This window comes from Protopterus annectens, chromosome 5.part0, assembly GCF_019279795.1.
Source record: "Protopterus annectens isolate FY-2018-M chromosome 5.part0, PAN1.0, whole genome shotgun sequence".
In the NCBI taxonomy this organism is placed as follows: Eukaryota; Metazoa; Chordata; order Ceratodontiformes; family Protopteridae; genus Protopterus; species Protopterus annectens.
Window position 1 is genome coordinate 1,334,682,236 of NC_056735.1, and position 72,089 is coordinate 1,334,754,324.

The following is a 72,089-nucleotide window of genomic DNA, read 5'->3' on the forward strand; positions in this document are numbered from 1 at the left end:
GTTAGGGATGTTAGTTTATTAGGAAGCTTGTTCCAAGAGTTTCCAATGGTATTAGTAAATAGACAGTCTCCAGATTTGTTGTTAGATTTAAGGGTGGCTACTAGTAACTTATTAGCTGAGGATAGGATTGTCAGATTTTTATATGGGCTAATAAGGCTAGAGATTATGGGAGTATTTGTAGGATGATACAAGACCTTATGGGTGATAGATAGTTGTTGAAGAAGAAGTTGGCTTTGCAGTTCCAACTATCCTAACGTTTTCAGATGTTGGCAATGGTGGGTTCGGAATGGGGAACCAGTAGCAAATCTGGCAATGTTATTATAAGAGGTGGCCAGCTTATTTAGATTATTTTTGGATAGATTAGTGTAAATTGGGGAGGCATTGAGAAGGGTAGAGATTAGGTGTGTTTGGGCGATAGTAGTCCTGGCAGAAGGTGTAAGGAAGGTTAGCCTCTAAAGGAAACCAAGTTTTCTACTGACTGATTTAATGGTTATGTTTATGTGAGAGTCAAAACTAAGATTGTGATCGATTGTTATGCCTAAAAGTTTAGTTGTTGTATCAGGTACTATTACAGTACTATTATTTGATACTACTGAGAAATTGAAAGGGGGAAACTTTTGAGTAGGGTTGAATAGTAGGAGGTTTTTTTTTTAGGGTTTAGGAGGAGACAGCATTTGTAGAACCAGTTTTCAACTAAGGTAAATACTTTTTGGGTGCTAGACTGCAGTTTAGCACAAGATGCTACAGCACAGATTAATATAGAGTCATCGGCGTATTGTATGCAGGTGGTTTGAGGAAGGTATGTTTTCAGATCATTAATGAAAGTGGAAAAGAGGAGGGGTCCCAGAATAGAGCCTTGTGGGACTCCCAGGGAGATAGGGAGTTGGGTTGATAGGTTATTGTCCCAGAGGACTGCTTGTTGTCTGTTTTCTAAATAGGACTTAAACCATTTGATTGGCTGAGTGTCTACTGAAAGTGATTTAAGTGAATCTAACATTAGGTGATGATTCACCATGTCAAAGGCTTTGAAGAGGTCTAAGAAGAGAGCTGAGGAGACCAAGTTGTTATTACTATATTTATTAATACAGTCTGAAAAAAAATAATAATAAATAAATAAAGAGAGAGAGAGAGAGAGATAAGGGGTGGGATGAGACAAAAAGGAAAAGAAATGATTAGAACCACAATATATCACATTCATTTTTTACAATAAATATCTATTTATTATTAACATAATTATAAGCCTTCACACTGTCAAAAATGATTATGAATTGTTACAAGCAATCCTTGGAAAATGTACATATTTTATAGATGCTTTCAAAGATACTACAGAGTAAGTTAAAAACATAGCATTAAAGCCAATATTGCTGCATTTCAACTGTAAAAAATAATACTTGTTGTACTGAAACCACATAACCTGAATACACTGTTACACTTTCCAAATACAATTATAACAGCTACAGGAGAAAGCATATCTGCATGCTGTTACAGTTAAGGTATGCATGCTGAAGTTGTTACTGATCTATGGAATCACAATAATTAATATGATCAGGGTCAGTTGTGCTGCATACATACCTCTTGCCTCTCTGAGTCACCCCAGTTTCTCGGCATGGACTTCCCTGTTTGCTTCAATTTCCTCTGGATCTGTAAAATAAAGAATAAGGGGAGGAGAAGAAGAGACATGAAAGCATTATGCATACCAGTCTTGGCTATCTACACCAATCCATATAATTTTCAGGTTGCTTGATCTGTATACTTACACAACTAGGGGTGTGTGTTAGCAGTTCTAAACTCATCCAGCCACTTAAGGTCAATGTAGTGGTGCCTGCACTGCTCCCTAGTTCCAATAGAGACAGCCTTAGCTAGCCTGCTGTAAGCCTCGGCATTGTACTGAGACCCAGTATGTTTCCCCTGCAGCAGCCTGTGGCTGCAGTGCTTCAGAAGGAGTGCAACAAATATTTTGGACTCCTTTGCACCCTACAACTGTGTCTTGAATTTGGCTCCATCACCTTCATCACCTGCCACATCTGCAGAAGTCTTCTATCAATAGTAGTGATGGTTTCCTGCCAAACTGTGATCTCATGTTTTAAGACCTGTGCACAAACATACACAACCATGCCAACAGCATTTGCGTATCAGTAAACAAAAAGAGACATTGCCAAACAAAGAGGAAGGGAGTTTATGAAACAGCAATGATGATGTGAAACTTGGCATTGATCTTTGGCATGTGATGCTACACGAGGTCACACTTTGTCCAGTCGCCTTCACTGAATTCTCAATAGCTTGGCTGTTAAACCTTGACTTTGGAGGGATAAATGGGATGACATAGCTCAGATTTTGTTGTGACATACACACACTGGTAAAAGTAATTTGTATAAGGTGGAATTCGTATTTATGTAAAAGAGAATGCCTAAATGTCCACAGAGGTTATTATTCTTTATTACCACAGAAGAAGTGTTTGTTCATGGTCATTAAAGATATACAGCTGAAAGATTGTCTGGTGCTATGCTTCAATTAGGCCTGTATGTATGTGACATTAAAAAGTCCTGGCTCATGCATCCTCAGCTGTGATGCAGGGCTAATGTCTGGTAATACATTGGAAATTGATAGCCTTGCATGACATTAGTAATAGATTTTGGAGTTATAATACATATCTCGCAATACATTCTGTTTTACAGTTATAATTAGGTTATGGGAGGAGTCAGGATGATTGTCAGTAAACTATTGCATCCATCAGAGATATGCAACTGCATTTTTATAGTTACATAATCATCATTGTCATGCTAAACCAGTTACATTCACAAAATCATCTGGGGTTCATATGTCACTAATTAATAAGCTATGATACATACAAAAGTATATGTATGCAAGCATTAATGATACCTTTCTGTCACTCAGTCTACTATACATAGGTATTGGTATGAAGTATTACCTTCAAAATCAAAATTTTGAGACCAGTGACAGTGTGACACCCTTACTAAAATGTAGAGTCTGCTGGATTTGAACTCTGGCTCACCTATGGTCCAACCATGCAGTCATTGCACTTACTCCTGGTACCAGAGGGAAAGCTAGGTAGCAGATGTATTTTCTTAACTCAGTACTGTCCAGAGTGCTGATGGTTGCCCATTGTCACTGAGCCTGTTTGCACATTTGAAGGTGCATAAAATTTAATTTTTCACTTTTTTCCTTAAGCAGTGAAGTTTGTGCTTAGGTAGACAATGCACAAATGGAAAATGCAACATATGACACATAATACTTGTGTAAGTACTCATTATGACCCCCTTACTAAATATCTTCTGTGGGACTTGAACTCTGCTTTAGCTCTCTTTAGTTCATTGTATTAACACCATGGGAAACAGAGACAATCAGCCAACAGCTGGAATTTCTGCTGGAATTTCTGCAGTGATTACCATCCATAGTGCTGACCACCACACAATGCCGCAAAGTGTGTTTGCCATCTATAAGGTGAATGAAATTAAATTTGTCACTTTTTCCTTAAGCAGTGAACCATGTTTGTAAACAGTGCATACAGTTGGAAATTCTCAGTTAATTGTACATGTGTATATAACATATTTAATGGAGTGAGTGATCACAGAAATTATGTGTATGTTTGTAAAACTGCAGCTCTGCTTTCTTTTTGTATTCTGGCAATCCTTCCCTTATCTCTGCTTTACTATCAGACATGCAATCTCCAGGGCATGTCCTCTCATTTTTCTTTCAAGATGTGATACAAATACATGACAGTGAACAACAATTTTCAGCCAAATCAGTATGCTGTGCTATTATGCGAAAGAAATATACATATGGGGTGTTTTATTTTCTTTAAAAGCTCACTGCAGTTAGTTAAACACTTTGTAAGTGTATCCTCACTGACACACCAACCTCAGGGAAGGGTGTCTGCAAATTACTGTGTTTTCCTTCAGTGAGACTAATTGTCAAAGGAAAAAACTTCAAAGACCAATACACGTAAGGTTCAGTTAAGGCACATTTAATTACTTGCTGCAAGGAGACAAAAACATGCAAATACAAGAATTTGTCTAACTACTAACAGGAAACATGCTATTCTTATACTGTTTTACAAGACATGGCCTTCTATGGCTGACATAATCAAACACAACTTTCAGTATTGTTCTACAGCAGATGTTAGTCAGATTTTCTGCTGACATGACTAGATTTGTGAGAAAATTTTGAGAAAAACAACCTGGCCTTGGTGGTCACTAATCCGATTACAGGCTTCTATTGTACAGTGTTACATTTCAAGGTACTTTTCTAACTCAGATACAAGCAAATGCTGATTGCAGTTCATATTTTCAAGCAGGCTTTGTCCTAATTATCTATAACTTCTACAGCTGTGTATTTTCTCACAGCACAAGCAGAACTCCTTGTCTAAGTTTCATACAAGTAGTATTGTTCTATTCATTATTTTCCTAACGCAAGCAGAAATCATCTGCTTCTCAGTAAATTTCCAAGGCACAAGCAAAGATTTCAGCTAACAATACAAGGTCAGAAAGCATCTGCAGTTTGTACAGATTTATGCAGTATGAAATAGAATAAATGTGTTAACCCTTTTCAAGCTCTAAATGCACTAAGCATATTACTAATACACACATTAATACATATTTTTCTGACATTTTCCCCCTATTAATACTTTTATTCTACTTTCAAAATAAGCATAAACAGTTTGTTTTCTTCTCCTAATCTCTTCCACTCAGGATTTGCAGTTAAGAGAGTCATTCAGTTTAAACTTATGAAAGCATTTTCAATCTTTTAACAGTTCATCAAACTCAGTACTTTGATATAAGGTTTCAGAAACTGACATGTCTATAAAGTCTTTTATCAGTCTTTTCATGCAGGGGATGCCACAACAAACACATACTCCCAGTAGGAGTATTCCTACACAAATGGCAATCAGGATGTTCATTAGGATGGTACCCCACCCCCCAAACCATTTCTGGAAAAAGTCCACCAGTGGGTTTGGGCCTGGTTTGGTCAAGGCCGACACTTGCTGAATTACCTCAAGATGATTGTCTATCTCGTGTTTATGGTCAGGAATATACGAACAGCATTCTTCTTGGATTAAAGCGCAAGTACCATCTCTCGCCACTAGGGTGAAGTTGAGAGTCATGCGGTTTTGAAGTACTACAGTTCTCATAGCATTCAGTTCATCAGTCACCAATTCGAGAGTGGAAAAAGTTGCGTTGCTCATTACTTCGAGAAGTTTCAACAGTTTTCTCAGCTCCCAGATTGATTTCACTGCTCCATATGCTGGTAATATGCCTGCCCACGATATGACGCTATCACTCAAGTCCATATATGTCAGTCCTTTGCCTATGGAATGATGGTCTTTCCAATGCGCATCGATTTGTCCCACTGGATTTGTCCCACTGGATTTACAGGTTTCTTGACGACCTGTCGGACATTTCAAATTTTTCCTCGAGGCAAAACTGCATTGTGTCGTATGGCCGGAACCAGGTAACCCAAAAAACAACTGCCAGACCAATTCTCAGGTAACCATTTGTATGCCTTTCTGCCACACACAAAATAACAGTCCTCTACTTTTGTAGTAACCTTGCTATGAATATACACTCACCCTGCATGAAACATTTTTCTATCAATTATAGACAGTTGTTTATAAAGAACAGAATTATGTTTTACTTCAAGTGTTTTGTGCATCAATCCAAGAAATGAATCATAGTTTGTATTACAATAAAGATCTACATTGTTACCTTTAGTGTAACATTTATAAGGAACAGTCACATTGCAATTGCTCCAACCCACCTGAACAGTATAATTTTTATAAAAACACACAGTTCCCTTTTGTGGAACAGACGAGTGTAATGCTATTTTATCTTGTGATGTAATGGTTGAGGTATCATAAATCAAGTTCTCCCAGGTCTCATTGACCCCCAGGGGGACTGTAGTCATTAATAACCCCCCATATGCTGTCGGCAAAGCTGTGCAAATCCAGCAATTTGAAACATTGAAAGTTTCAGCATACACATATTTAATTGCCTGGTAAGTGTTAAAGTTTGGATGCCAGTCTATGAGTAACACTTCACGTTTATTCAGTTCAGTCTGTGTGGCTGGGAAAAGGAAAGGCCACAACAAAAAGATTATTGTCACTAGTACAGTTAACAGGATGATTATGCAATACGTCTGAGGAAAGGGTTGTTCTGCATTCCTGTTTCTTCTGGACTCTATCATTTTTACTCTTGGCATGTGACAAGATTTTTGTCCAGTTCAAAGTTTTTCACTAGTTTGCAGTGCGTCAGGTGGATCCAGGAGGCATGCTGCGCTATCTTGACTGCAGTGGGTGTTGACAGAAGCACTTGATATGGACCTTCCCACTTTGGTGATGCTCAGTTCTTTTTCTTTACTGTCTTCACCCAAATCCCGGTACCAGGCGACACTGCCACTTCTGACGGTCTGATTCATTCTTTATCTGAAACAGAATTTGACTGCAATAAATGTTTAGAATTTAACAGGTTTTGCATATACTCAGCTAATGTACTGTCAGCTTCCTGGTCTGCGGGCATGAGAGATTTCCACTGAGGTATATAATAAGCCCTTCCAAATAATTTTTCAAAAGGAGTCAATCCTTTTGCATTCTGAACAGTTCTCATGCTCAACAGTGCCAGGGGCAGACAGTACACCCAATTTATCTGTGTTTCTACTATTAACTTCCTTAGCTTACTTTTTAAAATCCCACTATGCCTCTCTACTAGCCCTGCAGATTGTGGGTGATACGCACAATGATTTTTTAAAGAAATACCAAAATGTTTAATTAACTGTTGCATGGTCTGGTTTACGAAGTGTGTGCCGTTGTCACTGTAGATCCTTTCCGGAATGCCGAATCTAGGGATGATTTCTTTAACAAGAACTTTGGCCACAGTTGCAGCATCTGGATTTTTAGTCAGAAAGGCTTTCACCCATCTGGAAAACATATCTACAATGACAAGACAATACTTCTTATTTTCACATTTATTCAACTCTATAAAATCCATACAGATGATATGAAATGGATACGGTGGTGTAGGGAAACTCCCTTGCTTGGGTTTTAATGCCCCTTGTGCATGATGTTTATTACAAACATGGCAGATCGAACAGAATTTTTTAGAGTAATTTAAGAATCCATATGTCATGAACACTTGGTTCATCAGCTGTACCATCCCCCCTGTTGAGACATGGCACTGCCCATGGCTCAACAAAGCTGCATATATAAACAAATTAGACGGCAATATCAGTTTTCCTTCTTTAGAGATGTACAGCCCCTTTTCGAGAATTGCTCCTCGTTTTATCCATCTTTGTTTTTCAACTTGTGTAGTAAGTGTCTGCATTGTCTTTAACATTTGTAAGTCTAAAATCTCAGAGGGTTGTAATTCCTCATTCAAAAGAAATACTTCTGAAGCTGCCTGCTTTGCAGCTGTATCAGCTCTCGCATTACCTTTTGAAATCCTGTCCTGTTGCTTGGTATGAGCTGTGCATTTACAAATAGCTACTTTCTGAGGTAACTGAATAGATTCTAAAAGATCTAAAATAAACTGTGCATGATTGATTGGTTTGCCGGTAGATGTTATCATTCCTCGAATTTTCCACTGTTGCGCAAAAACATGTACAGTAGAAAAAGTGTACTGGCTGTCAGTAAAAATGTTCACACATTTACCCTTTGCTAAGGTACATGCCCGTGTCAAGGCAATCAATTCTGCTGCCTGTGCAGATAAATTGTGTGGTAAAGATTTTGCTTCTATAATGTCAGTATCAGAAACTACTGCATATCCTACTAGGTTTTGTCCTGCAGGACCCCTTTTGCACAGACCATCCACGTAGTATGCCACCTCGGCATCATCCAAGGGGACATCCCTGAGATCTTTTCTAGGCAGCGTCTTTTGCTCAATCACCTGCAGGCAGCCATGTGGTGTGCCATCTGCAGGGGTTGGGAGCAAGGTAGAAGGGTTCAAAGTCATACATCGTTCAATTGTCATATGAGGTTGGCTCAACAATATAGTCATACAGGAAAGATGCCTAGCAGGGGAAAGATATGCTACCTTCTCTTGCAGTAAAATAATCACAACTGCATGAGGCACTCTCAATGTGAGAGGGTGGAACAAAACTACTGAGGCCAAAGCCTATACTGCCATTGCAGCTGCAACTACTGCTTGTAAACAGTGAGGTAAAGACCGTGCCACTGGGTCCAGTTGTGATGAATAATAAACAATAGGGCGTTGCTTGTCCCCATGCTGCTGTGTTAACACTGATGTCATATAACCTTGCTTACAATCTACAGTTTGGAAAAAACGTTTATGATAGTTTGGTAATCCCAAAACTAATGAGGACACTATTAACTGTTTCAGTTTGCAGAAAGCAAATTCTGTTTCTGGTGTCCATTGTAACAAATCCTGTGCTGCCATAGGCTTTTTATAAATCAGGTTAGTCAAGTGGTGCAGATTCCAAGGCATAGTTTGGAATCCAACTCCGACAAAAATTAGTCGTACCCAGGAAGGACATAATTTCCTTCTTGGTAGTGGGTTTTGGTGCTTGCAAAATCGCTACTTTTCTGTCCTCATCTAATGTCCTACCCTCCTTGGATATTATATATCCTAGGTATTTCACTTGTTTTTTCCAAAGCTGCAGTTTATTTTTGTTTACTTTATGTCCTTCAGTGGGCAAAAATTGTAATAGCACTATGGTATCTTCTTTACAATCTTGCTGGGTGGGGGCCGCCAGCAGGATATCATCAACATAAAGTAAAATCTGGCTACCTCTTGGTGGGATAACTCCCACCAAGTTGCTTGCCATTTCTTGTGAGAATATTGTTGGACCTTCACAATACCCCTGTGGTAGTCGCGTGTACGTATACCTTTTCCCCTGAAATGTGAATGCAAACCAATACTGGCTGTCAGGGTGTATTGGTTTCAAGAAGAACGCATTGCTGATATCTACCACAGAAAAATATTTCTGTTGAGGTTTTAAATCATTCAACAGGGTGTGTGGGTCTGGCATCGTAGGTGCCCTTGGTATTTCTGCGTCATTTACAGCTTGTAAATCTTGGACTATACGCCACTCTCCATTCGCTTTCTTAACAGGAAATAAGGGTGTGTTACATAGTGAATCAGGAGATTCCACCAGCACCCCTTCCTTAAGTAAAGCTGCTATAATAGGTTTGATTCCTACCTCTGCATCTTTTCTTAAGGGATACTGTCTTTTTTGTGGTCTAAATGCTGACTTTGGCGTAATAGTAACTGGTCCCGCTGTACGAATAAGTCCTACATCTAATTTTCCTCTTGACCAGAGAGTTTCTGGTATATTCTGTAAGGCATTCTCTTTCTCCTTAAATAGGAGTGCTAATCAGCTGTCCTTGCTAGACTGCAAGTGTACAGCTGGGTGGGTCTGAGTTATCCAATTCAACTTCTGCATTTGTATTCCCTGTTTTGACAGTTCTAACTCTGTCTGTATTTCCCATCTCATGACTTTTTCTCCTAAGTCTACCCATTTCACATTCTTGTCCTTAGTCAAGCTAACATGTGGCAATCGATTAGATTTATAAAGTTCAAAGAACTCCTGGGGCAATTTTCAGCTGACTACACTGTTCCCTTCTGTGTCCCAGTACAGATTGCATTATATCAATCTGTTTGCATGATTTCTAAACAATTCTTGCTCATATTCCTTATCAGGTCCTGGTGTGTTACAATAATACAGAGTACAGTGCAACAAATGTTGTTTATCAATGTCAAGGGAGGGGAACTTGCTGATGGCTACATTCATCAACTCTTCGGTCACTGCCCCTGGGCCATTCGTAACCAAGTCCTGGCTGCACCAATAAAACATTTTACCCTCCGTTTGCACTGCAAAGTTATCAATTTGTCGCTGTGCTTCCATACCCTGCATAGTCGGAACTACTGCTATACCAAATAGCTGCATAAGGTCTATGCCCAAGAGGTTTACTGGGCATTTTGCAGAAACAGCAATTTTGCTTTTCTGGGTCAATCCTGAAACAGGATCAGTTATTGCAATATTATGGGAGAGGGGCTCCCGATACAGCTGTCCATTAGCTGCTTTCACTAGTATGTAATCAGGTGACTCTGAGTTCTCTGGCAGTTTGGAGGGATGTATCAGGGTCCGTGATGCCCCTGAGTCACACAAAAATCTGACTTCCTTCCCTTCTACCAGGAGTGTAACTTCAGGTTTCGTGTCTGCTAAATAGAGCTCTTAGCTCAATAAAGCCAAATCCAATATTTCATTATCTTCACTATCCGTAGCTTCCTGTACTTCCTCTATTTCTTCTGTCAAATCCTCTACTCCCTCTATCACATTCTCATTTGTTCTTTCTCTGCTATCCCCTTCTAGTGATTCCTGACTATCATATAGTCAGTCCTCACCCTCCTTGTCTTCTGTGGTTGCTTTCTTGTTTTTCTTGCAATCCCTTGCCAAGTGTCCCTTTTTACAGCATTTAAAACATTCACCCTTTTTCTTTCGCCCTTCAAAGTCCTCTGATCACTGATCAGATTGTTTGTTTCCCTGGGCATTTCTCTTGCCCTTTTTCCCAGACTGTACTACATAAACTTCTGCTCCATCTTCTACAGAAAATACTTGGGCTTTCTTTTTTCTTTTTGCTATTAAAATGCCTTTCAGCATGCCTAGCATATTCAAGTAATGACTGTAACCTGCTTGTACGATGATCTACCATGTGCTTTGTAATAAAGCTGCTTATGGGTGCAATACTGCCTTTTAAGAATGCATTCTTTAACTGCTGTTCATATGGGGAATCTCGTGTTTGATCTTCAGGAACCTGCATTCCACAGTGGGGTGGGTTGGGTTGGGAGGGTGGCCTAATGGTTAAGGTGTTTGCTTTACAAACACAAGATGCAGGGTTCGAGTCTCACAAGGGATAATTGGTTAGGTTTAAAATGGCTCGCAAGAGCAGTTAACTTAGTACTAACCTATGAACCTATGAACCTATGAACAGTGGTTATTAAGACATTCTAATAGTCTGGCATAATATCTGTCAACAGTCTCGCCTTCTTGTTGGATGCATTGATTAATGCAAGTTCAGTCTGCCCTAGGCTTCCATTTCTCAGAGATTCGGTCTGTAAGACCTTTCACTCTGTTGTCTAATTCTGCGCTGCTATGTGGGAGGGGCCTGAGCGCAGCATCACGGGGATTCCAGTCACCACTAATCATGTGCCAATCTGGTCCCACAATTTGTCTGACTACTTTTTCTAAGACTTCTCCGTTTAAATTATAACTTAGTCTCATTCCTTGCAAATCTTCCAAAAGCTTTCTAAAATTAACTTATGGGTGGTGAATTCCCTTAGTGTCTTTCCGGATGTCTTCTGGAGTCCAGGGTCTATACACTAGAATAGTTGGGTCCTGACCTCCTTGTCCTGCCTGAGGATTAGGCACTTCTGTAAGTGGGCATATTTCTTCTACACTCATAGATTGTGAATTCCTACCCATTTGATATAACTCAATGTCCCCTTTTGAGTTACCTGCCCGTATTCGAGACCTGGTCTCGACGGGATCTCTAATAAACGGTTTCGCTTTTGTCGTGTCTCTATTTATAGTGACAGCAGGATATCACGGGGGTGGACTAACTTGTTCACTTGCTTCATATTCTGGTAAGGGAAGCAGAGGGGGCGATGCTATTACTAAGTTATTGTCCTCCTTATCTAAAAACATTGCTTTTGAATTATTACTCTTTTGTTCCCTTCGGTTTACTTCCTCAATCCACCTGTGTGCCTGAGGAATTCCTAATTGACGTTGCTTTTTTACCCGACCTTTAGAATCAGTTTTAAGCTGTTTGACAAGTTTGACAAGCAAGGATTTTTCTAATTTACTATCAAATTCATACTTATTAACCCATTTTGAGTAGTATTTAATATTATCAGCACGCTGTGACTGCATGTATTTCGTGTCTTCGGTTAACGGCAGATTTTGGGATCTTTTTGTGCAATTATTACCCATTTTGTTCTACCCTTTTAATCATTACGTAACTCCTTATTTTTAATGTGGTACCACGGATTTTGTTATAGTCTCCAGAATGACTGCCTACCTGCTCTGTTTCCCTGATCTATGACAAGACAGCAATCTTTTTTGTCCCTGACTTATAATAATAATAGTCCTGACAAAAACAATGCAAATCTAGTCCCTGATCTAAAACAGAAAAAAGGTAGATTCACCTTAACTGAGCCTTCATGATTGATCACCTGGTTCGAGTAAACCCGTCCTTCAGTCGCAGATCAGAAAGTGGCTGGCCTCTTTTCTACGACAATTCAGTCGGAGGGATTTTCAGCTAAGAAGAACCGATGTGGTTTCTTCCCCATACGGTTTCAAGCCACCTGGCCTGTCTGATCCGAGGCGAAGTGAGGGTTTCCGGTCCGAAGGACCAATCTGTCAAAGGAAAAAACTTCAAAGACCAATACATGTAAGGTTCAGTTAAGGCACATTTAATTACTTGCTGCAAGGAGAAGAAAACATGCAAATACAAGGATTTGTCTAAGTACTAACAGGAAACATGCTATTCTTATACTGTTTTACAAGACATGGCCTTCTATTGCTAACATAATCAAACACAACTTTCAGTATTGTTCTACAGCAGATGTTACTCAGATTTTCTGCTGACATGACTAGATTTGTGAGAAACTTTTGAGAAAAACAACCTGGCCTTGGTGGCCACTAATCCGTTTACAGGCTTCTATTGTACAGTGTTACATTTCAAGGTACTTTTCTAACTCAGATACAAGAAAATGCTGATTGCAGTTCATATTTTCAAGCAGGCTTTGTGCTAATTATCTATAGCTTCTACAGCTGAGTAGTTTCTCACAGCACAAGCGGAACTCCTTGTCTAAGTTTCATACAAGTAGTATTGTTCTATTCATTATTTTCCTAACGCAAGCAGAAATCATCTGCTTCTCAGTAAATTTCCAAGGCACAAGCAAAGATTTCAGCTAACAATACAAGGTCAGAAAGCATCTGCAGTTTGTACAGATTTATGAAGTATGAAATAGAATAAATGTGTTAACCCTTTTCAAGCTCTAAATGCACTAAGCATATTACTAATGCACACATTAATACATATTTTTCTGACACTAATCATTCACATTTGCAAGCCATTAGTACCTAACAGCAGTGTAGAGGCCTCACTACATTTACATTTGCTACATGAAGTCAAAAGTTTAGTATTCAGCAATTCTAATAAGTTCATACCTCATTTACAGAATTCTCAGAGGACTGAAGCTACCCTATAAAAAAGCAACCATGTAGCTAGGGAACTTGAAGGTGTGGAGACTGTTTTGAGACAGAGAACATTATGATTGCCATTTCTTTGAAGATTTTTCTTCAAAAAGCACATATTTGCTAAAGTTATGTTTCTGTTATTCAAGTCCATTTGCATTCTAATATTCTAATATCAGGAATGTATTTCTATAGGCAGAAGAATACAGGCTGGTCTGTATGCACTGCTGATACCTCACTGTTGGTGCAGGCAGCTCTTGCACTGTTGCACATTGGTGAGATGGGAAGCTTATGCTTACAGCACAGCAGCACAGCATGTTGTTGTCATTTCCTTGTGCAGTTTCACCTAGTTTTGGAGACAACTGTATTGTGTTTTTCATCCATTGCAGGGAGTTGTATATATGGCTAACAGTGCTGCTAGGCTTCTCAGATGCCCCAGGACAACCTCCACAGCATGGTGGGCACAGTGAAAATTGATTGGCATTCTACTTTGCATTCTTGATGATTTAGCAATGATAGCTATCATTCAGTAATCAATGACAGAAGTGCAGTATTCAGTACTGGAATGTTGACAGAGTGCGTATTTGCCCAGACATTTTTGTTTGTGTTGGATTTTTTCGGGGGTGCGAGTGGGTAACCTACCATTCTGTTTTAAATGGGAAGTGTGTTCAAGAGCTTTATGTTGACAATGGGTATACAACCTGATTAATTTTTTAGAAAACATTCAATACCATGTGCTATTCATTGGTTTGTCCAAACCTTTTCATTTGTGTTGGAGTGGGAAGCATAGCATTCTGAATGCTTTTGCTTGTAACATTGCCAGAATGCCCCTTGTGGGCCTCTGAATGACTCCTGTTGCTAACATTCTTAGTGCTGCATATCCCTTGGTCTTCACAGGTATTGGCTCCTCTCGGTATGCCCTTGGTCTCAGGTGAGGACAACAGAGGTTACCAGGTTCCTGGAGTGCATCTCTATCCACCCTGTAGCTCTCTACTATTTTCACTTTATGCACACCATGAAAAGTTAAACGTGTCTAAATACCCTTCTCCTGCTTGCCAGAGGTCTATGAGCAGTAGCGGCAGTAGCATAGACTTGAGCCTGTTGCACATACACATGAGCAAGGCAGCAGCAGCCCCTAACATCCATTCTTTCCTGTGTAGTTTCTGTGGCTGTATTCCAAGAAGTTTTGGAGTACAGGGCACATGGCTACATGAAATGCACATGATTGCTTTATAGCTTCCAGAATAGCTCTGCCATCTGGGATAGGTTGATTCGCATATAATTCAAAGCCTGCAATGTTTATGCACTAATTAGCATCCCAGAACGTTTATCTGCTTTGTGTGTAGAGCTGTTTACTAAATACAAATCAATGCAATGTGAACACAGTGTAAGCAATCTGTGTAGGGTTTATTGAATCCAGCCTTTTGTGTGAGTGTGTGTGTTCATACATATGCGTGTGTATAAGCAGAAACAAAATAAGAAATTTGGTATCATTAAAACAATTAGAACTAGTTATTAAAATGGGAAAAATAAACATAATGGCAAAGCTTTATTTTGATCTTTTGAAAGTAAAAAGTGCTTCCAGTTGCATTATTGATTTTACCCTAAGGAGCAAAAGTATTACACTTTAAAATGAATAGACTTTCTTTATAGTGAAAAAAATCATTCAGGAATTTACCATATCTAAAATCACAAATAACTTGCGCTACAATATTTATCTATTTTATGTATTTATTGACATTTAATTATCTGGAAAATTTGACTGGGAGTGGTCCCCATTTTCAGCAGGGGCCCAGGGAGAAAAGCTTCAAAATATTACAAAAAACATTTTAAGAACAATAATTTTATAGTCTTCAAAAACAAGGCAAGAAGTCTAAAGTTTAAATAATTATACCAAGTTAGACATAATGTGAAAACATTGGTAAAGAAAAGATATAATGTATATGTCGGCAATAAATTAAAGGTAAGTTAGTATAATACAAACTGGAATTGAAATATGAAATGAAAGAAAAAAAACAGGGTTATGACATATTAAGAAAACAGAAACTGATTAAAGGAAGGAAGGGAGTGAAAAAGGGATCATAAGGAAGGGTAAAGTATGAATCAGTACTGGTTCACATTTAGGGATATAGTTTTCCTGGGTTTCATTGAATTGTTCTAGTGCCTATATTGCATACACTTGTTATAAACACTGTCATCATCAGCCTGAATATTAATGTCTTTCTGTATGCTGATGACATGGTTATTTGGTGCTGACCATTTTCAAACCTTAGTCACTAAAAGTCTAGACCAAGACCATTATCATTATATAGTCTTAAAATATACTCCTGCAATTCAAAGTAAGTATTTCATGGGATACTTATGTCTAATACATTATTCTACTCCCTATGATTAATAAAACAACAAAGTACGAGCTAAGTTATGAACCTTGATACTTACCTTAGCTGCTTAAGTTAATGTACCTTGAGAAAGTAATGTAAAAGATATCTCAATCAGCTAACTCTATTTATGAAATATAGGAGTTCCTGGAGGGAGATAAGCCATTCAGCTGGAAGACCAATGACTAATGTATTATCTCGGAACAGAATGGTCTAAACAATGAAGCTCCCTTTCCAGCTGCAGACACCTTTACAGATTATCTTGTACAGCAATTCAGTAATATCATCACTACTGGCAACCAATGGTGCTGAACAGGATCCTAAATTATTGGTTTTAAACCATCCTTGTTTTTTTTGTACTTTCTTGCTGAGGAGGTGAACCAGCTGTTAAGGCAGGGCTACTGTGCTCCAAGTTCATTCCCATCTATGATAAATTCCCATCCATTATTTTTGGCCACATTCTCCGCAACTCTATATCTCGTTGAACTTTTCCAGATTGAGGAAAGTCTTCTTTTATCTTTTATTTTTTCAAGGGTGAACCTTCGCTCAAAGTGGATTATCCATACAAATACTTATCTATTACTACTTGTCAATGGCTCTAAAAAGAGATTTTTAAAAACAAACAAATTGACGTCTTTCACATGGATTTCCCTGAGAAAAGTGTCAAAAATCACAGTATTGCCAGTACACTTTTGTAGTTTACTAAATGCATTTTAGTAGTACTGATGCAGGTGAACTAACATGAGTAGTATTTGGTCATTTATCTTGTAGTGTTCATTCTGGTAAGGTCAAACCACAAATTTGTCTCCTTCATAATAAAAATCATTTCTGTGACCCCATATAAAAGCATAAAATTAGGAACTTTTCGAAAGTAAACTTCCTACTACTAAGCAATAAGCTGTCAAAATTTCAAGCCCCCTCAAAAAAAAAAAAAAAAAAAAAAAAACTGAGAACACAGCTGCCTATGCAAAATTGTTCAAAGAAACCCTGTACAAACTTGCCAATAAATGCAGAGACAGTTGTGTCTATCAGAAATTATCCCAAAACTAACGCAAAAAACAAACCTTCCAGGTGGAATTCAGATATATACATTTTGTACAACAAAAGAAAAGAAGTCATAACCAAGCTTAGGAAGTGCTATGCCAAGTGTGAAAAAACACTCTCATTAATGTAAACAAACACGAGGGTAAATTAAGTCTACTGAAGCTAAATTTGAGGTAAAGATAGCCTCCCAGGGAAATGAAAACCACAATGCTTGTGTGCAGAAATGATTGTAAATGGAGCCACCTGCACAGAGTCAGAAAATATAGCAAATCTGCTGGACAACAAATTCAGCTCCAATTTACCCCCTTCCATCGCTGCCACCCAGGAAATATCATCAAGTAACTCCACCTCAACTGTCATTAAGGAACGGGTCCTAGGTGCACTCTGTAAAGCCAAAAACAATGCATGATGGGTCCTGATAACATTCCAGGATGCCTCCTAAATAGCCTGAAACATGACCACCGGAGGCCCTGTTTAACTATAGCCTCCAGACAGACTTAGTGCCATGTGAATGGAGAACTGCAACAATCATCCCTTTGCACAAGAGTGGGCCATCAGCAGACCTGGGCAACTACAGTCCCATAAGTCTGACAAATCTCATATGCAAAGCCATAGAAAACAATTATGACTAAGGATAGAGAAAACCTTCAAACACAAGATCCAACCCCATTTGGTTTCATCAAGGGCTAATTCTGAGTACTCAAGCTGGTAGACTTCTTTAAGAAGGGTCACCAAGGCAATGGATGAGGGCAAAGCAGTGCATACTCCCTATCTTGACCTGGCCAAGGCATCTGATGCAATACCCTACTCAGGCATTGTAAATAAACTCTCAGATATAGGCATAAACCCACATGTTACATGCTGGATAGCCAGCTGGCTCTCTGATAGGACCAAAGAAGTTAGGACAGGGAAGATCACGTCTAGAAAAAAAGGCCAGTCACTATAGGAGTCCCTCAAGGTCTTTGCTGAATCTGCTCCTTTTTGACATTCACTTGTTGAAAGTCAAGACCAATGTCAATGACCACTGTCTGACCAGGTTTGCAGATGACTGTAAGCCAGTAGGAGTTATAGAATACCACCAAGGTACTAACATCCTACAGAAAGGGCTAACACAGACAAATGACAGGTGCTAAAGCCATGGTTTAAAACTCAGTGCCACAAAATGTATAACAGTACCCTTTGGGAAGTCAGTCACCCTAGGACATGACCTAATTGATAGCATACCACTAACAGTAGGACAAGTAGGGATTTGGGTATGCATGTAGATAGTCACCTGGTTTTGACCAACATGTGTCTAAGGTAGTAAGGAAATGATTCCATGTTGCTCAACCTATAAGCAAGGGCATGCCATCTAGGTCCAAGGAAGTCATTGTTTCACTGTATTCAAAACTCCTCAGGCTCATAATTGAGTACAATGACCTCTTTAATATGTACCTGATTAGGCACCTGTAACAAATGAAATGTTTATAAAGGTTTTTCACAGAAAGAGTAGAGGGTGGAAACAACATGTCCTATGCAGATCGCCTCACAGCCCTATCTCTATATTCTGTTTCCTACAGACTGTTGAAAAGCAATCTATGCCTGGCATACAAGGCGTCCTTGAATCCTACTATGATGGACCTTTTGCATATCAAGAAAATGAATAAGATTCAAATGACTTGATCTAGGGATTTAAACTTCTCTGCTGACTTAAACAGGATACGTTGGAGGGACAGGTGTGTGTCTCACAGAATTTCTCTTCTCTGGAACAGGTTTCTTATCTATGTGAAGCAGAGCTTTTCCCTAACCCTATTCAAGAGAAACCTGGGCCAGTAGATGGGAAATTAGAAACACACCCTGGGTCTTGCACCTATGTTTTTTGTCCTAGCTTACATATACACCTTAAAATAGCCTCTAAGGCATATAAACGTCTGGGATACAATTTGCATGCTTGGCTAGGCTTATAAAGGCCCCAGTGGTCATTATCTTAGTATACACCTATTAACTTATAATGAGCGTCTCATGGAACTTGGAATATATATGTCCTAGACCAAACCACAGTCTGATGGTTTTTAATTGGCATTGCTCTGTCCCACCAGTTCATCTATCAGAAAAGGATACTCCATTGATTTCTTTCTAGTCCCCATATGTCATACATTTGTTATAAACACTCTCATGATTATTAGCTCAAATATTCTAGACTAAGACCATTGAAGAACATCTAAAGGTAAATAAGTCATTGTCAAAAATAAAAATAAACATTAACTGAAAAATGGGCAATGTGCCGTTGTTTAGTAACCATAAAAGGGTTAAACTAGTACCTTCAGACTCAACTGTTTATTCACAATAGGAAGCGGTTGAGATTGTGTAATGGGGTAAATATCTATGGAGATGGTTAGACAGCCATCCTTTCCTTTGCTGACCATGTAGAGAAAGCTCAGAACCATGTCTCATAATTGCTGAGAATTTGCTCCAGAATATAATACCTGCTAATCAGATTAAGTAAAGTCTAGCTTGAGAAATTAATACCCATCCCCCTACTAGATGTGGGTATGGCAGTGGTTATCTCAAACTTTAAATGGGTAAGACTATGCAATTTTTATTATCACAGTCATCTCCACTACAAATACTTCGGAACTTTATGACTATTTTTAGGTTCATGCAGCAGTTTCCACGAAGGGATCACTGCTGTGTTATTCTTTCTAGACCAGCTGCACCTTAAATGTATTCTGCTTTACAGACCGCAGACCATGGATCAGAAACAGTTTCAACGACGGACCTAGTGCACGCATTTTTGATATATTATGTACATCTTCCACTTGTATGCCGCCGTGGTACTGCGGTAGCATTGTTACCTCACAGCAAGAGGTTCTCCCGTTCGATTCTGGGCTTGGCTTGGAGTGCCTTCTGTGTGGAGTCTGCATGTCCTCCCCGCAGTTGGGTAACGTTTGAAAGAAATGCGTGCGTAAATGGGCATGCCTTAGTTGAAGGTTGGGCATCGAGCTGGCACCTCGGCGTTTCGTAAAAAAATCTACTGCCAATCATTAGCAGATCGGAGTTCTGCTGTTGCAACCCCTTACCGGGAAAAAGCCGAAAGACAAACAACAACATGTACATCTTCCACTTCCTTGTTATTCTCATAGATAGTGACCTGGACTATAGCTGAAAGGGGCTATTGGACTAGTCCTGTTATCCAGAACAAATCATCAGATCAATAAATAATTTCAATCTGCTCTGGTTCCACAACATTCTCTTTATTTTAGCAACTTTAAAGGCATCGTAATTTTCCAACCCATTTCTTAGATGCTCTCAGTTAACACCAAATGCATACTCAACAAGATCATTTAAACAACATCTATTTGCTGACTTACAATGAAATTTGCAAGAAGTATTACAGATGTGTTACATGACACAACCTTTTAGAATTATTTTTCTTGACTTGTCATGCAACCCTGTGTCTGTCTGTCTTTCTGCCTGCCTGTCTGCATGTCTGTCTTCCTCTGTCTGTCAACCACAAAAAGGCACACAAGCAGACACTTAACCTCAGGTACATGCACATGCGCGTACACACACACACACACACACACACACACACACACACACACACACACACACACACACACATTTATTTATTGTTTTTGTGGTGTTTTGGAGTATGACATAGATTCCTTGTTGAGTGCTATGAGGGAATGGTGTGAATAAGCATTGGATGGAAGAAGTATAACACTTTATTGTGGTCATTTCCAATCACTGTCTCATGTTTTATCACAAATAATCCTATATTTAAGGTTAAACATAACAATGAATTGTTTCTCTGATTCTCATTAAGAACTGCTTCCTACAAGGCACGTTATATCAGTGTGTGGAAAGAATTTCACATTAATTATTGGGACTATCAAGCTGCTGTTTGTTTCAAAGGTGTGCAGGAAAACTGGTGAAAATAGTATTTGTTAGCTTATCAAGTCCTAGTAGTTCACTAAAATCTGCAAAATGTTAAGGTAGACAATTTTATTATATTCTTATTGTAGGATTTCACTATTAAACAACTGACAGTACAAAGCAATTATGGAATTTATATAGGTCAGAGGTGAGGTTCATAAACTAGAAACATTAATATCGATTTACCATTTTATTTTGAACATATATCCATTCCAAATTCATTAAATGTTCATATAAAGTGTCCAGAAATGTTTCTTTTAAATTTATTATTTTCTGGTATTTGCTTGCATCTTAATAGTTTGTACTGTTCTCTTCTTACAGCTTTGAATGTTGACTTCTAATCTGGTATCATTTGATACACAAGTTTTATAGTATATTGGTATTTGCTGTAATATGGTCCCACCTATCTACACTTGTTAGATTTCTCTCACTGTAAATTGGCATTTAACTTAATGATAAGGGCACCATGATGTTTCTGAATACGAGTGTTTCACCTTTAGAGTGGTGTACCTGTATCATCTGTTTTTTCTTCGTACCTTGTAAAATAAACATTGGGTATCTGTAGAACTGATAGTTATTAATGAACGCATGAACATTTGTTTTGTGAAAATTAATCAAACATAAACAAACCATCAGTATTCGAACATTTAAAACGGACATGTTAAACATGAAGCTGAAGACTTTAATAGTGATCAGCACTGAGGGAGCATTTACCATTTTTAAGCATTTAAGCATTATCTTGCACACAAAAATGTTTATTGTTTAGTTATTTCTTTGATGACTTTGTTATATATTTTTGGCAGAATTTGATTTGTGTGAATATTGCAATTAAAAGAAGTGTCATTTGGTCAGGTAAAACATTTACACAAAATATAGTTTAACTGACTACAGCTGCTGCAGTCCTCATTCACAAGAATGACTTTACAGTGATACTTGAAGTTTTGGCTTAGGTTAGAAGGGAAGATTACTTTTGGCTCCCATTATAGTTAGAGATAAGATTAGAGGTACTTTGAAACATTGAACAGCAAAACCCTGATCTTCAGAAACACCAAGAACTAATGCCAAAACACAGAAGAGTGGGAAAGTAGTGTAAATGTTGTTTGAAGGGGACAACCCCTCCCTGCAACCTTGATGTGAGGAGCAAGCCTGTCCTCCCAAACTTATATATATATATATATATATATATATATATATATATATATATATATATATATATCAACTCTAAAGTCAAAACAACTAAAAGAAGGGAGAAGTCTCCCAAAAGAAGGATAAGAGAAACACTATTAGCATAGACTTAGAAATTGTACTGGCAGTGAATGATTTCCTATGAAAAACAAGTGGGCAGTGCTGTGTTTTTGATCATGTTGTGTGAATCTGTGAATTTCACTATGGTCATTTGTAGATACTAGGATTTTTAGGATTATAGTCAGGGTAAGGGTTAATGTCCCAGTTATGATTAAGATTAAGGATTAGGCTAGGGGTTAGGTTAAGGGCAGGGGCAAGGGTTAGATTTAGTGTTAAGGTCAAGGTTACGTTTAAGTTAAGGTTTTGAATTACACTTAGAGGTTACAGTTATGGTTTAGGTGTTAGGTGTTTAGACTGAGTTGCAGATGCAGGTTTAAGGGTGCAGGGAATTTAATGTTCTATATGTGGGTTGTGGGGCAATTTTCTTGTGATATGAACTACAGTAAATAATGTGTATTTTCAGTGACTATGCCTTTCAACAAAATGTTTTTTATTTTTATTTATTTATTTATTTGTTTTACTTTTTTACTTTCAGCTATTTAGACTCATTTACACTTGTTTTTCATATCTGATTTCAGTGGATATCTTGTACTTAAGAACATGCTTTAAATTCTTAATCATTTCCACTGAGCCATACTTCTTTTGTTTCCATTTATCTACTAATGCATTTACAGTTATACGTGTGTTCTAAAATTAAATTAAAAGGATAAGTAAGATGATTTTAAAACAGCAAAAAAAAAAAAAAATCAAAGCATTTAAAACTCAGTCTGTCCTCAGTAAAAATCTATGTTGAGGGTGGACCAAGGTTAGTCCATCTCAGAGATATAACAAGACAGGTATTATGTCAGTGATCACTTTTTTTGGAAGTGATGTGACATGAGGCGAGAACAGTAAAGTGTAGTGTGAGGATGGAATTCCCCTATTTAATGCTGTAGGGAAGCTTTCTCCCCTGCGTGAAATGCTTTTTATTTGTGCCATATTTTTTCATAACATGACAGACTGTAGTACATAAATCATGAGAATGTGCACATTTAAACTGTATTTATCAGCTTTTCTAACTGGACTAATGTGATACACAGAGACAGGTTAATAATATGCAGAGGATTATTTGAACACACGTCGTTTACCACAAGTTGTTGAAACTATTGACTATGAAAACAGATAAATTTAATTAGTAATATGGAACCAACAAAACACAATTCTTTGTTTAATACTGATGGCAACACCTCCTGTACCTTTATGTTTATGATTTCTACACTAAAAGACAGAGTTTGTTTTACCTCAAGGAAATGGGAAATACTCCTTCCCCTTTCTCCATGAATGTGCTGACACCCTATCCTGGCAGAAGTCACAACATTTGAAAAGATGACCCTTTTGAACTGAACTTTCTGCTTGGTCTGGCTCACACGTCTGCCTGTAAGAGGTGCCCCCCCCAAGTCTATCATTGTGCTTTGCTAGTCTCCTGTGAAATGTGCATGTGATCAGTTTTATGTGTCTCCCCCCTTCAATCCTATCTTCACTGTAAATAGTGTAACTGCAGGCCCCTTCTGTTTTGCCTGTCAGTGATCAAAGTACCATGTCTGTCTATCTCCTAAGCTGGTGGCAGTTCATGTGTCTAACCAAGCCTTGCCATCTTGTCAACAGCTTCCTGCCATTTCCAGTGAGTCATCTGACCCCACTATTATCTCCCCCAGGCTGAATAAAATGCATATTGATGATTGATCCCCACCCCCCTTTGCTGCAGTCCACATGTAAAATCTCTTTTATAACAGGTATATCACAATAATACCCACCACTGACTGCCTCTGCACTAATGAGTTGAGAACAGTTCATCCCTGAAACTACTGTAGACGCATGACGTGTTATAGTGCAGTCATCACTCACAATGCTGTCCTTAGCTAATCCTCTGCTGTTGTACTCAGAGCCTTCTCTATCCTCCATCACCAGGTCATCAGTGGTGTAAAGTTACATTTCTCAATAATGCATGTTTATTCTTGGTCAGTTTTATTCATGCTTGCTTAATTATTCAAGCTTATTTATTTAGTATTTGTATTTATGTTAAAATGTTTTTAAATATCTGTATTTTTGCTTTTAGAAGCTAATTGATGTTTCGCATGTAACATTTCAAACAGCTACACTTTAAATAATTCATCTATTTGTCTGATGAAGTCTTGCTCATAGAAGCAAGACGAAAGCGCTTACACAACTTGTTTTTTAAGAATTAAAACTTGTCTCAGTGGATTATAACTTGCCTCAGTGGATTATATTTTGTTCCTTGGATTTGTCTTGCCACATGTGGTTGTTTTTCAGCATTTGTTGCAGTTATTTTTTACAAGTTTGTTAGTGACATTTCTCAATAATGACATCCATTCCTCTTAAATATCTGTTTCACATCATATAAATGCAATGAATTGGGCTTTACAGATGTATGTACCTGTCTTTTTTTGCCACAATGAATTCTATAATCACACAAAAGGTGTTCTGCATTTATAACTAGATTTACAAGTTCTTCGTGTGATTGTTTTCCTTCTGAAGATATTGTAAATGCTTCTACTCTTACTTCCTTTTTTGCACAGTATACAACTGCAAAGGTAAAAGAAATATTAACTTTCAGTCTCTTACGTGTGTCTTTCCTTACTGTATTACAGTGATTTTTTTATACATTCAGAGGCTAACACTTTCTACAAAACTGAAATTAAGCTTTTTTACTGTTTATGCTTATTGTAGCGATGATTTATTGCAGCTGTTGTTAAGCTCACTTCTTTTCAAACTTTGAAATGGGTATAGAGAATCAGTCTGTTATCCCCTAACAAACTTAATAAATAAATGTATCTGCAGTAAAATTAGTCTGTACAAAAATACCACTGTTCCCACTACTTTATAGAAACATGTCAGTTAACTATCAGATCCAAATTTACATGATTTGTTTGAGTGACTAAACATACCAGATATGTGGAGGAGGCATCTGAATGCCCAGAATGCAGTTCTTTTCAGAGCAAGACGTCATTTCATCCAAAACAAGTGAAAAATGCTTATATTAAATAGAAGGAGAGAGGGAAGAGTGGTATGCTGCTTTATAAATGCTTACAGTTTATCTTCATGTATTGTGAAAAAGATAGTTTGTTCACTTAGTATGTTTACTTAGAGCAACAGAGAACATTAAGCCTTATATAGAACTCACATATTGTTTCAGCTATCATAAAATGTGTTATTTTATTCCCAACACTGAATTACTAAATTACTACCTTACAAAAACTAATATTCAGTTACTATTAAATTATCATCTATGTTCAAGTACTGAACAGCTTCATTTTGTTACATAAAGGTAACATTAAGTATTTTTACAGGACTTGCTTTTGAGTGATGATGGTTTATCTATTTCCAGCAGTGCAGTTACTTTCAAAGCTTCATATTAGAGATTGCATAACTTTTATGTAATATCCCCTGATACACCCACTATTGTGAAAGTGCAAGCACATAAAAAGTGTCTCTACATTAAGAGGAATCCAAAAATGAGAGAAAGAAAGTTTCACCATGAATCGTCTTGGTTTGGCATTACTTGTGCTGGTTGCACTGGCTGGCATTATCAGTGAGTATATTAAGAGATATCGATACGGACTGATTACTTAGCAGCTCTCTAGGTATTGTGTTCCAGTTTTCAAATGCAGATAATGAGAAGTTATGTACCTACCATAACGTTCCATGTTAGTTGTCTTCTCTCGCCTTCTTTCTTGCTTGATGGGTTCGGAGCCGATCCTCGGCTCCGACTCGGCACTTTGCTAAGCTCGAGAGTCACTTTTACCTGTTCGAGGCAGCCCCATATCCCATGATGCAAGGCGGTAAGTACCCAGATCTCGTTTGTTGTCTATAGGCAATAACACCTAGCATAAAAAACTTCCCAAAAGGAAGAAAGAAGGCAGAGAAAAAGCCTGAAGGATGGGTTAGGAAGACCAGAACTGTATGGTCTTAAGAAGCATTCTTCCATGTAGGGAGAAAAAGGTCTGTCCAGGCCAGGGGGAAGGAGGGAGGGTCGCAAGAAAGAAGGCGAGAGAAGACAACTAACATGGAACGTTATGGTAGGTACATAACTTCTCAATGGTAAGTTGTCAATCTCGCCTTCATTCTTGCTTGATGGGACCGCGTCCCTAGCACCGCTATCCTGGGTGGCTCAATGGAACAGACTCTTGAGAACTGTAGAGCCAAAACTGGCTCTATCCCTGGAGGCCAAATCCAATTTGTAATGAGAAACAAAGGTATGAGGAGTGGCCCAAGTGGCTGCTGCACAAATAGTGTCTAATGGAAGTCTAGCCTGAAAGGCTGTGGAAGTGGCTAAGCTTCTGGTTGAATGCGCTTTAGGTTTTGAGCACAGCTGTTTTCCCCTGAGCTGATAGATTTCAGAGATGACAGAAGAAAGCCATCTAGATAAGGTCACTTTTGAGACAGGAAGGCCTTTTTTGTTATCAGCATAAGAAATAAAGAGCTGATCGGATTTCCTGAATTGTTTTGTTCTGTCCAAATAATATCTGAGTTGGCGGTGAACATCAAGATAATGTAATTTTTGTTCCGATCTGTTTGAGTAATTTGGGAAAAATACAGAAAGGTCAATAGACTGATTCAAATTACTCTTTGAGGCGACCTTAGGCAAAAAGGTCGGATTAGTTCTCAAGGATACCCTGTCTTTGTGGAAGACCAAATAAGGGGGATGAACAGAGAGAGCATGAAGTTCAGACACTCTCCTAGCCGACGTAAAAGCAACCAGGAAGAGTGTTTTCCATGAAAGAAATTTCAGGGAACATGAAACAGCTGGCTTGAAGGGAGGAAGAATCAAGGATGTCAGCACTAAATTTAGGTCCCATTGAGGAGGAGGACTCCTGACTGGAGGTTTCAGGAGAAAGATTCCTTTTAAGAAGGCTCTACAAAGCCTGTGGGACATAATGTTGTGATCTGCGAACCTGACATGAAAGTTCGAGATAGCAGCCAACTGAACTTTGACCGTGGAAGAAGAAGAGCCCGCGTGAAAGATTTCCGCTAAGAAATCCAAAACTGCTTGAACTGGAGCAGTAAAGGGATCAATATTTTTAGCTTTTGCCCAACAAGAAAATCGTTTCCATTTGCTGGTATAAATCCTTCTAGTAGAGGATTTTAGGGAAGCTACTATGATGTCCCTAACAGGATTAGAGATCATAGGAAGCCTGGCTAAGGAAGGAAGTGGAGCAACCATGCTGTGAGATTGAGAGAAGGGATAGACCGGTGCAGCTGACCGGATTGGTGAATCAGAAGATCTGGCACTGGGTCCAGATGCCACGGCTGCACCAAAAGGTGACGATGGAGGAACGGAAACCAAATTTGTCGAGGCCAATAGGGAGCAATGAGAATCATTTTGGCTCTCAAAACGGTGGCTTTCTGGAGAACTTGTGGAATCAGTGGAAAGGGAGGAAAGGCATAAAGAAGTCCCTGGGGCCAATCCTGGGTTAGAGCGTCTCTGGGGGGATGGCCTGGCAGTGGGAAGAGAGAAAAGAAGTCTGGACATTTGCTGTTTTGGGGAGTAGCAAAAAGATCGCAACATGGGCAGCCCCATTCTAGAAAAATCTCTTCCACTATAGATTGTTTGAGAGACCACTCGTGAGGCATGAGAATAGCTCTGCTCAATCTGTCCGCTAGAATGTTGGTTTTCCCAGGGATATGCATTGCTACCAGAAACCGATGAGAGGAGATCGCCCATTGCCAAAGTCTGAGAGCTTCTCGACACAAGGGGTAGGACTTGGTTCCGCCCTGTTTGTTGATATACCATACTACAGACATGTTGTCTGTGTGAACTGCAATTATTCCCAAGGGAAGAAAGTCGTTGAGGGCTTGCAACATTAAAAGCACTGCTCTCATCTCTAGGACATTTATGTGCAGGTGGTATTCGAACGGTTGCCACGTCCCATGAACCATCCTGCCCTGATAATGACCTCCCCACCCGATCAGGGAGGCATCCGTAGTGACAGTGGCTACCGAGGCCGGGGATACAAAGGGTCTGCCTTGGTGAATTTGGGGAGAAGTAATCCACCATGAAAGATGATTCTTGCAATTTGTGTCACCAGGATTTGGTGATGCAATGGAAGTTGTTGGTAAGACCACTGAGTGAACAACATCCACTGAAGCAGACGCATGTAGAAGCGGGCCAGGGGAAGAAGGGTAATGGCTGCAGCCATGAGGCCCAACACCTTCAGAACCATTCTGGCTTGTACCTTTTTGCTGGCAAGGATGATCCTCACGTGACTTTGTATATGAGATTCTTTGGTCTGTGAGGGTTGCTGACATCCGAACAGTGTTTAAGTTTGTGCCTATGAAGGTAATAGACTGGCAGGGCAATAAGGAGGATTTTTCGTAGTTGATCGAAATTCCCAATTGAGTGCAGCGATTTAGTGTGTAATCCCTGGCTTGAAGAAGTTGATGCCTGGTGGTGGCTGAAAGGAGACAGTCGTCGAGATACGGAAACACCTGGAATCCTTGACGTCTCAGGTGAGCCGTGACCACTGCCATACATTTGGTGAACACTCTGGGGGCTGTAGTGAGACCAAAGGGCAGGGCTCTGAATTGAAAATGACTTGACCCCAGCCGAAAGCGGAGAAACCTTCTGGAGCGTCTGTGAATTTTTATGTGATAGTACGCGTCCTGAAGATCTATTGAGCACATCCAGTTGTCCTTCTCTAGGAAGGGCAAAATTGACTCAAGTGTGACCATTCGAAATCTTGTCTTTCTCACAGACTTGTTGAGTCTGCTGAGATCCAATATTGGTCTCCAGTCTCCCGTCTTTTTGGGGACCAAAAAGAATCTTGAGTAGATTCCGGGCTCTGAATGGTCTGTTGTAACTGGCTGAATGGCTCTTTTTTGTAGAAGCTTTAATACTTCTAACTCTGCAACTTCCCTTAGACTGGGTGGTACATCTGGAAGGGAATTTGTGTGAGAGAAGGGACTTTCCTCGAAAGGAATTTTGTAACCCTCGGATATAATCGACTGTACCCATCTGTCTTGAGTGAGGGAACGCCAGGCTTCTGGGTACAGCGATAGTCTTCCCCCGACTGCCTCCAAGGATGGACATTCGGGCAACATCTCAGGGATGCTGGAGGGGCTTGTCAGAGAGAGGCTCTCTGCTTCCCTGGTTCTGTGGACCCCCTCTGCCTCTAGAGCGGCGTCTGTTATTATTACCCCCTCTGCCTCTAGGGGTAAACTGACCACGTGTATCCGGCGTGACTCCTTGGAATTTGCGGAACCACATCTTTCCACCCTTCTGTCCTTTGGGGTAAGGTCTAGAAGGGGTGGAAAAACGGACCCCTACGGCAGAAAGAGTCTTGCCGTCCTGTTCACACCTGGTCAATGTATCCTTCACTTGAGGGCCAAACAAAGCTGACCCATCAAAGGGAGAGTTTGTGAAGGACACCTTAAAGGAAGGTATTTTAAAGAAAGTTGAAAATATTAAATTTTAGGGGCAAAAAGTAGTTAAAAGCTAACACTTACCAAGAGCTGGTAAAAGGAGGACCTCATCAGCGAAGCGGCAAACGAGATCTGGGTACTTACCGCCTTGCATCATGGGATATGGGGCTGCCTCGAGCTGGTAAAAGTGACTCTCGAGCTTAGCAAAGTGCCGAGTCGGAGCCGAGGATCGGCTCCGAACCCATCAAGCAAGAATGAAGGCGAGATTGACAACTTAACATCAATTTGTTTTATGCAAGTTCTTTTCATTGCAGTTACAATTAAAATATATATACTTTTTTATTTGTGCTTTCTTGTTTTAGTACTTTTGAATTTTTAGCTAACCTCTTATTTTAAAGGTTACTCACAGAAGCCATTACAAACAAGAGATTTGGATCAAATGTAGCAGATAAGCAATAAACTGGATGATATTATATACTAGCAATCTACCAAACTTATTACAGTATATTTACTTAATTATGGAGATAATTGGGGTGGGGAAATTATATAGTTATGTGGAAACTGGATACAAAAAAAAAAAAAGCAAGTAAGGTTTAGAAGAGCTGTAGTTTCTCCTGGCATGCAAAAGCCACTACTGATAAACAGAGTTATAAAACGACAAAGAACACTTTAACAGAAATGTGCTTCTATTTTAGCCTTTGAATGGAATACTACAATGCAAATAAATGATGTTTTATTCTACAGTGCATCTATAATGCTTGTTATTATCTAGGTTCATTGTGTTTCATCCTCATTTACTTTCAGGAATGCATAAGAAAAATAGAAATTGCTGAACAATGTAATTTGTAGGCAGTCACTTCAATCACCCAAACTTGCATCACCCAGATTCAGTAGCTTACAATGTTTTTTTCTTGTATGGTCTAAGACATCTATGAGCAATATTTTGAGATCATGTGACTGCATTCTACATGGACTGATCTCAGTATCTGCAAAAAAAAAAAAAGAGTTGGATAGGCTTTATACTGTCTATCAATGCTAGTTTTGTTATTCTAGGTGATTTTAACCTGAACTACCTAGGTGCCCTTCACAATCACATCATTGAATTCCTAGCCAATATTCACCTTATCCAAATCTCCAAGCAAACAGCCTCATAGATCCATGTCTCATGGATCTGCTAATCATTAACAGCCATACCATCCTCTCCAGTATATCTGATCTTCTACCCACATTCAGCAACCACTTCCCAGTAACCTTCTAAATTATCCAGCAGTCATCAAAACTGCCCCCCAGTCTAATTACTTTCAGACCCAGATCCACCATTAATACATAAAACCTCAACAAAACACCTAACAACTTTCAACTAGTCTCTCATTACAAACTAACAGAACCCCAACTTCACAACAACAGCTCTGACACATACCCATCTTCATCTTCAAGACAAATTCTTTCCTCTCACACGCACCTTTTCAAATACAGCAAAATCCACCGGCAAACCACTGAACTGAAAGCTCTTCTCAGACTTAGGGACAATGTGTGGTCTTCATACTTACAAAATCACTCACCAGAAAATCTTACTGCCTTTATCTCTCTCTAAATAACCTCGCTAAGCACGCCATACACAGGCAAAACACAACTACTTCAAAATCAAGCCACTTGCTCTTCTAGGCAAACCCAAATATTTTTGGCAGGAATCAACCCCTCTCACAGCACATAAATCCACTGCTCTCACCTTCTCACTATTAGGATCTAACCTCTCAAGGCCAACTCTGAACCTTTGAGCTTCTTAAAGAATTCAGCCACCTCCCTAGTACGGCAACCTCTGCTTTTCTCCCCAACTCACCTAGCCCCCCTCCTTTTAATCTACCTCTTCTATTTTAAGAAAATTACACACAAAAGTTCCCCTTCGAGAAAACATACCCTCTAGATGCAACTCATGATGCAAACAACCAACTCCTTTGGTTTATATCACTCTGCAAAGACTTCCTCACCACATCTCTTTTACGTATTTATAACCTTTTCTTAATTCAAAATACAATGTCAGACATATGGACAACTGGTCTGGTTAAAGAACTTCCCAAACATTCTCAGCCAGTGGATACCTCACACTTCCACCCTATCTCCACTTTTATTATCAAACTTTATTAAGAAGCTGTCCTCTGATCTCTCTAACTTTCCTATTACTCTTTATGTGAATGATATGGTAATATTCTGTGATCCAGTCCCTCACATTTAGCTATTAAAACCCAGCTTCAGTCTGACCTCTGCTATCTTAATTGTTGGCTAAACAACCATTAATTACTCCTAATCTCCTCTAAAAATAAAACTATGATATTTGGAAACTCAAATAAGTTCATAGATTAGTACTAGGCTAACTGTCCTTGTGGACCATTTTAAGCCTAGCCAGTTACTCCATGTGAGAATCAAACACTGCAACTTTTGTTTGTAAGGTAAACATCTTAAACATTATGCCAACCTCTACCCAGTTGTAAAAGACTCCTAAGAATCTCAACATTGCAGCTGAAAATGGTTGCCCAGGAGAAGCAATCATATCATTTAAATACTTAGGTTCATGGCTAGACCAGTCACTTAACTTCCACACTGAAAACACCAGAAAAAAAGATCAGTTATCTTTTATTCTCATCTGACAAAATATCTCCCTTTCTCTCCAGACCAGCCAGAGCTGCAATAGACTAATATAGTCCTCCTTGCTCAGCTTGACTTTATGCTCCTCATCATAGCCACAGCCTCTTAAAAAAAAAAATCATCCACTCTACAGATCATTGAAAACAAAATCTGCCAATTCATTTTCAATTCCTCCCCTCAAGAACACCACCGCATCACCCTGTCCAAGGCCAAATGACTACCAGTCCCCTGCAGAGTTGATGTACTCCTAGGGTCTCTTTGTACTCAAGGTACTTCAACCAGGTGCCTTTCCAGCTCTTGCAGCCAAACTCCATAATAAAACCACCCCTACAACCTCTGCACTGTCTCCCAATTAGCTCACTCACTCCAGGCACCCCAAAACTAAACTGCACTGTATCAACCATTCCTTTTCTGTTCTTGCACCCAAACTCTGGCAATTCCTCCCCCTTCACCTTAAAATTGTCTCCTGTTTCTCCCACCTTCAGACCTCAACTCAAAAGACACCTTCATTAAAATCTGACTGCAAGTGCTTTTCCATTGGACACTTAACCTAACTCCCTCCTCACCTGCATCACTTCTACTTTGACCCTCTGCTTCTCCCTCATATTTACTACTAAATTAAGTCACACTTGATTTTCCACTCTGTTAATACTATTTATGTATTGTATAAATTGTCAATGGGATTATCTACCTTCTATGATTACTGTTTGTGAATTTGTTCTATTTTTTTGTATTGTTTTGTATCTGTTATTCTGGGCTGTGCTTACAAATGGTCTGTAGTAATCAATGTAATACCTCAGTAAGCAAACTGAAATAAATAAACAAATAAATAAACAAGCAACTGTGACCTCAAAATGAGATTAATGAAGTCTGCTGATATGGGGACTTCCTGCCCCTTGTGGGAGATGTAGTGGGAATTGCCCCCTACAAACATATATATAAAACTGTTGCAATTCCTTCTATTGTTAATGGAATGAGTACCTGAAATATGACGTTTTGTGTAGTATGAAGGAATTTTACTAAACTTTTGTGATGTAAGCTTAGTGTGTTGAGGACATCTAGTAGAACCCCAAAATGTATCAATAGTCTACATTTGTATGTCATTTAGTTTGGGTTACTCTTTTGATAAATTCTTAATTTCATTACCATTGTTGCATATTCTCTACAAACATGCTAAATAGATATAAACATGGAGCAATACCCTAATATTTAAATGTCATTTAGTTTGTATTACCCATTTAATGAATTCATTACTTCTTTATGTTATAAGTATAATGAATGGTTAATCACTTATAAAATAAATAGCTATATGGGCATCAATTTGAAAAATGAAAATAGGAATCCCATTATCTCCATCTCAAAAGTTTAAAATTCTAAATTATTATCTATTCTACATTCTGCCTTTCTTTATATGTTCCACTTAGTTTTAAACTGCCATGCACTTCTGTATTCTGTATTTCTTCCAATTCTAATAAATTTGTCAGTCATATCTGAATATACATACTGTAATGCCCTATGATATATGTAGTACTGTCGGTGTTCCACTGATATGCTCATCTGTTACTGGTCGCTTTAGTAACATTTTTGGAAGAACAAAGAGATGTCAGCAGCAGGACTAACATAAATAACTTAGACATTTGCTTACTCAAAGTAAGACATACAGGAATCAGTTTCCCATGTTTTCTGCTGACAGTGCAAGCCTTGTTTCATTCAATTTCCAAGGTATGTGAGCTATTAAATGAACAGTACTGGCACCATTTGTCTATAATTTTAGCATGTAATTATTCCCATTTCAGACTTGTAGGCATCTGCACTATAGGAGGAAACCACCTCTCTATAATTATCTATACATCTTTAGGTAGATACAAGGAAGAGAGGAGTCATGTATGCAGTAAAACTAAAAAATTACCATAGTATTGGACTAAAAAACAGATGATGGTAATAGCAAGCATGAATATGAATAGGAAAGTGAATGTAATGGTACTGGAAAAAGGGGGATGCAGTATATAACTATAAAAGATATAGGTGGTAGGTGGTGAGGAAAAAAGGTATGCCTTCATTTCCAGGTGATAAATAATTAAAATATTGGTTATTTAAAGAATGCTTATACAAATACATCATTGTGTGGAACTATGTGAGACATAAAAGATTGCACATTCTGAAGAGTATTTAATCATTTTGAAAAAAAAAAATGATAAAGTTTACAGATATCCGTGTTTGTCTGCAGCAGTTTGGTGACGTGAGTTCCAACTCACATAACAGCTACATATTTTTCTTTCTGCAGCCACTTTACAATTCAGGAAATCTGGAGTAATTTTCACTTTTCTGATATTTTCTACATGATAAACAAATTAATATATTTAACTGTCAGATGCAAACTTCAGGTGTCAGCCCTTCACATAAAATGTGTGACAAAACTGTAATCACAGAAGAATTCTGCATGAGTATCACTTCTCATGCAGACTTTACTATTATTAAACAGTCATCAGCCCACTTCCATAGGGTAAAATTATCAGTTTAAAAGGTCATTATCTCTGGTTAAAACAGTTGCTTAATTAAGTACCAGAGGCTAACGTGAAGACCACAACCAAGGCAAACCCTCCTTCTGATAGTGGTAATAATGCTGGGGAATAGGGATGTTCTCAAAGGAAGTCACATCATGGCAGTAAGTAGTTTACTTCATCATGGGGCATGAGCATCTAGATACCTGATGGAGAAGAACATGAATGGAAACTTGTTTGCTCATTCCTACCAGATTGCACTACATAACCAGACTGTCCCATATATCCAGTTCAAGTCAAGAGAAACTGTAGATGATGTATGTGAGATCAAAGAAATCATAGAAAATGTAAGGCAAGTGGTCCATGGAGCTATTTACACCTTGCCAGTTCATATGAGATTCTCAGGAAGAATGGAAGGAAACATGGAGGAGAGGCAAACAAGTTTTGGTTTACATTTCCTTTCTTATGAAGTTATAATTATGGAAATGATGTGCTAGAGAGGTAAGGTGCCTGCCTGATACCTTTTTGGGAAGGACATGCCCAAAATATTTAACTGCAAGAGCTGCTGCACAACAAAGGGAGCAGATGGATTTATCATAACCCAAGTGGGAGAACAGTTCCTTGTGGGAGGTGTAAGGTTTGACCACATTAAAAATTATGAGTATCTAAGATTAATTGAGATACTTAAAGCAATTAAGTCATTTTACTTGTGATTCAAAACATGTACTCTATACCACAGATTGCAGTTATCCCACTATGAAGTGATATATAGTCTGGTAGTTACTGCAGAGGACTAAATCTCTGAAGTGATAACTAGCAATTGCCTGTGTCCAGGATACAGGGTTTGATTCCTTTCATCTTCATTGACCTGCTGTGTTTCTATGAGCACATCAATTATCCAGACAGTACATTTGGGTCACCCCTGAAAAGAGACAATTTGTCGAGAGGACTTACCTGGTCAGCAAAGGTAAAATAAAACAAAAAAATGGAGAATAAATGAAATAAAATTTCAAAACTGGTATACTGAAATATTGCAGTGCAAAACTGAAACAATCAAGGGACCATTCACTGAGGACAAACACCTGATGGTAGTCTCTCATAGTTAATGTTCTTGTGCTGCATGGAGGAAATTACTATGTATCTGGTCTTTTATTGTTAGAAGTACAAATTATTTTGAAATGTAATACTTTGTAGGCTAAAGGAATAAACACTGACCTTGAATGGTCAATGGTACTGTAAATTGTATCTCTAACTATACTGTTAGATGTTTAAATCCCTATTATTTATGGAATTGTGTGTATTAATTAAAAGGTGCTATTATTGGCTGGAGGATTCATTTGATTATTTATTCTCACTGTATCTAATTGCTTCCAAATTTCCCCAGAAGGTGAAATGTTGAGGTGCAAGATACAGATAAACACTGAGAAAATGTGATGCAATCTGCTGTTTTTATAAATACTAAATGAAGCCTTAGAAATTTTTAGGAAAATGGGACTAATCCCAATCATAACATAGAGAAAATTATTGTGAAGAGGTTACAAAAAAAATAGGGCATGCAAGAACTTTATCTTACGATTGTTAGAAAACTGTAGGGGAACTAGTAATAAATAGGCTGGTTGCAATAGACAAAACACTGCAACCAGCCCAGCCTCAGTTGTGCAGTATGCAAATGATGACACAGTCACCTGCTCTGCACACAACTCACTTTCATTGCAATGAAATCCTGGCAAACCAGCTCCCACTTACTACTTAATGCTAATAATACTGAATTAATGCTATTTACAGCCTACATATATACAGAGCTTGCATCCTCTTTTTATATTTAATCATCCAACAATACAAATGTAGAAACAGCATGGGGGTGGGAGGATGACATAATGGTTAAGGTGTTTACCTTAAAGACACAAGGTGCAGCATTTGATTCTCACATGGGGTAACTGACTAGGCTTCAAATGGCCCAAAAGGGCAGTTAGCCTAGTACTAATCTATGAACAAACAAAACTGCTAGGCATTGTAAGTGAAAAACTTAACTTTGACCTTCAACTATCTCAAGTTATCAAAAAAATATGAAAACTATGATAAAGACATAACTTACTAACAGTGGAGAATAACTAGAAATTAATTGCTTTCATCTCTACTGTATACCTCACTAATTTTCAGCAATGAAATAAAACAGAAACATTACAACTAAAAGCATGTTATAACAAGATAATCAATCTGCCACAAATACCCCACACAGAGCACACCACTGCACCACACTAAGAAAATTAGTCTGGTTAGAACTACCCCACTATTCAACATTTATCCAGTTAATCACTGCCCATAAAGTTATATACATGCCACAAAAATGTCCATGTCTTTAAAATTCCCTGCAGTACTGCTCTAGCAAGAGAGAAGTTGGATCACTCAACAAATCCCTCTTAAAAGTTGCCATATCCTATGACAGTGCTGGTGACTCCCTCTGTTCCACTTACACCTCAAAAGTTTGGAACAGTATCCCTCACCCAATCAGAATAAGACACAATCTATCATCCTTCAAATCACAGCTCAGACAGCAACCTAAATAAAACATGGCTGTGCTACTTACTGTGCTAAGTCTGACTATGTCCTCATATATCTTTTCTTATTTACTAACATAATATAACTTAAATAAACTTCTAGCCTTTTATCTTCTTACTCCACTCTCCTCACCTCACCTTCCTTACCCTTTAATCTCACTCCTATCACACTATAAGCACTTTTTCGCTCAGCTTCCAAATGTCACCCTTTTTTTAAACTAAACCTCACTCCACTCCATTTCTTTTTCACTTTATACCTATATTCACACTTTCCATACTAACTCTACCTCTACAATAGCATTATCCCTCAATGATAATCTCTATACACCACACTCAGCTTTCTCTTTCTCATATCTCCTTCACTTCCTATTCTCTTCATCTTTCCTCTTTATCAAAATCTTTTCATGCCAACTTCTATATCTTCTTTAACATCAAACTATCAATACAACTACCTTACTTTTTCAAGAGAAAGAGAGGAAAGAGAGTAAAAAAAAGCAAAAACTTTTAAATAGGTGAATTATGTATTTCTGGACTGATCAAGCATTTTTATTTTACTCTAACATTCATGTAATATGTATTTTTGCTTTACCTTAACTTATATGTAATGCGAATACATGCTTCTTTTAACCTATGTAGAGCTTTTCTACCCAGGCCTCTGCTGAAAAAGAGATTATGCCCAGTCGGACGTTCCTGGCCACAAGATTAATTAAATAAATAATACTCCCAACTGATCTTTCCACTGAATTATAAGCCAAGTAATGTTGTAAAAGATGGTAAAGTCAGAAGCAAGTCCTTTCAAAAGAGTGGAAAAGAGGCAGATGTTAAAATGATCTGGCTGCCTCTTGGACTTCTGTAGGTAAATTAATGGAATATATTCCGCACCCTTGTTTGAAGATTAAATGAATAAACCTTTAACACATGGGTTTCATTCCCCAATTTCATCTCCTTAAACTGTATTTCTCATAGTGAATTATTGCTGCAGCAGTTCCTATTAGTGCATTAGAAGCAATTCAACATTTCTGGGCTTTTGTTTTTTCTCCACAGTTGTGCATCCATGAAGTGAGTTTATATAAGTAAAGGGAATGAAAAAAAACTTCCTGCTTTTTCCTTCATCTGGTTAAGCTTCCACAGGCTCATTTCATCTTGTAGAATCATTGATGAAATTATTGATGAAATGTAATCAAGCCTAATGGAGTCACTGCAGAGGGGAAAAGAAATTGGATAGCTACAAATAACTCATTTAAAACAATAATCCTAGGTGACATTAATATTGATTGGCCCAAGTGTGTTCAAAAAACTTTCTCAGTACTATTATTCTGTATGGATCAAGACAACTAATATGTATGACCTCAAAGACAGATAAAGCTAGTGGCAAAAAAAGAGTTTTTAGACTGAATATTAACAACTCACAATAACAAAATTTCCAAAGTAGGAAGTATATCTGATTCCATTAGAAGTATTACTTGGTGTGTGACAAGGTTCGATATCAGGACCTTTAATCTTTAGTATATTTATAAATAAAATATTGCCTTTAACAATCAGACAGCTCTAAAATGTCATATAGCATTCACTTGCAAAAACTGAAAACTGGTTGGACCCCCCAAAATGGTATTTTTGCCCACAACCCAATAATCAAAGTAAGCAACTTAACAAAATTATCATTCAATGATACTAGAATTGAGTTTATGCAAAATACAAAACTACTGAGAATAATAAAAGTCCATAAACTAAGAATGATCGTCACATTCAACATGCAGTTCAAAAAACTAACTATAAACTAGGATTGGTTTATAAATTGAAACCATTCCTAATAGAATATGCATGTAAGACTATAGCTCAGACCCATCTACTCACTAGTTTCCTGTGTGCCTCATCAGTTTTCAGTAATCTACTTTCCTCTTAGCTAGCTGAAGTGGAGCAGTCCTATAATAAAATTATAAAGTTTGGAAGTAACCACATTAACCTAACACATCACTCCCTTAACTGACTGAAAGTATCTAAAGCCTTTTCTCATATTAAGACTGCCCTCAACATCCTGAATACCTCAAACAATACACCTCTATGAGCAAGTTATTACACTGATACTCACCCTCCAGAGATCTGTGCTCCCTAAACCAATACCTAGTACTAACTCAAAAATCTAAAACTCCTAATGATGGCTGTGCATACACTGATTACATTGTTAATCTGTTGAACTTGATCCCAGCATATATCACAAATATCTCATCTTAATTGCAGTGTAAAATGTCTTGTACCTTTCAATCAAATGGTCTTAACACTTACAAAAATCCCATTACAAAGACCACTTTTTATCCAAAATGTTTTCTTTCTATAATTAATCCCAATGAAATCATATATACAATTTTATTGAAATAATTCCTATCAATATAACAGTGCTGCTCTTGAACCAAGCACATTTTTAGTTCCCCATTTCATGCAGTCATGTCAAATAAATATTAAAAAAATCTCATACGTTTGCTATAGTGATATACAGGTTATGGGACTGAGAGGGATTTAACTGTTTGGATAATATATTCATATATCATTTCTGCTGAAAGTATGCTAATATTACAAAGGGAACAGAGGCATAGCTAGCTGAAATGGTCCCATGAACTCATCTCTTTCACTGAAGCAAAAAAAGAAGAAACTTCCTGCAGTACAGTACCTACTCCTCATGCCCCTTCTCCCCCCACCTGCTGAAAGCTTTTCACCTAAAGAACAACAAAAAAAAGTGTTTGGACCTCCACATTGCTGTAGGAAACTGACTGGCTTAGATTCATAGGTTCCTACAGTAATACAGTTTGTTTTTTTGTTGGTTTGTTTTGCTCTTCACTTGAAGAGCTGGGGGTGGTTGTAGATTTGGTAGGGTATGATTGACTGCAGTAATGTAGGCAGTCAATCAGCTTCCTACAATAATTTAGCCAATGTGCAGCCCCCACCCCCAACACTTCAAGTGAACAGCAAAAAAAAAAAAAAAATACTGTACTGGAATTTTGGTGCAGAAACAATGCCTGCCTCTTGATTGCAACCGTTAAAACTTTGTGCCTGGGGCAATTGACCCTTTCACCCCACCCTTGCTAAGCTACTGAAAGGGAGTATGTATTTACAATGCAAAATAATATTGAACATTCTGTTGAATCTTCAGTTGACATGGTGAAGTTTTCATGTTGTGTATGCAATGTTCTACAGATGTGTCTGAGCTTAACATGCTGCAAATATGCATAGCTGATGTAACATGGTGATCACAGCCCTTAGTGTATTAGCATACTTGTAGTCTTAGCTCATTAAAATGTATGCAGTGTGCGGCTCTTCTCCTCAGGACACTACTAAAAGGGGGTTTTGCCCAGTAAGACTTTCCATTAAACAAGGACTAATAAATGAACAGACAAGTAGATAAATAAACAGACTGACAGACAAACAAATATGCTGCTGTTTAAGTGGCAGCCATAGTTTGCCCAGACAGTAGAGCAATGGGCAGAGCTGGTGGGCTTAGCAGTTCATAGGTTCATAGTTATATACTCTGCTAATGACCACCAGGGTCTTTTTAAGTCTAGCTGGGCAATCCAACGCAATTGTGGCCCTATGTATTATGGGCATTTGTTAGGAGGGGGCATATGTCTCAACTGTCCAGGTTTGCACAGAATATCCAGATTTTTGCCTCATATTTTTTGGTCTGTTCCTCATAAAATTTGTAGCTTTCTGGATTTTTGTGGCAAATCATTGAGGATTGAATTCACTAAGTAATGACAGGCATGTGGATTTCAGATTTCACATCCTTCAAAAAATGCATTGTAATGCAAGACCTTTTATTGTAGCAACTTTCCAAAATGTATCCCTAATTGTGGGGCTTTATCACACATTATTTTTGGCTTCATCAGATTTTTTTGGGCTAAGAGTTTGAGAGCTATGGGAGGGGCTATGTTAGTTAGGAAGTTACTAGTGGGAATGTTGGGGGGGTATGTTAGCTTGGACATTACTGTCTGCCTCTGTCTATTACAGAAATGGGGGGCATACCTGTAATGAATTTCCCATTTCCCATTCATTGGTCAAAGTTACAGTTTAATAGAGTTAGAGATGGGTTCTGTTTCACATCAGTGGGGGAGCCTACTCCAAAGCAAGGGGATCCTCTGAGACACATATCTGTCTCAATAACATCTCTTGTTTATGTAACAAGCAAAATTGAAATCCTTGCATCTAGTGGTTCTAATGTTGTATATTTTGTGGATATGCAAAAGGTCCATCAGAGCTGGATCCGAAGATGCCTTGCATGCCAGGCATAGAGTGCCTGTCAGTAACCTGTAGGAGATTGAGTACAGAGACAGGGCTTTAAGGTATTCCATATAGGACAATGTGTTTATACCTTGGCTTCTCCTGTTATGAAACCTTTGTGAGAGTTCCACTTGTATATGACTGGTCATGCTGAAGGAGGCATTATGCCCAATGATAGGTATGATAAGGACCAAATAAAGTAACACTATGACTTCCTTGGACCTGGTTGCCATGCCATTAATTATACATTGGCTGGCATAGAATGACTTTCATAATATCTTGGCCATCTGTAGGTGAAAGGCCCGATTACTATCTACATATGTTCTCAGGTACGTGACCACTGGGTCAACTCTTGGAGTGTCTTATCGATGGAGTAATTTTAGTCTAGGTAACAGTTTTCCCAAAAGGAACTATAAAACATTTCTTGGCATTGAAATTTAATCTGTGACTTTGGCACCAAGGTTGTAAATAGTCTTTTACTTTAATCAGTGTAGGTGTCTCTGTTTCATATTCCTCATCAACATTCTCATTAGCAATCCAGTGCTAAGAAGAATCTTGGACATGCTCAGCTTAGGTTAGTCATTAGTGTTTCATCTGATATCACAGCCAGAGGTAGGTTGTTTTATTATATTACTATTACTTTTTTGTAGGTAGTTAAGACTGCACAGGATACTAAGTTTTAGCAGGTAACTCCCTACTCTCTAATTGTTTTGGAACTCAGCCACCCCCCCACCACACACTTTTGGTAACACTTTATTCTCTACCACTGACTCAGAATAAAGCAATTAACATACCACGTATCCTTTGATCCAATACCACAGTCTTCATCTTCTCATCTCACATTTTATACTTTTATTACTTTTGTTGGACTTTCTTGATTTCACTTGCAAACATACAAATCTCATATTCTCTGTTTAGTGAATTTGTTTTTTATTCAGGAATTGTCATTTGTAAATAGTTTTATTTTCCGGGAAAAATTCTGAACCACCCCCCCCCCCCATATTTTTTACTGTTTTCCTGTAGTGGCATTTCTGTGATTTTTCTTGATGCAGGTACTATGTACTATAAAGGCTATCTTCCTATATTATCCATCCTCAAACTGAATCATTTCCCTAGATATTTTCATTTGTGAAAGCACTCTTTCAGAAATTCAAGCTGCTCTTTTCAAGTGATTCTTGAACTGTACCCCATTGTAATATAGTGTTATTATATAATGTGCTCATTTGTCTATGATTCAGCTTCTAACCTTTCTCTTATGTTTCTCTGAAAATCTATGAATCAGGACCTGCTGTCAGTAAAGTTACAATCTACAAGATGGGACATAAGCATACATGATTCTGTAATACATGCTCATAATTTAAAATGAAACAAAATGTAGATTAAGAATAACAAGTCAAGAAAAAATGAGTTTTAAACACAGGACAAGTGCATTTTCTGCTATATACACTGCATATGTGCCTTTGATTCCGAGTCTGACTAGCTAAAGTATTCAATGAAAATGCGTAAAAGTTAGCATTAAGTGAATATTAGCAATGTTATACAAGAAATCTAAATAGTTAACTTGCCGCTAATGTTGCATCATACCTTCTAACTGTTTAAAGTCATTTTCCTAAGATATAATAAGACATAAGCATGTCTTAAGAAAGTAATGTAATGTACATGAACATAAGTATTGTAAACAATATATGTATATTCTTCCTCTTCACAAACAAGGCAAAAATACCAATATCTCAAACTTTGCTCTATTGCTCTGCTCTCACCAATCACCAAAATCCTAGAAAAGTGCATCCACCACCAACTTATGCCTTTTCTAACCCAAAACCATCTTCTTACACCTACCCAACACGGCTTCCACCCAGGCCATAGCACTATAACTGCTCTACTGTATTTCCTAGAAACTGTCAATCAAGCCCGAGACTCAGGACACTTGGTTTCTACAGTTTTGCTAGATCTGTCTAAAGCATTCAATACTGTTTCCCAAAAACACCTTCTCTATCATCTCTCAAACCTCCATCTCTTGCCAAACACTTTATTCTGGTTCTTCAGTTACCTGTCAGACAGATCTCAGGCAGTCAAATGGAATAACTCCACCTCCTCCTTCTTACCTACCCCAACTGGTGTACCACAGGGATCCATCCTTGGGTCTATGTTTTTAACATCTTCATCAATAACTTTCACACTGCTATTCCCAATGCCAAAATCATTCAACATGCAGACGATTCAACCGTAGTCTGCTCTGCCTCTAACCTCCCTGAATTGCTCACTAAAACCCAAACTGCTTACTCAACCACCGAAAAATGGATGTGCCAAAACTACCTCTCTCTCAATGCTAATACATCAAAAATTCTATTATTCCCCCCCCACTAAGACTTACTCCTACGACAAAAATGCTTTCAAAGCCTTTAGTTAAATCAACTCACCTATAGAAGTGGTTCCCTCTGCTAAACTACTCGGCATTACTATTGACAAATACCTCAAGTTTGACATCCATATTCAACAAAATATTAAGAAAACCCACCAAAAACTAGGCATGCTATACAGGAATAATTGCTTTCTCTCAAACTCCACTAGGCATACTCTGGCCACTACTTATCTTCTTCCCTCCTTATTATATGGAGCCCCTCTTCTAACCAACCTGTCCTCCTCTATCTCCTCCAAACTAGAAAACCTGCCATAATGTTGTTGTGTCTTTCGGCTTTTCCCAGTTAGGGGTCGCCACAGCGGCACTCCGGTCTGCTAATGATTGGCAGTAGATTTTTACGTGCCGAGTTGCCAGCCCTGACACACAACCTTCAATGAAGGTACGCCCATTCACGCATGTCTCCACAAAGAAGATGCTCTAGATGAGAATCGAACAGGACATCTTACTGTGAAGCGACAATGCTACCGTAGCACCACCACCATAGTTACCTGCCATAATAAAATCTCTAAATTTGCCACCAAATCCAGAAATTCCACCCATCATTGCCTTACCCTACAATCTCTGAATTGGCTAGAACTCCCAAACCACCAAAACTACCTCCAACTCACCACTGCACACAGACTTGTATTTCATCCTACAAAATGTACAGCTCTAACAAATATCCTTCCCCCTTACACCCCCAACAGAACTCTCAGATCTGAACATCAAAACTTAATTGCTGTCCACAAGCCTAAACATCCTGCTGGCCAACTTTTCCTCTCTTTCTCACTAGGCAAGAAACGGAATTCCCTTCCTTCCACTCTAAGAACCATACCAAACTCAGAAAACTTCAAAACCCAGCTTTTCAAACATCTGTCCACTAAATGGAAATGTACCTGCCTTCACCCTACTTAAAAAGTACATGAGATTCCTAAGCTCTCTAAATCTCCAATTGCCACTTTACCATGAGTGTATCCAGGAGGTTTTCTCCCAGGTTCCTAAGCTCTCTATATCTCCCAAAGCTACTTTACCATGAGTGTATCTAAGCAATCTACAATTCTTAGAGCTACTTATCTCATAAGTCAACTGTGTAAATATTATAAATAGCATCATACTTTAAATGAGTGCATGTAAAGTGTTTTCTACCTTTACTTTAAAGGTGTGTATCCACACAGACTATATAAGGGTGTTTGTATAAATGTATCTGTATAACCCTTAAGATCAACCATAATGAATTTTGTCTGACTATGTGTGACACTGAATGTACATATGTTGTAAACTGTTTTATACTATGTATCTCTTATACTTCTGTATCTCTTATATCTGCACTGTATTATGTATCTTGGAGATTTTCTCCCCAGGCCTTCACTGAAATTGGGTCCTCTGGGCCCAGTGGACTTCCCCGGTAATAAAACTGTAAATAAATAAATAAACAAAAAAAAATCCCTGTGCTACATTTATAAATACATAATTTAACTTAACTTCCTGTGTAGCATCTATTCACATATGGTATATAAATTTTAGCCAACCAACAGCAACCGAGTGAGAAGGCTACAAGAACGTCACACATTGGAAATTTGCATAAAATTCATAAGAAAGCACGTTGTCACAGTTCAGTGTATTTATGCCTTTAGTTCTACACAAAGATAGGCTTGAGCACAGTCTGTGTGAATTGTTCACTTCTATGTGTTTGATATCAGCATATTTAATGAAGTAGAGAGTGCACACTAATTATTACAGTATGCCATTATTATGATATATGTTCCAGGTTAAACAATGAGTATGGGTATTGCTTTTTTCTCTTTAAAGGTGAACAAGATGGTGTTGAATCAGCTACTCACACTTGCACAGAACATAAAGGTGTCTGTCGTTCAAACTGCTGTCGAATTGGGGAATATAATATGGGTCCACATGCAGGCTGCTCAGGAAATGAAGTGTAAGCACTATATTACATTTGATTAATAACAGTCTGCTAGAGATATCAAAAGACAAACACACCATCAGGAATATAGACTTCTGGATATATATTTTTCACATCAGATTTACTTGTGTAGTGCTTTTCTCATAACTCAAAAACTTCATTACACGTGACCAAAAAATTATGTGTGCTTAAACGCTAAACAAAAGCAAAGTAAGTGCTTTCAGAAAATTTCATCCTATGAAGATAAAATCATGCATAAATTCTAAGTGATGAAAGATTGTTCATTAACTAACTCATTTCACTTAGATTATAAAAGCCCAGTGAATGTCATTTATGGTAGTCACCCAACAAAGCTATTAACAACTACTATAGACAACCCACTATTATATGAAAGACTACAATTTCAGCTGCCACTCTAACACATGCTACATTTTGCATATGTTCCATAATCTACCCTAACTTGCATAAAATTTGTAAATGGTAAAGCAATGATCTATGAGTAGCAGTACAAACATTGAATGTTTCATTACAATCTCATATGACAGTCATACTTATCTGTACTCATATGTACTTTGTATTTGATCTGACTGTATTTTGTTTATACATATTTTTTCCTTTTTTGTCATGTGTATTTAATTATTGTCCATGGGGACTGTGGCTGTATTGGTCCTCATTGCTGTGTACACCTCCAGTTAATAAACTTAATACATACGTATATAAATACATAAATAAATAAATACATACCTACATACATAATCAAATAAATTTAAATAAAATAAGCAGCATGATGAAGTCCACAGACAATATTATACAGTCTAGAATCCTTTGCTTACAGCAAACTGAATCTTGAAACATAAAATACTGATTATGCCTCTTTTGGAACCACAATACATGCTGATTTACATATTACTGTATGTCAGCAACAATAGTAAAAGTAGTAATAGCAATGCTAACAGCAACAGTAACAGTGGTGGTAATACTAAAGACACAACATACCACCATTAAGCACACTTCAGAATGAGGCTACAATAAAGCAGATGGGAAATATGTTCTATGACCTTAATTTGTGAATTATTCTATTCTACATACTTTGTCAGTTTTCATTTGTTATTCTTTTTATACAAAATAGATAATTAATTGTAGAGGCTACCTTACTAAACAAGCTCACTAAGTTAAACTAAAATTAAACAACTATTCCCAGTTTAGCAGACTAATGAAACTGAGTGTTTGTGTTTGCATCTAACTATATACATCTATATCTATTTATTTATTTATTTTTATTTTACATTTGTTAACCGGAAGAGTCCGACTGGATACATGTCCATTTTCAGCGGAGGCCCGGGGAGAAAAGCTCCAGGTAAGTTATATCTCTATCATATATATATATATAATCTATATTTATATACATATATCTATATATCTACAGTGGATATAAAAAGCGTACACACCCCTGTTAAAATGACAGATTTTTGTGATATAAAACAATGAGACCACAATAAACATTTCAAACCTTTTCCCACCTTTAGTGTGACCTATAACCTGTACAATTCAATTGAAAAACAAACAAATCTGTTAGGGGGAAAAACATAAAAAATAAAAAATGTACAATAAGCTAGTTGCATAAGTGTGCACACCCTTAAACTATTACTTTGTTGAAGCACCTTTTGATTTAATTACAATATTCAGTCTTCTTGGGTAGGAGTCTATCAGCATGGCACATCTTGGCTTGGCAATATTTGCCCACTCTCCCTTGCAAAAGTGTTCCAAATCTGTCAGATTGCGAGGGCATCTGTTGTGCACAGCCCTCTTCAGGTCACCCCACAGATTTTCTATTGGATTTAGGAATGAGCTCTGGCTGGACCATTCCAAAACTTTAATTTTCTTTTGGTGAAGTCATTCTTTTGTTAATTTGGATGTGTGCTTGGGGTCATTGTCATGTTGAAAGGTGAAATTCCTCTTCATCTTCAGCTTTCTAGCAGATGCCTGAAGGTTTTGGTCCAAACATGACTGGTATTTGGAACTGTTCATAATTCCTTCCACCTTGACTAAAGCCCCAGTTCCAGCTGAAGAAAAGCAACCCCAAAGCATGATACTGCCTCCACCATGCTTCACCATGGGGATGATGTTCTTTTGGTAATGTGAAGTGTTGTTTTTGCTCCAAATGTACCTTTTGGGATTGTGGCCAGAAATTTCAACCTTGGTCTCATCAGACCATAACACATTTTCCCATATGCTTTCGGGAGACTTGATGTATTGTTCTGCAAATTTTAGGTGGGCCTCAATGTTTTTCTGTGTAAGAAAAGGCTTCTGTCTTGCAACCCATCCCCATAGCTCAGACATATAGAGAATATGGGAGATTGTTGTCACATATAGTACACAACCAGTACTTGGCAGAAATTCCTGCAGCTCTTTAAGTGTTGCTGTAGGTCTCTTGACAGCCTCCCTGACCAGTTTTCATCTTGTCTTTTCATCACGTCACTGTTGTCCCATATTTTCTCCACTTTTTGATGACTGTCTTCACTGTGTTCCATGTTATATCCAACGCTGTGGAATTTTTTTGTACCCTTCTCCTGACTGATACCTTTTAACAATGAGATCCCTTTGATGCTTTGCAAGCTCTCTGCAAACCATGGCCTTTGCTGATATAAGCAATTGAGTAAATGTCAGGAAAATCCTACTAGGACAGCTGAACTTAGGGTTAATCAGACTCTCTTTAATTGATGGCAGGTGTGTACCCAAAAAGACTGAATGCTGTAATTAAACCAAAAGGTGCTTCAACAGAGTATTAGTTTAAGGGTGTGTACACTTATGCAACCAGCTTATTGTACGATTTTTATTTTTTATATTTTTTTCCCCTAACAGATTTGTTTGTTTTTTAATTGAATTGTACAGGTTATAGGTCACATAAAGGTGGGAAAAGTTTTTAAATGATTTATTGTGGTCTCATTGATTTATAACACAAAAACCTGGCATTTGAACAGGGGTGTGTACACTTTTTATATCCACTATATAGCTACAATATCTATCTATCTATCTATCTATCTATCTATCTATCTATCTATCTAGCTGTCTATCTATATCTATCTATCTGTCTATCTATCAGATGATTGAGTTTTCGGAAACTCGAAAAAAATGTCGAAGAGTCCATATCATCGAGTTTCTAAAACACTGAACATCAAAAAAAAAAACCTTTTTTTACATTTTTTGCAAGGGTCAAGTCCCGCTGCAACTCCACACCCCCTGCAAATTCTATATATATATCAGCTCCGAGATTGCACTACAGTGCGGAAAAGGGTAAATTTCCCGATCCTTGCTATACTGCAATCTCCATTCAAAAGCTTTGAGTTTCCGAAAACTCGGTCATATGGTCTCAACCATATGGAGTTTCAGTTTCTGAAGACTTGATCAACTGATAGGGATCCATATATATATATATATATATATATATATATATATATATATATATATATAGATATAGATATATATATATATATGTGTATGTGTGTGTGTGTGTGTGTGTATATATATATATATATATATATATATATATATATATATATATATATATATATATGAATTTATATCATATTATCAAATTTTGAAATATTGAAATTCATATGGTCAAGACCATATGTTCGAGTTTCTGAAAACACAAATCTAAAATCTACATTTTTGCAGGGGGTTAAACCCCTGCGCCACCACACCCTCTACAAATTATATATCCCAACTCCGAGATCACACTACAGTGAGGAAAAGGGTAAATTCCCTGATCCCCACTGCACTACAATCTACATAGAAGTGTTTTAATATGGAATTTACCCCTTTCTCCACTGTACTGTGATTTCAAAGTTGGGGATGCAAAAGGGCTTGCCCCACTACCAAGCCATAGATTTACATTCAAGTTTTTGAGTTTCCGAAACTCAGTAATTTAATATAAACCCATGTGTGTGTGTGTGTGTGTGTGTGTGTGTGTGTGTGTGTGTGTGTGTGTGTGTGTGTGTGTGTGTGTGTGTGTGTGTGTGTGTGTTTGTATATATATATATATATATATATATATATATATATATATATATATATATATATATAAATATAAATAAATATATATATATATATATATATATATATATATATATATATATATATATATATATATATATATATATATATATATATGTAGATATACATATATAGATATGCATAGATATAGTAGATATAGGTATAGAACAAGGCATCAACCATTTGACCATACCACAATTGATGATTTAATGTCGACATGTTAAGGTTGACAACAAAACATCATTGGTTTTCTGTGCACCCTCTAAGGATTAACTCCTGAAATAGCAAAGTAGACAACATCATTTTCTTAGAGTTGCAAGCTCCCTAGCATCACTGCACCTCCTGCTAACTATAATTGCTAACTAAGAGATTGCACAATCCCAAGGGAAAGATCATCTACCCCTACCCCCAGGGACTGTCAGTCTCATACTCCTGCTGGCCATGTTTTCTGTCGAGCAAAGCATGTTGACATAAGAGATGTCATCATTTCCACATTTTGATACTTAGTAACTATAGCTAGATAGCTATAGATATAGATATAGATATATTCAGATATGTTACTTTCAGTGGAATACATTGTTTGACAAATGTGGAGGTACAAAAAAGAAAAAAATCTAATCTACAATTGATACAGTTTAAATGTAACTGTCTCTCATATGAGAAGATAAAAATGTAGATGTGATGATTTAATGATTAGTATGCTGTGTTACTTTATCATTTCTAACTACAGATGTGCCAATTATTATTTCTTTCTCTTTCTCTACAGCTGCTGTCTAACATAAAGAAACTGGTTATTGTGCAAGAAATAACTACCAACAAGGAAAGAGACAAAAACATTTCCTTCTGGAGATGCTTTCATGTTTCATGCAGCTATGACTGTTATAATGTATCCGGTTACCTATCATTCCATCGAAAGTTCATTCCATCTAAAGTTCATTCCATCGAAAGTTCATTACATCGAAAAGCATTTGCCCCCTTCCCCAATGTTGTGTGACCCTGGAGTTGATATATATAGTTAGGGGGGGTGTGGAGGGCACAGCCCCCCACATTGGGGGTGTGGTGGGCGAAGCCCCCCACCTAAAATGCTTTTCGGTGTAATGAACTTTCGATGGAATGAACTTTAGATGGAATGAACTTTCGATGGAATGATAGGTAACCAATGTATCCATATCTTCTATGCATTTGCTTATTAAACACTTAACAAGCAGGCAGAATTATTTTACATCATGCAATTAAAAATGCTTTATAAATGCAGTTTATCATTTCCTAAGCAGAGCTATTGATTGTGTGTATATTTGGCATGCTCGGCTTAAAGGTTTTGCTATGCTCATGTTGCAATAAAATGCATGTTTAACAAATGCTGTACCCTATTGTATTGTTTCAAAGTTTCTTTCTAATTACTTAACATTGCTTGTTAAGAATGTGTGTGTGTGTGTGTGTGTGTGTGTGTGTGTGTGTGTGTGTGTGTGTGTGCGTGTGTGCGTGTGTGCGTGTGTGCGTGTGTGTGTGTGTGTGTGTGTGTGTGTGTGTGTGTGTGTGTGTGTGTGTGTGTGTGTGTGTGTGTGTGTGTGTGTGTGTGTGTGTGTGTGTGTGTGTGTGTGTGTGTGTGTGTTTAAATGTGTTATCTCATTTGGTCAGAATTAAAATAACCTTTACTATATTCAGTTAAGATCCTGAAAATGATACAAAAATCTATAACTAGGTTATTGTTTATTATAGTTAAGTTGTTGTCTAATGATATGAGCTTTGCACATACACTGGCCAGCTCCTGAATATAAAACAAAAGCTACAAAACACTTTGAAGAGTACTTTACTTCTTCTGGCTTTTCCTGGTTAGGAGTTGCCACAGTGGATCATCTGTCTGCTCATGATTGGCAGTGGAGTTTTACAGTGTCAAGTTGCCAGTCCAGCACCAAACCTTCCACAGAAGGCACACAAAGGCCAATTTAGAGTATCCAACCCACCTACAGCATGTCTTTGGGATGTGGGAGGAAACCAGAGCAAACCCACATGACGAACATGCAGACTCTGCACAGAAGGCACCCCAGCTGAGAATCAAACCAGAGAACTTCTTGCTATGAGGCAGCAATGCTAACCACTGCACCACTGTGGCCACCCTCAAAGAGTACTTTACTTAATTAATAAAAAAAATGTGAGGACTTTCATCAGTGCATATTGTTTATTGCATCAAAGAGTGAAATAAAATAAATACAAACAGGTATAAACACCTCTTCCCTCACACAATAATCTGGTATGAAACTTTCACCTAAAAGTCCCCTTTCATGCATAAAAAAAAATCATCCAATCATTGTGTAGTGTTAAATTGGCAAGAACCCAGCCATGAAATGAACTACCTTCCCTAGAGAAGTGGTCGAATGCAAAGTAAATGAGGCTGCAATTCATTGATGACAGCTGGATACATTGTAACTTGGCAATACTTTTCATTATAGGAAATCATTGCTACCCTGTTTCTATGCCAGTACTGATAAGACATCACATTTTTGGAGAGATTATTCTTTTTCCTGTAGTTGTATAACGATAAATTGGTATATGTAAGTCTGTAGGGTGGGGGGCTTGCCCCTTTGTAAAATAATGTTGGAACAATGTGTGATCCCCTTGAAGGTTTAGCTGATTGTCTTTGGCTAAACCTTTGTGGTTTTGTACTGATGATACAGACATGAAGCAAATTAACTATCTGGGAATAGGCACAGTGCATGTTAGTGGGGCAGTAAGTATTTTCGGTTTACCTTTAGAAAGCAGTTGAAATGTTAGTAATGATACTTATACATTATATCTAATAACATTCAGATGATGTTATCACCTCTTTATTATGTTATTCATTTAGCACTGTGATGATATAATCATTGAAAATAAACTGCACTCCAAAACATTATATAATTATGCCATTAAAAGTAGCAGAATGCAGACATAATATCCATACAGATTAAGGGAGAGAAATAAGTAATGTTACCTGACACTTTAAATAAAAATGTTTAAAACTATCACAAGACGGACCATAACAAAAAGTGTATTTTTCTTATTTTTTCTTAATATCAGAATAATGTTTCTAAATTCTAAGCTTAACTACCTAGTAACCCTTCCAATATAAAATGCCTACCACACTGCAGTCTCTGAAATACAAACACTTTATTTCTACTACAATTGCAATATTTCATGGCTGAGTAACTTTTTTCATTGTTGATACGATAAAAGCACAACTATTGTCAGCATACATTTTTATCTATAAATATTGGGGACCAAAAACACTGATCATAAAATAAAAAAGACAATAAATGGCAGCAAGTCTTAATTGTTGATTGGACAGTCTAAAAAAAAATTGGCCCTAGGTGTGAGTGTGTGTGTATGTGTGTGTGTGTGTGTGTGTGTGTGTGTGTGTGTGTGTGTGTGTGTGTGTGTGTGTGTGTGCCTTCTGTGGAAGGTTGGGCACCTGGCTGGCAACTGCTCCTCTGCAAATCATTCTGTGGACCATTGTTCTGCTGTGGCAACCCCTGACAGGAAAAGCTAAAAGCAGAAGAAGAAGAAGAAGTTTGTCCTTTTTATCTTATACATTTTATCTTTTGGATAGCATTGAAGTGGGGATGCTGAAAATGTACTTGATTACAAAGAATAAATCTGGTAAGCTAGGCTAAATATTTCCAATTTACCTGGTCTTAAGGACCATAATAATTCAAAATGTGTATTGACAGAAGTTTGTATCAGTTTTATGTACATATCATTATGAACAGTTTTTAGGTGACTATTTGTTTTACTTGTGATGCCATTAATTATTTAATTGCTCTAGTATTTAAGGATTACTCATGTTGAAAAGGGTAGAGTCTGAAGAAGTCTAATTGAATAAGCCAAACACACTTACTCTTTCTTTTTATGCTGTAAATAATATATGTGCCCGCCATCTTTTTATTATTATTACTTTAGAACTATAGTCAGACCCTGAGATTTCGCATGAAGCCTACATGGAGTGTACGTGTTTGCACAGTGAGCAGCAGCACTAATTCATTCCAGGCACTGTAAACAAGCACAGTTTTGTGGCTGGCAACAGTGTTGCCAGCCAGGAAACTGTGTAAAGCAATGTGGATAGTGACCTTGTTTACATTAGAGCAAACTTGGTTAGCGGGATTGCACGTAATGCCACAGTGATTGTCAGTGTTTATCATATACTAATGTATATGTTCCAAGCACAGTACAGAACATTGTATACAGTCCAGAGTATTGTGGAATCCCATTCCAGGCATTCTGTAGAAGTTGTATAAATGATCTGTAAGGGTACATGGACTGCTATTTAAAATAAAGAGTTTGGGAAAGTATGTGTATTGAATAGGGACAAACAGATTAATTGTAGAAATGAACACAGGGAAAGAGGACAACTGCAATATTGTAACGTACCGCAGATGTGGACATGTAAATGGAGGACAGTTGTAGCAGGAACACTAATCATATATTGACATGCTGCAGTGCAGACTGCACAGTGACAATTTATATTATGTGACTGCCAGATAAGGTGACATAACACTGGAGAAGATGACTTTGTGATATAATAGAGAGGAAATTTATCAGGGATGGGATATACAGTCAGGGTTGGGTGCATATTGTGAAGCTGTGCAAACTAATTTACCTGAATATGACTGTAACATCAGCAGAGATTGCCAACAAGTGGGACACAGTTACAGGCTCATGGACAATAGTAAAAGAAACATGCACAATCATGGACAATATCAGAATAATACCACTAGTAATCCCATGTCTCTGACACAACATATGTGGTTCTGAGTAATCATAGATAGTTCTGCATGAATACACTTGTACAACTATTATGACATGTTAGCAATCTATGACTGTAATCAAGCACACTGTCGTGACACTAACATATGCTGGAGGTGTTAGGAGGGACACTGCTATACCTATATGTGACATTGTGATCACTACAGGTTAGTTGACTGGTGTGCATGGCAGATTTATATATGGCACAATCTGCACTGTCACGAATGTGACCCATGTTATCAATGTTGTTAAACAGCTATGTATGTACTGTGTTCATCTCTGGTACAGCTGTCACACATGCATCTGGTATAACACCTTGATGGGAGTCCCACACCATCTGACAGTAATGTTTATGCAACAAGAATACCTAGGCATGGCCAATAAGATGTGTGACAGCTCACTGTGGTAAAGTTGGTACACTTAGGTTCATACGTTCATAGGTTTATACTAGGCTATCTGCCCTAGGGCATTTATAAGCCTAGCCAGAGTGTGTTTGGCTTTCGCCACCCATTTTAAAATGAATTTTGCTATGCCCTTTTTCAAGGTTAGTATACTGTGCATCTGTCTAACAGTGACACAGAAGTGATACCCGGAGTAAATCTACAATCTCCCATCCACTCATCAAGATTCCTCTTGAAGAGAGTCAACGAGGGACTCTGCCTAACCTGGACTGGGATTTTATTCCTGAGTGAAGGGAGCCTCTGTGTTATGAATCTGTCCCTCCAGCATGTCTTATTTATTTCAGTGCTGAGGTTTAAGTCTCTCGAGCGCATAGCTCAATGGGATTTGGATTTTTTGAGGTGCAGCATGTCCATTAATTCTGGGTTGGACATGGCTTTATACGTCAGGCACAGATTGCCTCTGAGCAGGCGGTATGCCACTGAGTAGAGCTGGAGTTTCTTTAACCGGGCATCTGTTTGAGCCCTTTCATCCTCTTGGTGAGGTACTTTTGGGGTTTTTCCAGTTGCTGCAGGTGTCTGGTAAGGTACATCCCAAAAGGGGCATTGTACTCATTTATAGGCCTGTTGAGGGATGAGTAAAGAGGCACGATGACCTCCCCTGATCTAGATGTGAATCCCTTCATGATTAGGTGAGCTATATAAAATGATTTTCTAACCACTTTGGACACATGCTTGTCGAATGAGAGATTGCTATCAACTTGGGTCCCCAGGTCCCTAATTACTTCTTCCGTACTTAATGGATTACCATCTATGCGGTAATTTGTGGGCACTTTGTTTTTGCTGAAGGGGGTGACTATACACTTTTTGGCGTTTAGCTTGAGGCCATGGCTCTGGCACCAGTTGTCTGTTTCTATGAGGCCCTTTTGTAGGATGCTTGTGTTGGCTGGAGAGTCGATTATGGTGCCCAGTTTGCAGTCATCTGCGAACTTGGTCAGCCACAGTCCTTCTGTGTTGGCCTGTACCTCCGAGAAATATATACTGAACCAGAGAGGTCTCAGGACTGAGTCTTGTGAGACACCACTTGTAACTGGTTTGGAGTCTGACATGGCTCCAGCAATTCTAACCATGTGGGTTCTGTCCTTGAACCAGTTTGCAACCCATCTAGTGACATAGGGGTTTATGTTTAAGCTGGTGAGCTTATCTATAATGCCTGAGTGTGGTATTGTATCGAAGGCTTTTGCGAGGTCCATGTAGGCTGTGTGGACCACCTTCCCCTCATCAATGGCCTTGGTGACTGTTTCAAAGAAATCAACCAGGTTTAAGAGGCAGGATCTGCCCTTAACAAAGCCGAACTGGATAGGATCCAGTGTCTGTAGGTCCCCAATATCTTTATTTATGAGGTCCATGATGATCCTTTCCATAGCTTTGCAGACCAAGCTAGTCAGGCTTATGGGGCGATAGTTTCCAGGATCCGTTGAGGCACCACCTTTGTGGAGAGGGACCACTGTTGCTGTACACCACCCTTTGGGTATATATCCTGTAGTAAGGCTGAGATTGAACAGTAGTTTTATGTTTGGGTTTAGTTCTTCTTGGAGTTCATGTAGGACGCAGCCCGGGACACCGTCTGGTCCCATTGATGCTGTGTTTTTTGCTTTGGAGAGGGCGGCTCTTACCTGAGCATCTGAGGTGTCAGGGGGGCAGCACTCTGCTGGGATAGATATTTGCCCTTTTGGTGGGGAAGGGGGGGAGAAGTTTGCACTGAACCTGCAGCTAGGATGTTGGCAATGTCTGTGGGTTCGGTGTATTTTTTGTCATTTTGGACTAATTCTGAGCATATCTAGGAATTCCTACCCAGGTTTCTAACATAACTAAAGAAAGCCTTGTGATTATCCTTAGTGTCCTGTGCAATTTTTCTCTCGAAGCTGGCCTTAGACGATTTTATGAGTGCCCGTAGTTTTTTGCTAATACTGATCAGAGATGCCTTCCCTTTTTGGGATTTTGCTCTATCATGTAGTAGCTTCCTCCTTCTGTTGTATAGTTTGTTTATGGCTGGGGTCCACCAGACAGGAGCCTGCCTTTGGAGGATTGGGTCTTGGTTTTGTTTGGGATTGCATGATCCATGCATTCCTGAAGGTGTTCATAGAATGCGTTTATAAAGGATTCTGCAGTTTGGGCCGTATTTTCCACAGGCCCGGGGGCTTTGAAGGATTCCACCTCGGTTTTGAGGAGTGTAAAATTTGCTTTGGAGAAGTTTTTCACTGTGGTTTTCTGGGCAGGGGCTGGGGTCGGGATGTGAATAGTGAGATTAGTTTATGGTCTGATCTTACCAGTGAGGGATACACTTCTAGTCTGGAGCATAGAGTCCCCATGTTGGTGATGATCAGGTCCAGTATGTTTTCCCCTCTTGTCGGAGTGGTAACAAGCTGTTCCATAGCATTTGAGTTTATAAATTCTAGGAACCTTTGGGCTAGGGTGTTGGAGCTAGAGTAATGCTCCCAGTCAATGTCTGGGTAGTTGAAGTCGCCTAATATAATGGTGTTTGGAGAGACCTTTATATTTTCCAGTGTTCTCAGGAAGGCAGAGTGGGGCTCCTGGGTTTGGGAGGGTGGTCTGTAGCAGGCTATAAACTGGAAGGCAGTTTTACCCACTGTTAGTTGCACATGGATAGTCTCTGATGCTTCATGCTGTGCCACCAACCTGGAGGTGTGGGTATCTTTGACGAATATTGATACTTCCCCTCCTTTTGTGGTTCGGTCCAAGTTTTGGGGCTAAAAAACATGGTATGAGGTATAACCTGGTAGTGCTGGGGTGCTCTTGCGAGCCTTGAACCAGGTTTCTGTTACTGCACAGATATTGATGTTCTCCATGCTAAGGAGAGTTTTGAGTGCATGCATCTTGAGGTTCAGACTTCTGGCATTCAGTATTCTTATCCCTTGTGATACCTATGGAGGTGGGTTTGTCTTTTGAGCCTTGCCTAAAAAAGGCACTATGGGGGTGACAAGAGCCTTTGCCAATATCTGAAAGCCCAGGGGTGACAGGTGCAAGCCGTCCCTAGTGAAGCATCAAGGCTTGTCGAGCATGTCATCCCAGGCTGACAGGCATTGGATCTCCTTTGAATGACACCAATACTTAAGTCAATTGTTGAAATTGATCATCTTGTCTTCATATTGTGGCATCATTCTTGGTGAGGGTAAGATGTTACTCAAGGTCAGGGTCATACCGGCCTGGGCTACATGCTCAGAGAGCTCCTCTATGTTTCTTTTCATGTAGTTCAGGGAGGTACGTCTCAGGTCATTCACACCAGCATAGACAATGACTGAGTCATATTTGTACTTGCCTTGGAGTGACCTGAGTGCTTGTGTTATGTGGCAGATCCTAGCACCTGACAGGCAGCTCACCATGACCTTCTCCTTGTTCAGCCTGGTGAGCAAGACGTCAGTGTGCCTGACGATAGAGTCACCTATTACAAGTGTATCAGGTGTGTTGTTTAGCCTTAAGGGCTGTGACTGTTCGGCACACTGGCTTTGTGAGCTATGTGTTGCACGTGTTTTGTTTTGGGGTAGCGGTTGCTTGGGTATCTGCTTTGGAGGTCTCTGTTGCTTAGGCAGATTTTTATTTAGAGCCTCCGAGTATGTTTTTGTGTGTTTATGTGTTTGGTTTGCTGTTGTGGTAGGTCTACGTGAGACTGGAATTGTAGTGAGTGTGGTTTCCTTCTCCTCCTAACTGGTTACACCAGTACTGAGTTGAGAGAGCTTAGCCTCCAGTTTGGCTATATGGTTGCATCTCTCACATGTGTTGGAATTTGTTGGGAGGAGGAGAGGGTTGTCTGTGTACATGAGGCAGTTGTAACATTGCCTCAAGATTCCCAGATTCACCAGTTGGACCGGAGAGGAGATTGACAACTGACCTTTGGACATGCTAGAATAGTATTGGGAATTCCTTTATAATTGAAAAAAGGGCCAGTGGGGAACAAGGTACTCAAGGGGAGTTTGTGAAGGTGTAGTGCTTTTAATTTTTTAGTGCTGACTTATATAATTGCTTTAGTGAGCAAGTGCCAGGCTTTAGAGTAGGAATAGGGTGTTTATTATGAGAACTAGATCAGTTCTAAGGGAAAAAGTGAAGAGCAGACTTCGTGGAGCTGAAAATGGTTTAAACCCAATTAAGAGGCGTTGCCCGATGCTGCGCTATGCGCAAAATCCCGCAAAGCCTCGCTAAAGCAGGTTTTATGCAGGGGGGGACTTGAAAGAGCTAGAAATTGACCCAAAACGGCCAATAGACTACCAGATTCTTGTGCTGGGAACACTCCTCCAGGGATAGATAGGCTGCTCCAAGCTCCCCACTGCCACTGGTGAACAAAGAAGCCTCCCTTTATCCAAGAAAGGAAATGGGCAACACAGGAACTTTCCAAAAGTCCAGAATACATACAGCAAAGGCTGTATTTGGACTACTCTAGGTCAGGAAAGATGGGAAACAAGGATATTTTTTTTTCTTTTTTGCAGCAAACAGCAGGAAAATGCAATAAATATGTAACACAGGCTAGCGCACTTGAGTGTGTAGCCTCAACAGGTAAATGTAACAAACAGGACAAACTTTAAAAGTGCAGGTGCAAAAACAACTTTAAACAGTTTAAAACAGTTCAAGAATGCAGAAATAATTGCAGTTTAGCTAGATCAGACAATCGCCCAGGTAGTAGCAGGAAAACACTTTTATCAGGTTAGCAGTCACTCTTTTAGCCTCTCTGCTGCTAGCACCACTCTGCAGGACCACGAGGAGCTTGGCTGAGTAGTAACAACGTGCCAAAGTGGGTTTTATACAGGGGGACTTGAAAGAGCTAGAAATTGGCCCAAAACAGCCAATAGACTACCAGATTCTTGTGCTGGGAACACTCCTCCAGGGATAGATAGGCTGCTCTAAGCTCCCCACTGCCACTGGTGAACAAAGAAGCCTCCCTTATCCAAGAAAGGAAATGGGCAACACAGGAACTTTCCAGAAGTCCAGAATACAGCAAAGCCTGTATTTGGACTACTCTAGGTCAGGGAAGATGGGAAACAAGGATAATTTGTTTCTGTTTTTTTTGTTTTTTTCTTTTTTGCAACAAACAGCAGGAAAATGCAATAAATATGTAACACAGGCTAGCGCACTTGAGTGTATAGCCTCAGCAGGTAAATGCAACAAACAGGACAAACTTTAAATTACAAACCCAAAAGCGCACTAAAGCTGGCTTTAAAGCAGGGGGTTAGAAAGAGATAGGACATGGCCCAAAACGGCCAATAAGCTGCAAGTTACTGGGCTGGAACCACTCCTCAAGGGACAGATAGGCTGCTCAGAGCTCCCCACTCTCACTGGTGAACAAAGAAGCTTCCCCCAATCCAAATAAGGATATGGGAAACACAGGAACTATGACACAGCCCAGAGATCAGCAATACCTGAAGACTGGACTATTCTAGTTCAGTAAAGGCGGGAAACAAGGATTTTTTTTTTTAAGTAGCAGAAATTAGGTACAGAAACACAGTAAATGCTTTAATTCGGCTAGTGCACTTGAGTGTGTACCCTACCAGTTGCCTGTATCATTCTGCAGGACACCACGAGGAGCTGTGCGGAGTTGTATACAATAACAAACTTTTAAAATCACAGATTCGCTAAGAAAAAAAACTGGCGTTTTAGGCAGAATTAGTTAAGACAGCAAGAAAAGCAGAAAACTGATACTTAATCACTCCAAAGTCACTCTTTTGTCTCTCTGCTGCTGTAGACTCTGCAGAACACCTGGAAGGCACTTGCTGAGCAGAATACAAGCGTAAAAACTGTGCAAATGAGGTTTTTATAGCAGGGAAGTGAAAGAGATAGAAATTATCCCAAAATGGCCAATAAACTACCAACTTCTGGGCTGAAACCACTCCTCCAGGGACAGATAGGCTGCTCAAAGCTCCCCTCTCTCACAGGTGAACAGAGAAACTTCCTTCTATCCAAGTAAGGTATGGCAACACAGAAACTTGTAACACAACCCTGGATTCAGCAATAACATGAAAACTGGACTATACTAGTTCAGAAAGGCGAGAAAGAAGTATATATATATATATATATTTCCAGAAAATAGAGCAGATACAATCAAAACAACACTTTACCCAACTGACCAGTTAAAAAGCTTAAAACTGAGCTCTGTTCCAGCAGTCTTCAATCAGACAAGTTCTAACTGCACAGTCCTGCCACTAGGGTACAGAGAAACCTTCTCCAAAAAAGATGACCTGGGTCAGTGCACAATTCATACAAACAAAGCTAGATCCAGCTGGCCTGAATCTAGTCTATGCTACAGCAAACAAGGCGTACCGATTTCAGAAAGAAACAGTTCAAGTAAGCATGTGCAATAAGCCTTTAACCAGAAATTCCCAGCTCAGAAGGGCAGCATCTAGCCTCTCCTCCCACAAGAGTGCAGACCACAAACCTTCTGAATGTAAAATAACTGTCCTGAAGCCCAAGTCCTTAACCTAGAACTAATACACTTTTAGAATAACAGACACTGAGCCTTCAATCAGCAGTTCCCAACTTAGAAGGATGTACGCTACCTGTCCTGCCACAACAGTGCAGACCACAAACCTTCCTAATGTAAAACAACTGGTTTGAAACCCAAGTGCTTAAATCAAGGGCCTTAGAATAGCAGTTACAATTTAATCAGGCTACTAACAAGCAGTAATAAAGGCATCAGAATAAATTTAATTGAGTACTTTTAAAAGAGACAAAAGCAAAATAAGGTAATAAAGTAGGAAGAAACACAAATACAGTAAGGCAGTTAAAGTGCAAAAATGTATTTATTTTTTTTTTGAGATGGAGGAAACAGAGCAGATTAAGATACTATAGGGGAATGCCCTTCCCAAGTGTTCTCTCTGTACACTGCAGAGGAGATGGGACTGGTAAGAGTATCCAAAATCAAAATATGATCTCACTGTACTCAGCTGAGTGAGCGAATGAGATGGGTCCAGGAGGAGTGTGCAAAAAGAGATTTACAGCAGGGGAGGGCAATTCTAAAGCCACCAAGATTAACACCACAACAAGAAACAGGGAGGGTGGGTGGGGAACTACTGCACACAATATTTACTCACTCAAATCTTAAATAAGTGCAGAAAATATACTTAAATCAGCTTATGTCCAGTTGATATATGCAGACAAGTCACAGTAGCCAGCAACTCGATTTAAAATGATTACTAGAAATGTAACCAACACAGATTTTAATGTTAGCAAAACCCCCCAAGCTAATTAACACTAACAAAGGAATTTCAAAGCAGTCTAACAACTTTCAGTGAGCTCAGATGGCTAACTGCAGAGATTCAGAGACACACACAATATTTACTGAATCCAAGACACACAATATTTACTCACTCAAATCTTAAATAAGTGCAGAAAATATACTTAAATCAGCTTATGCCCAGTTGATACATGCAGACAAGTCTCAATAGCCAGCAACTTGATTTACATCACTGGAAGATGTGTAGGGAGGGACATGAGGAAGGATGCATTGTACTCGGGTATTGGTGTGATGAAGGCTATAAACTACAGAGATATTATGGCTTTTGATGTGGATGCTCTGCACATACTCAGTAGATGTGTTACATAAAATGGAGTAGTCATCACTGTGGCAACATGCTTGTGTATGTTCCACATACCATATACCACTGGACACAGATCACATACCAATTGGTCTGCTTATAGGGTGTGAAGTCTACATTATCTTTGGTCTGTGCATTTGTTTGTATAATGAAAAAAATCTCCCTGTGTTTTTCTTTCATCTTATGTGTTGTCATGGCTGTGGCAGCAATCTTTGTTGTGTGTTGATACTGGCTATATTATACTAATATCACAATCTGAGTCAATGATTGCCCACAATCTGCATTCCTCCAGATAGCTGTTTGGATGCAGTATGTGTACCTCATACTTGATGTCTGTGACTTAAATAATGGATAGGAAAGGACCTAGCAGGCAGCCCTAATGTACAGACCTGATCACTGGACCTAAGATACAGGTCACTCCACACATTTCAACAGATTCAGATACCATATATGTGATCCAGTGGTCTACCCACTTGGTGATACAGCTGTTTATGGCCACATCTAAAAGTGTTTAGTGAATACCTTATTGTGGATTTTCGTCAAATGCCTTGGACCGGTCAAGTACCACAGGATGATAGTGTTGTCAGCATGCATGCCCTCACTGACTTCTTTGAGGATCTCTAATAGATATAACATACATGGATGCAGCATTAACAACTCACAGATATCTGTTGCACACAGTAGTGATATTACATTTAGAAAAGGTCCATGATGACATGTTAGTCTACCTTATAGATGAGAGCAGTCAGGATGTGTCCACACATGCATGCATCATGTCCTCCTCCCCCAACTCAGATGGATGCATGTTGATGTACTCCTTTCTACAGGGATATAGACTTTGGCTTACCATGTTTGCTGATTCTTGCATATTGGGTGACTCCGCCAATGATGGTCAAATAGTACAGGAGGGGATAACACAGACAAATGTTTGGGGCCAAAGCCACATGGCCTACAAATAAAGGGAAAAGGTGTCATTAGGTTGGCCTTCTGCAAAGTGGAATTTCTCACTAATTAAAGCATTGGCAACACTCTCCCATGTTGAAATCCAGTGGTGCAAGACCTGGGAACACAGGAAAATAGCAATCTGAACTTTGACTACCAAGTGTCCACAGTGATATGAAAAGGGTATGTCATGCACCTCATAAGTCAGACCATCGTATCTAGATTTGATGATGATATAACAGCACTGTAATTGAACCTCATCAGTACACTAATAGAGTATATTGCCCCCTTTTGTATGTACCTCAACAGATACCTGCAGCACATGGAGAGAACACAGGAGTTTCTCAACAGGAAAATATAGGGCCTACAAACCATGCCATGATGTATGTGGATAGGCTGAAAACCCTGTCACTGTACTCTGTATTGTATAGGGTGAGGTGACCTGTGCCTGCCCTGCAGGCCAGTCGCTGACCCTGCCCTTTGGGAATACTGTCCATCTGCAAAGCAGCTATAGCTGATATCAGCAGACTCTTGTGACAGGAAGATGGCAATAGCAGTGTCCCACATATTATGGTAAAATGTTGTCTCTAATTTCAAGCAAGTGCACAAACACACACACCAGTTGACTGCAGTGAGAACAGAACCCCTATCTATCTAAGTATACTGACTAGCAACCTCCATATTTAATGCAAGCACCACTTGGCAGAGTTTTGGAAGTGGAAGATGCTTATAACAGTATCCCCATGCTGTTGTAAAATGCTCTCTCTAATGGAAAGCAAATGCATGTGCACACACACACACACACACACACACACACACACACACACACACACACACACACATACCAGTTGACTGCAGTGAGAACAGAATCTCTATCTAAGTAAACTGACTAGCGCCCTCCATATTTAATGCAAGCACCACTTGGCAGAGTTTTGTCTATCTAAGTACCCCTACCTAAGTACAGGAACTAACAACTGTATTTAAGGCAAGTGCCATAGCTCAACTCTGACTTGGCAAGTGTCGGACAACAGTTTATAGGAGATGACATCAACACAGTCTCAGGAGAGGAAAATGGCAATAACAGTATACACATGCTGGTGTAAAATGCTCTCTCTAATTGCAAGCAAGTGCACACACACACATCAGCTGACTGCACTGAGAACAGATCCCTACCTATTTAAGTACACTGACTAAAGACCTCCATATTTAATGCAAGCTCCACGACACAAGTCTGACTTGGAGAGTATCAGACAGCACTTTCTAGCTGATGACATCAGCAGAGTCTCAAGACAGGAAAATGGTATTAGCAATATCCCACATACTATTGTAAAATGCTGTCTAATGACAAGCAAGTGCAGGTGCACACACAAACACACACACACACACACACACACACACACACACACACACACACACACACACACACACACATATGCACGCATGCACACACACTAGTTGACTGCAGTGAGATTAGAACCACTACCAATCTAAGTATACAGACTATAGAACTCAGTACTTAATGCAAGTGCAGCAGCACAAGTCTGATTTCTACAATGCTGCAGTAGCATTTATAGTGGATGACATCAGCACTGGATGTTGGAGAGAAGAGGTTGGGAGCCCTGTCTGAAAGGGATGTGTAGGCATGAACAAATGTCAAAATAGCTGTACTCCATGGGATTGAAGTACTGATTGCGAGATACACAATTATGCTCTTCTGACTAGACACACACACACACACACACACACACACACACACACACACACACACACACACACACACACACACACACACACACACACACCATTTGACCCCTACCTATTGCAGTACACAGACTGTAGAACTCAGTACTTAACACAAATGCCACAGCACAAATCTGACTTTTACACATTCTGCATGTTACCAGATTGATGAATGTGCAAGGTGTATGTAGTGATTGTGTTCCAATGCAGGTATACTTTGCAAGACAACTTTACAAACTATATTCAAACAGGTGTCTGCATTGCTACAAGTATTCTAAAATCTGAATGTCTATTGTCCTTCTAAGGACATGCATGGTATATAATACAGCATTTGTATTGATTTATGTAGTGTAGTTGATATATTTGTGAACAAGTACTGAGAGATCAGGGTTGCAGTGTGGGGATGTAGCAGATGGCTGCATTGTCAATATGTGACATTGTCTGAGATACTGCCTTCATGTTTTGTATATTTACACATGTTGTACCATGTTATGAACACTAAATGGACAGGAAACAAAAGTTATACATGCTATTGCGCACTTTACATACATGGTGTAGCAAGCAAATTCTGTTTTTTAATCACAAGCTGTTAGTGCTAATCCCTTTGAATTATAAATGGACACATCTCTCATACTGCTGCCTCTAAAACACTTAATAAATGCATGGGAAATTTGTTCTTCCCCTAAAACTATTAAACATATTGTTTTAGATTAGCAATACTTCACCTGTTCTTAAAGGCCTTCACTTAGACAGTTGTAGACATGATATGACCTAAAAAAAGTCGATGCTTAGAAAAAATGTACTCAGTAGAGTACAGAGAGTATGCCTAGCTACACCATTGTTTGCATAGCACACTGCTGAGCAGTGGGTTTGCATGATGACTGGCAAAGTGTTTGGGCATCATGATACACTTTTCTACTGCTTTTCTGTTTGTGCATAGTTAAGCAGTGTGCAAATGAGAGGCTCATTGCTAAAATTATAATATGCATTATTGAATGTATGAAAAACACCTGCTGCTTAGCTGATTCTGTGGCAGCAGGTATAAATGCATTAACACATTTCTTTTTAAGCCCAGATGACATAGGGTTTGAATCCAGATGTATAGAATAAGTTTAAATAAGTAGTGACAATGCAAGGAAGCTATACTTTAAGCTACATTCACCGTGTGTTACTGTGTGTTGATGTAATGCAGCATGTTTAAATGGTGTTATGCAGAGGTAACCGCACCAAGAAAAAGATGTTCACAGTTGCTTGGCACTGGTGTGCAATGTCAAACAGTGCAAACATAGAGGTCAAAAAGTGAAGGGCTCCATTGGTTTCTTGGCTACTTATGTGTGTTGTGCGTGATTATATTTTTTGACCAGATTAGAGGAGTTAAAATGGGGTAGATAGGAAAGTGGTGAAATGGGGCCAAGCAGGGGGAAAAACAAAGAAAAAGCAATATAGGTATGTGCAAGAGGGAGTTAGGAAAGAACCACAGCTATCTATTTCTTCAACAGTGTAAAATGAGAATATGTACAAAATATTAGTTGAATTTGGACTGCCACCTCCACAAAGAGGGGTGGCAATAACACAATCATGTTGAATAAGCAATTGGACCAATACATGTTTGTCAAGTAGACAAATATGCATAATGGAGAGCTATATATGGGACTTTTTTGTGGGACAGGTGCTCATTTCCTTTTTGTTTCTTTTCAGTAAGAGAGGAATGCTGGTTAAGGGACATTGGTATTTTTGGGTTAGGTAAATTGGGTAGGTGAGGACACAAATGCAAACAAACAGAATAATGAAGACAAGACACAAGGATAGTATGGGACACAAAAAGTTGGGAGACACTATGATGGGGTGATGGAGGGGACAATGCAAGCTCACACCCATCAAATGTGGTGACAGTGAGAATCTAGTCCTCACCCACAGGACTGCCATCTGTGGCACCTTACTCCACTAGTTGCTGGTTTGCTTGATGTCTTCTTCTCCTACAGACCATGAGGGAGATAAGCCTCTCCATCCAGCATGGGCATGCACTAATGGTTCTGTGCATGACATTACACCCCAGCCCTGGCATCTCCTGGTGGGCGATGAAATCTCCACCGCTGCCAGTATTCCCAGAGGATATCACAGCACTGCTACCTGAGGGCTCAGGTAGTGCAAAGACAGCAGTTGCAGTACTGCCAGGTTGGGTCACAGATGTGCCTGGGGTTGGTGTTGGAACCAATGGAGTTGATACAGGCTGACCCACTGGGGTTGGCCTATCTCTCTGTCCTGTGAAGCATGTATTGTTTTGTTACAGATGGATGACACAGAGACATTTGGATGACACATAATAGAAAAAAAGAGATAAGGGATGGAGTGAGAAAAAAAAAAGAGATACAATTAGTGCAATTATATGTGACATAAAATTCATTATCATGATAATATGACTATTTTATCTGAAGTTTTACATTTTAAGTATACATTCTAACAACTGCAAACTATAATTATGGAGTGTACAAAGTAATACTTGCAATGTGCATATATTGCATATATGTTTGAATCCAGTTATACAGATTACAGTTAACAGCAGGGCATTTATGCCACTGGTGTAGATTTTAAATTCTGTAATATTATTAAAGAGTTGCAGTACTGTATAGCTGTTACTCATGGTATTGGAACCCATGACCTCTGACTTCAGTGTTACAGTTGAATCCTAAAGCTAGTTTGTGCTATAGCATTATGCATGCATACTTGCTTCTACAGTTAGGATATGCATGCTTAATTTGCTGCTACAGTATAAAAAACAAAAGCACTTCTCATTAACTTTCAAAGCTACAATAATAATTCTCTTGTGCTGCATACATACCACTTCCCTCAATCTTTCCAAACATTCACCATGAGCTTGACAATTCATCACTATCTTAAGTTTAGCTGTTAAAAGAAAAGAAAAGAAAAGACTAGAAGAACATTATGCATACCATTCTGGGCTATATTTAGCTTTCTGTGCATTATAAATTGTCTTAATTAGCATTCATATACAACTGTAGGATGTCTCCAGTTTAGAACTCCTTGAACCACTGGTTGAGTGCATCCCTCTTGCAACTTTTTAGGTCATTAAAGTGGTGCCTACATTGTTCTCCAGTGAGAGGGATACCAGTAGCACTGGATACAGCCTTGGCCAAGCTATTGCTTGTCTCAGACTTGTACTGGGAACCAGAATAGTCCCCCTGCAGAAGCCTTTGACTGTGGTGCTTTACCAGGAGTCCATGAAGGATTCTGGACTCCCAAACACCCTACCTCTGTGCCCTAAATTGGGCAACTTCCCCTCTAATGCCAGTTATGTCTAATCCCATGAACAGAGCAATGGAGAATAATGATTTCTTGCCAGTTCATTTTATTGAGTTTACTGGTAGTGCACAGACCCAAGAAATTATGCCAACCATGTTTGTGTGATGTTAAGTGGAGAGCAACAGTGTCAAACAGAGTTAGAATTGATTTTTTGAATTTGAAAGGTTAATCTGAAACTTGACATTAGTTTGAGAGGGTGTCTGCTGCTGTAACTGTTAGGTGAATTAATTTTGCAATCATGCACTGGGGACATAAATTTCATGACCTGAGACATGTTTGTTTGGCTTTATACATTGCTAAAATTGATTCTAACAGTGAAATTCAAACCCATGACTAAGGGATAAAACATTTTCTTCCATAGCCATGATTTTCCATCTTTGCCACTGAATAAGTTCTGCTCACGCATAGTCATGCATCATTGATAAATACAAAAGACAGACTGAGGTGTTAACCATGTCTGTGTGTGACCTGACAAGGTCCTTGTATACACATTAATTTGTGTATGCATGTCATTAAAGTGTGAATGCCATCCAAGTCCAGATAGCAGAATTATACTTATAGAAACATAGTAGACAGTAAACCCTCAGTCATATATCTGAAACGTCAAAACACAGTAAGGGTGTGTTATCCCTCATACATATAATTCATATCAGCTCCACTAATTATAATTATGTATAAAGTGTTCGTGTATTAGAACCCAGGATCATGTGTATGACAGCCCTACACTTACAGCTGTTGCCACAGGAATATTGAAATAACACTTGGACATTTCCTGTTCATTTCTCTAAACTGAACTGTTACAGCAGTGAAGATATGCTACACATCCTGTATTAGAACTCAGGACCATTTGATTACAGCCCTACACTTAAACCTGCTGCTGGAGAAATAGTTAAATAACAGTTGCATAATTCCCTATTCATTCTTAACTTCTGTGTGTTAACCACCACACAGCACCATTTAGTGTGTATGCATGGTGCCCAACAGTAATAATAAAAGTTATCTGTTTTGACATCGTTGACTGTCTGCTTCATGTCTGCAGGTGTTTGATGGCTGCAGGTGTTGGGGAAGCTTTCTACGTGCCGTGCAATATTGTTTAGTGGTGTTGCATGATGGAAATCAAAAACTATAACAAAGTATCCTTTTTGACCTTTATACTATGTCCTATTTGCAAGTCTTCTGTTAGCTTCCTGTGTGAGTCACTAGTCCACGTGTTCGCACTACAAAACAGTGCAAAAACAAAGTAAGCACAGCCAAACATGACATTCATTGTGTTTCTCTATTTCCCCTGTTTGCATGAAGCTGCACACTGCATAAACACTGGCATTTAAAAAAGGGAAAATTATGAGAAAGGAAGAAAATAAATCTATTAAATCAACAACAATACAACAATTTATGTTGGTAAACATGAAATATTTTTACATAGGTCTGAATTTGAACTCTCACTCCATTGAACCTTCAAAACACAGTAAGGGTGTCTTATCCCTCTTTGCCAGAGAAACAGCTTTGCAGCAGAGAATGAAAATCATTGTTGATACAACCAATTGCACCATCATCAACAGTACTACCAAAACATATGACAGTTGTTTGTACATGTATTAATTTCAGATGTAGTGCCCTGAGTGATCACACAATCATTTCAGACTACTGCTTGCATATATGCAGCTGTCCAATCTCTCTGCATTTGTTGCTCATTCTTATCTTATCTGACCAGAAAAAAGTAGGCAGTGTAATCTGTTGCAACACCTATGTCATCTCCCCATGGTTAAAACCAGTCCCTTATTTTGCTAATACATAAATTATCTTTACATCCTTGCAATTAAATAAGTCTAAACAAATATGTGTTACAGTAGTCTACATACCCCTTGGCCAAAGCATTTAAACACTAGAACACTTTTTTCCTGGGCCACCACAAATATTAACAATGAAGCTATTATTATGGGAGACTTAAATATCCACTGGCAAATTGTTATCACTGACTCCCCAGAAAATAGTATAAACCTTCATGGTTTTACACAGGTCATTACTACCCCTACCATAATGCAAAATAATAATCACCTAGGCGCTACCTAAGACTGGATCTTGGCATCAGAACTCCACAAATACACTAATTCTAAAACACTCCCAAATACGCCAAGAAAACATCAAACAGCTTATAGTCACAACCCCCCCCCCCAGAACTCTAAACTCCATACCTATAAAACTACAAGAACTCTTACCAAATGTAATCAAGTATTCAATAACATCTTAAAAACAATAAACTGGTTCTCATTAAAAACTTTACCTCTGGATGACACAATTTACCACTTTAAAAATGTCTTCTTAGATACCCTTAATAGCACAGCCCCTCTTAATACCACAAGAATAAAAACAAATCATGCACCATGGCTTACTAAAACCACAAAACAAGTAATGCAAACTAGAGACCAAGCTTGGAAAAAATGGCATAAGAATAAAAATGGCACCAACCTACTTACAGTATATATAAACAGCTACGTAATAAAAAAAATAGTCAGTGCTGACAAAAAAGGTACTTCTCTCAACAACTAGCTAACCAAAACAACCCCCCCCCCCCAAAAAAAAAAATTCTGGAAATCTATCTGTAAACCCCTGACTCTTGGATCCTCCCAAAACCCATCACCAACCCTGGACAAAGATCCATCTGAAATAGCTAACATCTTTAACACTCACTTCATAGAAAGTATACTTAAACTCATAAACTAGCCTACAATAAATGCAAACTCCAGCTCAACACCAAATCCGTTCCCACCCAAATCATTAAATAATAATACCAGCACTAAGAACCTCCTTAACCATAAAATTCCCACAGCTACCTCTGCAGCTCCTACTTTCATGCTACAACCTTTTCCCAGCTCTCTAATATATAAGCTTCTTCTCAAATTAAAACCTTGCTCCCTCTCTTCAGACAACATCCCTTCTAAATACCTAAAAACTTGGCAGCAGATGCAATAGCCTACCCTGTTAGTATATTGATTAATAGAGCCATCACAGAATCAGAAGTTCCTCAACTTTGGAAAAAACTCTAAAAAAGTATAAATACCCTGCTGTGAATTGTCACGCTCCAGTACCATAAAATAATTCCAATAATCTAAAACATGGAAACGACAAACAAGGCAGATAAAATCCAAATGTTTTATTAACTAATAATGCAAGAAAATATGTGAGTGCTTTTGTGTAGATTAACTGTTTCATTAGACATCAAATAATAACTCCTACACCATTTTTAAATACACTACATCAAATCACAAGCAAGTTACAATTAACTATCAATTAATTCTAATTAGTTGCTATGGATACAGTATGCTATCTAAATCATGCTCAAACTGTCAAACAAAAATATCAAAGAATCTATGAATAAAATATAATCTCTAAGCAACATCATATAATTCTTGAATGCACGTGCACCCAAATATAAATACTAAAACATCAACAAAACACATGACTAAAATCTGTTAAAGTCATTGGGCAGGATTCACGAAGCCTCCGTGTAAGAGTTAGCAAGTCTTACATGGAGGCTGCAGTTAAATGGGGTGATGTCAGCATGCCATGCATATTCATGAGGGCATGCTGAATTACACCCTAGGCTAACACGGTCCATGTAGCAATGTAGGGGACATGTCCGCATGGCGAGTCCTGCAAAGGGACACGCCCCCAGAAGAATCACAGTCCCAAAAGGAAACTCCCATGAGCGAGTCCGCGGAAATGTCAAG

General features: G+C 38.7%; 1 long non-coding RNA gene across 1 annotated transcript; it reads left to right on the forward strand.

Moving 5' to 3' along the window:
- Window positions 1–25,317: 25,317 nt before the first annotated feature.
- LOC122802079 lies at window positions 25,318–50,492 on the forward strand. Its single transcript, XR_006364878.1, has 3 exons — window positions 25,318–25,401; window positions 45,413–45,539; window positions 50,347–50,492. It is a non-coding gene; the product is annotated as an uncharacterized LOC122802079 (long non-coding RNA).
- The last annotated feature ends 21,597 nt before the right edge of the window (window positions 50,493–72,089 follow it).